Source organism: Pygocentrus nattereri, chromosome 8 (assembly GCF_015220715.1).
Source record: "Pygocentrus nattereri isolate fPygNat1 chromosome 8, fPygNat1.pri, whole genome shotgun sequence".
Classification (NCBI taxonomy): Eukaryota; Metazoa; Chordata; class Actinopteri; order Characiformes; family Serrasalmidae; genus Pygocentrus; species Pygocentrus nattereri.
This window is the reverse complement of record NC_051218.1, coordinates 45,265-114,957: the sequence shown is the minus strand read 5'-3', so window position 1 is coordinate 114,957 and position 69,693 is coordinate 45,265. Positions and strand designations below refer to the sequence as shown.

General features: G+C 42.9%; 4 protein-coding genes across 7 annotated transcripts in view; 3 read left to right on the top strand and 1 right to left on the bottom strand.

The window, feature by feature from the left end:
• kdm7ab (lysine (K)-specific demethylase 7Ab) overlaps nt 1-9,148 on the top strand; it is a 49,934-nt gene extending 40,786 nt beyond the window's left edge. For both annotated transcript variants that reach the window (XM_037540716.1, XM_017722920.2), the window contains 8 exons: nt 85-203; nt 1,696-1,850; nt 2,017-2,105; nt 2,494-2,672; nt 3,044-3,192; nt 3,336-3,403; nt 4,357-4,585; nt 5,919-9,148. In XM_037540716.1, the coding sequence (XP_037396613.1) occupies nt 85-203; nt 1,696-1,850; nt 2,017-2,105; nt 2,494-2,672; nt 3,044-3,192; nt 3,336-3,403; nt 4,357-4,585; nt 5,919-6,007 (1,077 nt within the window). In that variant the 3' untranslated portion in view covers nt 6,008-9,148. The remainder of the gene's footprint in view (nt 1-84; nt 204-1,695; nt 1,851-2,016; nt 2,106-2,493; nt 2,673-3,043; nt 3,193-3,335; nt 3,404-4,356; nt 4,586-5,918) is intronic.
• Nucleotides 9,149-11,232: 2,084 nt separating this feature from the next.
• Nucleotides 11,233-34,388, top strand: cnot1 (CCR4-NOT transcription complex, subunit 1). Of its 2 annotated transcripts, none has more exons than XM_017722922.2 (49): nt 11,233-11,361; nt 13,859-14,155; nt 15,314-15,421; nt 15,874-15,972; nt 16,127-16,195; nt 16,312-16,366; nt 16,959-17,162; nt 17,382-17,550; nt 17,955-18,081; nt 18,189-18,299; nt 18,460-18,630; nt 18,981-19,108; nt 19,349-19,589; nt 19,731-19,850; nt 19,952-20,074; nt 20,156-20,307; nt 20,594-20,738; nt 20,865-21,066; nt 21,266-21,391; nt 21,849-21,973; nt 22,124-22,410; nt 22,578-22,656; nt 22,785-23,015; nt 23,284-23,424; nt 23,543-23,722; nt 23,857-23,973; nt 24,206-24,316; nt 24,578-24,655; nt 24,756-24,933; nt 25,745-25,875; nt 26,055-26,351; nt 26,587-26,727; nt 26,857-26,961; nt 27,088-27,207; nt 27,334-27,528; nt 27,655-27,797; nt 27,902-28,010; nt 28,167-28,336; nt 29,172-29,403; nt 29,738-29,986; nt 30,111-30,274; nt 30,597-30,714; nt 30,852-30,953; nt 31,087-31,260; nt 31,358-31,507; nt 31,601-31,781; nt 32,766-32,898; nt 33,089-33,223; nt 33,381-34,388. In XM_017722922.2, exons 2-49 carry the CDS (start codon nt 14,054-14,056, stop codon nt 33,457-33,459), a joined length of 7,107 nt encoding a protein of 2,368 aa, XP_017578411.1. In that variant the 5' UTR covers nt 11,233-11,361; nt 13,859-14,053; the 3' UTR covers nt 33,460-34,388. The 2 variants fall into 2 exon arrangements, with proteins under 2 accessions (XP_017578411.1, XP_017578410.1); XM_017722921.2 differs by having other exon boundaries at nt 25,724-25,875.
• Nucleotides 34,389-35,457: 1,069 nt separating this feature from the next.
• On the bottom strand, nt 35,458-41,241 carry setd6 (SET domain containing 6, protein lysine methyltransferase). Its single transcript, XM_017722905.1, has 9 exons — nt 41,079-41,241; nt 40,696-40,788; nt 39,879-40,023; nt 39,661-39,802; nt 38,207-38,401; nt 37,704-37,836; nt 37,400-37,580; nt 37,085-37,227; nt 35,458-36,049 (listed from the first exon to the last, which is right to left on the bottom strand). The coding sequence occupies exons 1-9, from the start codon at nt 41,103-41,105 to the stop codon at nt 35,714-35,716; spliced, it is 1,395 nt and encodes a 464-aa protein (XP_017578394.1). The 5' UTR covers nt 41,106-41,241; the 3' UTR covers nt 35,458-35,713.
• Nucleotides 41,242-51,593: 10,352 nt separating this feature from the next.
• LOC108442727 (cytochrome P450 2J6-like) lies at nt 51,594-59,801 on the top strand. 2 transcript variants are annotated; one of them, XM_017722907.1, is made up of 9 exons: nt 51,594-51,755; nt 51,866-52,028; nt 52,216-52,368; nt 57,793-57,953; nt 58,148-58,321; nt 58,666-58,801; nt 58,911-59,098; nt 59,186-59,327; nt 59,605-59,801. In XM_017722907.1, the coding sequence occupies exons 1-9, from the start codon at nt 51,594-51,596 to the stop codon at nt 59,799-59,801; spliced, it is 1,476 nt and encodes a 491-aa protein (XP_017578396.1). The 2 variants fall into 2 exon arrangements, with proteins under 2 accessions (XP_017578396.1, XP_017578395.1); XM_017722906.1 differs by having other exon boundaries at nt 58,148-58,324.
• Nucleotides 59,802-69,693: the final 9,892 nt, after the last annotated feature.

Sequence of the window (69,693 nt, the reverse complement as noted above, 5' to 3'; positions counted from 1 at the left end):
TGTCACGGAAAGGTAGTAATCTGCGGTGAGGTTCTGCTTGTGTTCAGCAAACTAAATATGTGCTGTCATGTCTTTTCTGTTCAGGACTCATCCTTCAGCCCGAAGGTGAACTTCAACAAACTGTCCACGGCCTCAGCTGCTGCAGCTGAGAGAAGCCTAGACAACCATTTGCATCTGGTGCTGTGCAATGGCCGCATTGTCAAGTAAGAGAGAGTTCACAACCTGCCTTATGCATGTTACTCAGTAGGCCTACAATGATGGTGTGAAATCAGAATGCACTCTGAGCTATGAGGTATTTCGGTGTTGAGGAGGATCCCTGCATGTTTTTCTTGATGATCGGTGGGGTGATTGGAGGGGGAGGTGGAACAGGATGTTGTTGGTTAATATTATTTTCCCCCTTCTGGTGTATGATTAAAGATCAGAAGATGTTTTAGGGGTAGATTATGGGGAAAAACAAGATTTTTTTTCCCCCTGATGTAAGCGTGGGCAAAAGTTTAGAAGCGTAATATTGCAGTACTTGAAAACATTTTTATGATCCAGAGGTACACAAAGTGTCTGTGTTTCATTTTATAAGGTTTCATGGGCCTTAAATAGACCAAAGGAGTTAATGGTGCATTGAAAATGCTATTAGAAAACAATACAATGTATTTTTAGGGCCTGTATGCTAATATATAGTATATGTATATCATTTTAAATGTATTTTTACCCAAGGTTCTCTATTGTCATTAAGTCTTTTAATCAAATCACTCCTTATAACTTCAGTGTGAATGGGCAGAGCTAAACTGCTGTAGGCTGACAAGTCAGATATTAAAGGTACTGGTTTTCATGACATTAAAAAAACTCATTGAAAACAGGCTGTTACTGCGTAGTTTCCTGCATAAACTGGGCAGTAAATGGTACGTTTTAAAACTTACAATGTTTATATACTACATCAAAATGATAGGGGCCCTTAATATATATGATAGGGGCAGCCGTGGGCTGGAGGTTAGGGATTTGGCCCTGTGACCGGAAGGTTGCCGTTTCGATCCCCAGAGCCGACAGCACATGACTGAGGTGTCCTTGAGCAAGATACCTAACCCCCAACTGCTCCCTGGGCGCCGTGGAAGTGTGCTCACTGCCCCCTAGTGTGTGTGTGTTCACTAGTGTGTATGTGGTGTTTCACTTCACGGACGGGTTAAATGCGGTGGTGGAATTTCCCCGTTTGTGGGATTAAAAAAGTATCATTTAACTTAACTTTAGCACTTCACATACTGCCCTAGAATAATTCCAATTCAACAGGACTGAATATGCCATTTGTAATGGAGCTTTCAGCTGCTCAGTGTTGCCATGGTATGCCCAGAAAAACATACTGTGATGTAATTTATCATGATAAAGATAAAATACGGTCATCTTGAACACCCCTAATATGATGAATTGTGCTTAATATTATCCGAATGCTCAGGTCAATTTTCGTTTCAGGCTAATTTAAACATTAAAGAAAACGTTGGGCGAAGTTCAGCATGTTATTGTAGGAAAGACTTGATGCCCATTTAGAGAGGACATTGCTGCTTCGATGTTTTTTGCTGTCTTCTATGTAATGACTGTCAAAATGATCAAGTGCTCTGCCAGTGAATGAACAGCATTCTAGGTTTATACCAATCATGTAGTGCTTGTTGTTCCTTGTTTGTCCTTCATAACTTTACATTGTCCATGCAGAGATGAGAGGTGGCAGGTTCAGGACAAGAACCCACCAGAGAAAGGTGCAGGTGAGCAGAAGAGGTATGCCTTGAAGGTGAAAATGGAGGGGACGGATGAGGAGCAGGAGAAAGAAAGACATACAGCAGAACAGGAGAAGAAATCTTCCTTTAGAGGTGAGTTGCTGCTGAAATAATTGTTGATTTATGTGTTTTTATTTGGACCCCTTTCACCTCAGCCACAACTTCTTAGTCTCATATAATAAAAATGAGAATAGAAAATAAGCTGATCTGTGATAGCATTCAGTGTGGAGCTAATGTTTTTTTCCCCTATGGTTTTCAGACGTGTTTAAGCGGGAGAGCTTGGATCTTAGGAACAACGAATTGGATGCTTCATCCGACTCTGAATCCGAGGGCCATTGTATTAAGCAGGTAAGCTATGCTGGGCTGTCACCTTTGTTGTCCTGGAATGACAACCTCATATCGTCTATAAATTTCTAGGAGAAAGAACGTAAATACATATTGGATCCTTTTATTGTTCAATTCTTCAAGAAATGCTCACACAATACAAAAGACTGCTGGTGTTTTAAAATAGTGTGGTTAAAATAAATTAAAAAAAAAAAAACGGAAAAACTCAAAAAAATTGAGCTGCAAGACTGACAGTAGCGATTCACACCTGAAAGAATTCAAAGCCATTCTTTGACTTTCTTTATCGCAGTTCAGGTCAGACTGTTGAACAAGCTTTGATGCTGCTGAGGCCATCAGTCTTCCTCTGCTAGCATTAGGCCAACTTGCATGTTTCTCTGTTTGTGCTCTAAAGAAAAAGCATCTGTCATCTGAAGAAGACTCAGAGAGCTCATCAAGGGAGGAAGAGGAGGAGGAGGAAGTGGTGAGAAAGGAGAATGCCCTGTCCAAAAATATGACCAGGCATAACTCTAGCAGCATGACAAATTCCAACTACATCAGCCCACAACTCGAACACCACGAACCTCTGAAAAGGTCAGAAGAGATTCCATGTTTTGTTTATTCACACATAATGTGCTTTCCCATGAATTCCTGAATTCAGATGGTGATGAGAACTTTTATAAGCTGACATCTTATATCTGGATCAGTCATGGGCTAGAGGTTAGGGAGCCAGCCCTGTGACGGGAAGGTCACCAGTTCAGTCCCCAGTGTGACTGAGGTGTCCTTGAGTAAGACAGCTAATCCCAAACTGCTCCACTAGTGTGTATGTGGTGATTCACTGCACGGATGGGTTAAATGCGGAGGTGAAATTTCCCCGTTGTGGGACTAACAAGGCTCACTTAACCTTAAAACTTCATCAGAACTATTTCACTGTATTAAGATGTGTTGTGGATCTGTGTATGCAGAGACCCATCTACCTCACCAAGTACAGAAGAGGATGCTATTCAGGGCATGCTGTCTATGGCAGGTCTGCTGTTCCCTCACTCATCAGAGGAGGGTGCCAACTCCCAGGAGTCCTGGTGGTCCTGCACCACTCATCCTTCCCCTGACTACAGTAAGAGTTTGATAGAAAAGTCAGAGTGCTTACGTTTGTATTGTGCTCTCCTAGTTGGCCAATACAATCTCCAGCATCTCTATTTCCTGAAATCCACATGTGCTGTACAAACTGTTCTTCTGGCTTTCCTTTTGTGATTTTAGGTGGGAAGGAGCCGATATCAGGAGAGGAGAACCTTGATTCAGACAGCAACTCCACAGTCAGCAGCCAGGTAAATTCAGGACTGTACATATGCATGTGTTATGTATGCTAGATCTAGAGCTTTAAGGTGTTTTGCTTTGGGGGTTTATAATACTTTTTACATTAAACGGACATTCAGGCCTAAAGCCAGCATTTAATAGGTTACTGGTCTTATGTGATGTTGTGTAGCTCAGCATTGCATCCTTCAGCCTCATCAGCTTGACAGAATTCACAATTTTGCATCCTTTTAGTATTTTTATCCAATATTCTCTTGCTGCAATACCCAGCATGCATTTTACAATTACAACATACAAACATAGGGAATCCCCACAGCACATAAAAATCATGACTGCTAGCATAGCTAGCTGTTCCAAACAGCCCATCCTTAAGTATCATTGTAGTTTTTTAAGCTTCTCTCACCCTCAAGATAGCCGGCACCATCATCATCATCAGAACGGTATTTTTCTAGTCCTTAAACATGTAAAATTCACTCTAGATATGGTTATTACACCACAGAAGGCAAGTAGATGTATTTATAATGGATAAAATGATGGTTACATTTACTTTGGTTTAAAAAGTATCTGAATAGACAAGGAGTCGATTAGTATTACGGATTTTTATTGACTTAGTATGCCAGTCATTAAAAAGACTGCTGTGCAGTATCTGAGTGATTTTACACTATAACAGAATGAACTATTAAACTGACATGTTGGTTAGAAAAACTAAAACATGTCAAATGCATCTAAACTTCACCACTGGAATAAGGATAGCACAGCATAACCCAGAAATCATATAGGAAAGAAGCAGTTGCGGCAGGCATGTAGGTCTATAATGCTCAAGATACGTTCTTTTAAAGTTCATTTATCTTATTTATTGTTTTTTAGCCACTGCAGTATAAAAAATAAAGTATTTGACACATGTTAGAATAATTCTGCTGCTCTGATGGATCGTACTCACTGCTGTTTGTCTGTATTTGTGGAGCAGGAGGAGCGGCGGGTGCTGAAGCCGCAGCGCAGGGAGGGCCAGAGCCTGCTGGACAGTCAGGGCAGCTGCAGCAGCAGTGAAGCTTGGGGTAGCCATACTCACTCTCCAGGGCGTGAGGACAGCCCCCCATCAGGCTACCAGTACTGCGAGACCTCACTCTCCCCACCCCTGCACCCTTCTAAGCGGCTTGCCCCCAACCCCCCACCAATCAGCAACCAGGCCACCAAAGGTGCTAAACTGATGTTTTTTTTCTTCAACTCATCCCTGAAGTACCTGTTAAAATGTTTACTTCAAACAAGAAAAAAAACTTTCATAACATAAAAGTTTCTCTCGGTCCATAGATACATACATAAAGGCCCAGTCCCATTTCTTCTTTTTACCCCTACCCCTTGTTTTCGAGTGTCACCCTCACCCCTTGGAAATTAGTTACAACGGGTAGTGGTTAAAATCTTGCCTACGAAATGGGACAAACCATCATCCGCCTTCAAAGAAGAAGATATAAGACAATTATTTATTATCACCCCCCTAATTCTTCAGAGAATTAAGCTGAAGTCAGAGATTCTCCAGATTCTTGAGAATTTTCCCGTTCTACCTTAAATGGAGCAGCAGTTACATTCTGGCGTGATACTGCCGGACTAACGTAATTTAAGGTGGAACGGGAGAGTTAGCTGGCTAGCTACCGAGACATTAGCATGCTATCAGCGTTTTTATGCGCTTGTTGTGAAGAGAACGACCATAAAACCCTGAAACGACATTAAAGTTAGATAAATACAGCGGTAAACGGAGAAAATCCTCACAGTTGTGGGTTTCTTTGGTCGCTCTCCCAGCTATCTTACCGGCTTTTCTGTCTTCCTCATAACACTCCGTTCGGAGGCCCTGCAGCCCGGACGCTTCGCCCTTCCCCTCTACCTCAACAACCATCGGGACACCCAACCCGAGACCTGAACGCCCAAAACGGAGGGCTACGGGCTCAGTGGTAGGGGCGAGGGGTGAAATGGGATTGGGCCAGAGTGTTCCTTATGATAGTTGCCAAACTTCCATCCAACTGTTGAATTAAATGCAAGCAAATAACTGAAATATTGAAATATTGAAACTGAAATAAATAAATAAAGCTGCAATTTTAGCATTTAGCAACTTCCTATGTCAGGTTTGTATAAACACTGAGAAATATGGGCCAAGTTTATAGAAAAATCTGTGATGTTGAGTAGCTTATTTTTGGCTTATTTTACATCATTAGAGCTCGGAGATAACAGGATAGCAGCTCAAGAAATGGACACATGACTGACTGATTTATTCAGCAGATGGGTTGTGATCACATTTTACCACACTTCTTTTTTTTCCATCTGTGAAAAATGTGTCCACCTCATTCACACATTCACAATTTCATCCATTTTCTTTATGTTTTTCCGTATTTGCCATTCCCATCAAGTCTTTTTGATTCATTATGCTATAATGTGCTTTAAACTACATGGGTAGAAACCTAGCTAGTGAGGCTTGGGTAAAAAAGTGTGTTCAGTGTTTTCATTGTGTCTGTCATTTATTCACTCTCTCTTCTTTCACAGGTAAGCGCCCGAAGAAAGGCATGGCTACGGCGAAGCAAAGACTGGGGAAGATCCTCAAGCTCAACAGACGTAAACCCTTCTTTGTGTAGTACTGAAGGTGGCAGCGTCCTCAGACGGACGTTTTCCCTGCGTTAGGTGACGGTATTTAAAGAGCACAGTTCTACACACTGAATCCATCCACAGCACAGCATTGGCTGCCATCAGTCTTCAGCTGGTAGCGGAGAATATTAAGAGCTTGTGGATGTCACCTAAGAAGAAGAAATCTTCGCTAACTTGGAATCTAGCATTTCTCACTGAATGTGTTCTGAAGACAGGAAAACTGAAGAGGAGATGGATCCTGGATTTAATTTGACCATAGGGTTCTAGATTTAAAGTTTCTTGCCATCTTTCCCACCGGAGGCAGTGCCATGAAGAAGGTTCATCTGTATCCATCACGCCACATTCCAGCGTCATGCGTTCAATGACGTCTTGTGTGAAAACTGTGCCACTAATGGCGCACGAGCGATGAGTGGATTGGCTAAATGGTGCTAGAGGTGTATGTGCACTTGCTGTGTACAAGGCCAATCTCAGTGCGGAGAAAGGAAAGTAGCCCTCATCTTCCTCATTTCTCTTTCAACATTATTCATTTCTTCAAATGAACTCCTTCACCCTCGTCTCCTTCAGGATTGAAGCCTCCAGGAGAACTTTTTTTTTTTTTTTTCCTATTTTCAAGCTACCTGGACCTCCATCCTCAGATCAGGGACAGGGATGGATCTTGTTCTCACGTTTTAGACGAATTTAAAGTATTTTTGTTAGCATTTTTTACACCCATGGATCCCCTTTTTTTGCGTTTCAGTGAACGGTCAGGAGGCGCCCCCTGGTGGTTAAAAAGCATATCATGGGGATAAACGTGTCATGTACTGTTGAATTGTCACGTGGAGCTGAATAATGAGACATTTTTATCTTAATTTATTCCTTTTTTTTTTTACATTTTTGGTGCTTTTCATTTTTTTCTATTCATAATGCTTGTTAAATTGTATATTTATTACTGTTGAGTGAACACATTTTATTTTAATATGATTTTTTATGGTGCTCTTGTTTAATGGGTTTGCTTGTTTCACAGTGCAAACACACTGTTGAGAAAGAGGAGCATTGTTTGACATAATCTCATAAACCTAATGAGTTCATCCACTTCTTACAGTATGTTAGTATTACAGTCTTAGAAGATGGATTGCGGAGTAAATTTAAATAATGGGTGCCCATGTGGTTCCATTACAGTGGCATTTAGCTTCATGTAAGCCCACCTTATCACAGAATCGAAAACAATGCTGATGTCCTTTTAAGGAATGTTAACATTGCTGCTAAATTGACCGTGTCAACTGTCTATACGTGCTCTCGTGATCATTTTGAGGAATTAAGTATTCACCACAAATGCCATATAAGATTTGCTGCCTCAACAAGATAGAAAGAATTGAAACACTGTTTGAATTGGTGCTGAATATTGTAAAATAATAATAACAATAATGACCTTTTTTCTTTTAAGAATTGGTATAGTAATGATGGGGGGAGGTTGACTTGTGTTGTATTGTATTTGGCTATTTCCTCATGTTTTTACAAAGAATTGAAAGAGTATTTATTTTTCTAAGACACATCTTAATCTGTGTAGAGAGAGGTTTTGCAACTGTACCAACAGTGTGTACAACAGTGTGTACAACAGTGTGTACAATGTGTATGGGTTTTGTTTGAATTGTAGCCATGGCTTCACATATTGTGACACAGTAGGCCCGGTGTGAGTGCATGTGTTTTGACAGAATTTGCTCTGGTTCTGTTTAGTCTGAACAAGCTCAGGTAATTTTCAGGCTAGAGCTCAAGGATTTGGTCCCTTTTGATTGCCAAATAACATTATGACTTTCATCTTAAAGTTCAAGTCTATTCTTTTAGATTGTGGTGTCCCTCAGGGATCCACCTTCAGCCCTGTAAATGTCAACAGCACCAGCAGCAAAATGAGCCAATGTTGTTATAATTTTTTTTTCTTTTTCTTTTCAGGTGTTCAGGTTAATTTAAGATACAGGATACAGTCTTCCCACTCTCACAATTTCAGTCTTGATATTACTCACTGTTTTCTAAGGGTAGTTCAGGTTAGTATTTTGTCAGGAAACTCAAAAACAGTATCTTCTTCAGGTAATAAAACACTTTCCCCAGGCTTCCAGATGCTTTTCCTGTCAAAGTGAACTTACTTCACAGCTTAATGAGGTACGATGATAAACGCTCAGGGCTCATGTGACTGTTTTAACGGACAACTTTTGATATTTACTGTTTCTAAGGACTTTTGGGGGGGGGGGGGGGGGGCTTTTGGTCAAATCTGGAAGGGCAAGTTTTGATGTTCTGACTTTGTTTTTATCATGTTTGATTGGAGGTCCTTTTTCCTAAATGTCAGCTTGCTTGCACTAACAAAAAAGGTTGTACAAAGAAAGGGTTTCCCAAAGGGTTTTGCACACAGTTGAGACACATCTATCATTTATAAACATGCCTTCCTCTAATCCTCCTGAAGAACCTGAGTAGCTGGATCAGGTCTGTTTAGTTCTGGAACTACACTGCATCTCCAGGAGCAGCAGATTGGAAACCTCCATCACAAGGAGATGGAAATAAGCTGTAGGACTATCCAGAACTATTTACAGCAAATTTGACTGGGGCTTTAACTTTGTCTGAATTATATGTCCTTATTAACATATCCTCATTTATTATGGTGCTATTTTGTGTAACAAGTACTCAGTATGGCCAAAGCGCATATTATTATACTGTTGGGATGATGTTGGTGAAAAACATTTAATTGCATTTTGTTTGATGGTCAGATGGAACGTACCATTTTCTTCTGCACTAACCAAGCCCTGCACGGCTGTGTTCCAAACACTACTCTGTTCCACGTTCATAACCCTCCCTGCAAACGTCAGTGTCTCAGTAACGTTACTGGCCTGCAGGCGGGGTTTGTATCATGCAGTACTTGTACAGTATTTATTTGGCATTCTCAGTTTTATTTCTCCTTTCTTCTGCTCAGTTTTACGCAGGACGGAAGTGTCGTTGGTCATAGTGTGTGCTTTTCTAGTTTGGATGCTCTGAATTTTGACTTTTTGGTTTATCTAATTTTGTGTCGGCTATTTCTTGTCACACTGTAATAAATTGCAATGGGTCTTTGAATAGGAAACTTCAGTTGTACAATGTGGCCTGTACATATTAAAAGATTTATGAGTAAATACATTGCATGCCATTTTTATTATTTCATCTTTGTTTTTCCACTGTGCTTTGCATCTATAATATCCAAATAAGCTTGTTAGAATGGTCATTTCAGTTGCTTGGAAAGTTTTCAGTACTAACCTGTTGCCTAATATGTGGAATGTAACAGAACTGATACCATAAACGAGAGTTTTGTTCATGTGAGTTGAAGCAATAATACATTGGTTTTCTGAACTGGCCAAAACACAACAGGTGTAAAACAAATTATGCTGAAAACGGACATTCTTCACAGCTCAGATTGCCAAAATCCACTTTTTTTTTAATTATTTTTTTAGGTAATATCACATTTACAGTTCAGTTTTTAAAATGTTATTTATACAGTCAAATACAAAGCTTGAACACTCCTGGTCAAATTCCACGTTGATTTATTTATTTTCGCTTAGGAAATCAACAAAACGTGGAATTTGACCAGGAGTGTTCAAACTTCTGCATATGACTGTAGGAAAAAGACGGTTTAGAGACCTTTAGGACAGTGAAATGAAGTATATTAATGCGAATAAATATAAGTGATCAAACTGAGCTATAAAGACGTAAAATCAACTGTTATATTTAAGCTGTAAGTTTGTTTGTGCCAGTAGGCCTCTGTCTGAATTCCATTTATTTATTCATTTATTTACACATATCTATTGGCTGGTTGAGGCCTGTGGGTATTTATTATAATATTAATACCAATAATAATTCTATCACATTAAGACAGCATTAAAATAAAGGAATTAAGAAATATTAGGAATGTGCTGACTGTCTTGCTGGCTGTAGATATTTAAAGGAGCTTCAAATGACGTTTAAGCGGATTCTGCGCGGATTACAGTGATTACAGTTCACAGCGTCTGTTTTAATATCGCGCTGGAAATTATGAAAATGTTTTTCTCCCGTTTGCGCGTCTTTGATAGGCTGTCGTGTCGCGCGCGTCGGCCACGAGCATGAGAACGAGTGACGTTTCTGTTTGATTCAGTTTACCAAACTTGATTCTTTCGAACTGCCTGATTCAGTGAATCGTAGAATCACAAATCAAGAAATCAAGACCGCTTGATTTTCACCTCCTCCGGATCCAGAGACGCCGTCCGCGGTAACGGTCCAGTAAACCGTCCGCGGCAACGGTCCAGTAAACCGTCCGCGGTAACGGTCCAGTAATCCGTTCGCGGTAACGGTCCAGTAAACCGTCCGCGGCAACGGTCCAGTAAACCGTCCGCGATAACGGTCAAGTAAACCGTCCGCGGTAACGGTCCAGTAAACCGTCCGCGGTAACGGTCCAGTAATCCGTCCGCGGTAACGGTCCAGTAAACCGTCCGCGGTAACGGTCCAGTAAACTCGAGTCTCGTGTCCTCAAACCCGCTCGATTCAGCCAAAGAGACGTTACTTCAACTCACTAAAGGAATCGGACTCGAAAGACTTGAAGCAGGACGCAGAAAGAGGCCTGGAATCTAAAATCTGAAATCAGAACGCAGGAATGACCAGAAATGACCATAGAACAACTTACAAAACACAAAATGATCATTTGTAAATTGTATTTTATGGTTTTAGAAAAGACATATATGCAGTCTGTGTCATTTGTGTGGAAATTAATTCTGTATTTTTATCTTTTCAAAACACCAAAAGGCCTGTGTACACAACGCGCTGCATTTTACATTACAATGTTTATACACATTGTTCTTGTCACATACATTAATAAATAGTCTCATCACAGATTAATCAATGCAAATGATTTCAGAGCAGCTGTCAGTGCCGCCAGCCCACCCGCACCCTCAGTTTACTGCACTGCTGCGGTTATTCGGCAGAGTGGAAGCACGACTGGCACTTTCCTGTGCTCTAGAGAAACTTTCTGGTTTTTAAAATTAATTGTAGGTAGCAGTATTCTTAGTGTGCTTTAGATGTGGAGGGTTTTATATACCAAAACACAAAACTCTGATCATGCGCAGATGCTACACAACAAACAAACAAACAAACAAACAAACCCATTTCGATTCAGTTGGGACTTATGAATCGGTTCTAGCTGTTCCATTGAAAAGAACCTGTTCACGCGTACCGATTCTTTCACGGCTCCGGACGTCGCTAATAAGAAGAGCAGCGCCGCTGGGTGCGCGCGAGCCATGATCGTCGCCATTTTATTTTCTGAACCCCGAGCGGGACCGGAGCGGCGAAGCGACGTTTCCGCGGGAGCATCGGGCCGAGAAACGTGAGACACGGAGCATCAAACACGCTCACCAGCGCGTAGGTCGTGCGAGCGGGGTAACGTAGGCGGTTCTGCTGCGTCCCGGGCGTTGGTTGCCGCTGTGTTGTCGGGCGGCGCGGGTCGGTTAGCTGTGCGCTAATCGGCCGCTAGCGCGTAGCCGGAGCCCGGTTAGCCAGCTGTGCTAGCGCCGCGGAACAGGCCGCAGCGAGCGGGCCCGCGCTCCCCAGACTCCCCGGGGCTACGAGCGCTGCCGCAGCAGCACATTGACTCCGTTGTCCGTATCAGGTCTTCCACTTAAACGCCGCGGCTTCGGGTTTAGACCCGTCGGTACCGCCGTGGCGCTCAGGGCGCGCGCGCTCCGCCTCAGCGCGGAAGCCAGAGTTTCATTTTCCGTGTTCGGGTTAGCCTAGCCTAGCCTAGCCTAGCCGATGTAAGGTTCGCGGGAGCTCGGCTTGGCTGGCGGGTTAGCTACGAGCTTCTTGCTCGGATCTTCCCGTTCCACCTTAAGTGGCGCAGCCGTTACACTATGGCGTCAGAATGTAGTTAGCTGCTGCACCACTTAAGGTGGAACGGGAAGATTCGAATAGGAAGCCAGTTCCAGCCTCGCTGTTGAGGTTGGCTGGCTGAGGACGGGTCCGGGGCGCCAGGCTGCGGTGCAGATGGTCGTTTGTTTTGAGCCTAGTTTGAGACCCGGGCGGTCCCGCACTGCTGGCGCTGTGAGCCGAGTAGCCGCTCTGGACGTGCGGCATGTTCGGAGACCTGCTAATGTTTTAGCTTCAGCTGCCGTGACGCTGCTGGAGGCCGCCGCTGACCTGCAGTGCAGTGTGTTCGCTTCTCCAGCGCACACGACCGAGTTATTAAACCGTTCCCGAGCCGAGTTAGCTGCGTAGCAGCGGGGAGGACGTGAATCTGTGCGGTCTGTAGTAAATGGGGCCTCTATTAGCTCCGGTAGCTGCAGCTCCCAGTCACTCGGCGCCAGCCAGCTGGAAGTGAGCAGGCAGGCTAACGCGGCTGGTTAGCTAGCCTAGCTCGGTCGGGAAACAATGGGTTTGTCGGAGTTTGTGGGTCTGCTAGCTAATGGGTTTTAGCCAGGTCGAACGGTCAGCTAGCCAGCCAGACATCAGTCGTCTGAGCCAGCTTAGGTTAGCCTAAGTGCGGTGAATAGTTGTCGGGTGACTCGGTCAGTTTCTCGGCCCTAGGCCTGGTCCGGACCTGGCTTTGCGCATATCGGTGCTTTCCTTTTGTGGCACAGCGAGCGCAGCGGCTCAGACCGCTACCGAGCCTTTCGCGAGGCCGAAATCGGTGTGTTCGCTAGTGCAGTGCGGCAGAAATCCAGGAGCCGTGCTGGGAAACCGCTGGACTCGGTTCGTTTATATTCCGTCGTAGACGAGTCGGTCATGTTTTATTTTTGCGATGATCCAGCTGTTGGTTACGGTAGCGCGTTCGCCGCTGTCGACTCCTTATCCTATAGATGTGCTCGGCACCGCGTTTACTGTCTTGTATTGCCGTGTTTAATGTATGTAGTGCTGACTAAACGTATTTAGTAGTGCCTTGTTTACTAACTCCTCAAATATTGGTCAGACAAATCTGACTAGTCGTTAACTAGCTTCTGTCAAGCTGGTCAGGGAATTGATCGGCTGAAGCAGTGGAGTGGACATGGGTCAGGTTAGGTAGCTAACTAGGTTACCTGGCTTGCTTCGGTTGTCTTCTGGCTCTTAAATTTGCAGAAACGTTAAGTAGCGTTATGTCGGCAGTCCGTTAATCGCCTAATTTCCCCGTTTCGTATCAAAATCGATGTTGAGGTGCTAACGTCAGTGTTGGCCTGCTAGTGCCGTGCCCGAGCAAGCTTGTTAACTTGGCCAGTGTGGGTTGGTAAGCTGACTCGAGCTGACACACAAGCTGGATGTAAAACTGTTAACCTGCACCTTCTGGAGATGCGAGCCTGCCTGGTACAGTGGGCTGATGCTTGTTTAGGTAAAGGCTTCCAGCTTGGCACGTGTTCGTGCTGGAGGCTACACGGCCGAGCGAGGTTTCGGATTCCCCGCTGGCCACCGACATATCGGGCTTCGATTGTTTTGATTTGTATTGGAAGGAAACGGTCGTTAGAGTCGGGTCTGTAAACGTTGTGGTGGGTAGGGCGGTCTGGGAGTCGCTGTAGGACCGCTGTAAAGTTAATATCGACGTTCAAAGGCCAGAAGTGAAACGCTGTCGGTTACATTGCACTAATATTACATACATTATTGTTTTCTGCGCTGAAGACGCGGCATAGCTGGGGGTGAATATGGCTTCCGGATGTGCAGCTGCGGGCCGTTAGTGCCGGGCTGGGCGGGTTAGTTAGGAGCCAAAGCGCGAAGCTCTAGTAGTTCTCGTTTCTGTCTGAAGGAAGTGGGCCTGAAGACTTTCGCCTTATAACTGCCATCAAATGATCGTTTTATTCATATTCCTGTATCGCATGCTTGTATTAATGTCTGTCTTCTTCCTTTCCCTCAAATTTGCTTAGATGTCAATCTTGAAGTTGCACTGAAGGACCGTACATTGAGTCAGGACCCACAGACAGAAGCCGCTTGTTGGACGCACGGACATTTTCACACCTGGGGAGGGGGGGGAGCAGAAGTGACCTATCACTGAAGTGACTAAAGGGGAATAATGGTGATTTTGCGCCGGGCTCGGCCGCCTGCTTCCGCCCCAACCAGCAATGAATCTTGACTCGCTCTCGCTGGCTTTGTCTCAAATCAGCTACCTGGTGGACAATTTAACTAAGAAAAACTACAGAGCCAGCCAGCAAGAAATACAGCATGTGAGTTCATCCTTTTTATCAAATTTTAATACACATGTTGCCTAATTGGGAGTTCATGCTTGCTTTTTTTTTTTCTCTCCCTCAAAATAATTTGAAAATGTAAGTGATCAACATTTTGGTCGGAATCTAGAGCGAATTGTAACGTTCCATAGAGCAGACCCGTCCTTGCGGCATGCGGCAGGTTTTTAGGGCTTTAAAGGATGTTTTGAAGCCATGTAGTATTACTTGGTATGTAACATTATCGGCGTAGGACAGAACTTCAGCTTTCTCTGACTTATTTTAAACTGATATTTGACTTGCTGTGCTTTATTTTACTGTGTACCCCTGTAGAAATGTTGCATTTCTTTGTAATGCTAGTTCAGCTAAAGATAGCTGGTCTTATATAGTTCTTGTATTTTGAAAGGGAATTAACACTTTTTCACAATTTTTGTATTCAAGATTGTCATTTAGACAATTTAGGCCAGAACTTCCTCAAACCTGATGTAAATCAATGGGCCTCATTCTCCAGTATCTATTTTTTCTAATTGTTGTCTTTGAGAAAGGTACCAAGAAAGTCTGCATCACATTCATGACATGTTCTTAAAGTGCAGATTTGGTTGCATCTTTTTGCTCTTGAGTGTAGATTCTGTTCTTACCCAAGAACAAAACCCAATTAGGAAATGATTAGTGTCGGAGTCTTCGTGAGAAATCCAAGTGGGTTTTGAGTTCTTAAGAGCATTTGGTGAACGAGGTCCATTGTCTCAGGCATCAGGCAGCATATTCATATCTATTTCATAGACTACTGTTCTATGATGGCACCTTTAGGCACAGACTCTTGAGACATCTGGTTCCTGTCTCCATCACTGCCAACTATTCTGATTTGGTAGAGTAGTGTTTTATGTCAGATTATTCGGAATGACTTGGTTTATACCTTGGTTATTTTAATTATGCAGAAAATGGAAAAACGGAGCGAAGTTCCTTTTTAAATGTTTATTATTGCCGTTATATGTGCATGGAGAAAATCTGCTATCGGAGTTGCCCCACAGTTCACTTCTCTGTACAGATCAGCCTCATTTATGGATAAATTCGTTGCCGGCGTAGCAGTATTTCATTCACAGATGCAATAACTGTTGAAAACTGTGAGGGCCACTTGCTTGATTGGCACTCTCTCTTTCTCAGATTGTGAATCGTCACGGCCCTGAAGCAGACAGGCATCTATTACGCTGTCTCTTTTCCCATGTGGATTTCAGTGGCGATGGTAAAAGCAGTGGCAAAGATTTCCACCAGGTATTTTATTTTTGTTCAGTTGGTTGATTTTATTTTTCCCTGTTCCCATGTCTCTTGTTAATGGCTGAATTTAAGAGATGGATAAGGAAAATGGTTAGCTATCTTTTACTGGTGCATGAAGTGGCATCACCATAAATTTGAATTTCCCAAGACAAGGTGCAAGTCAGTCACAGCGCTGAGTGCTTAATTTGCCAGACAGACTAATAATACAGCACTCCTGGACTGTAGATCCACAAAAATCTTGTTTTGAGCATTGTTGTGTGTATTGGACTGTTTCATTATGAGATGGGTACCATAATGTCCCGATCCTGTTATTGACATTTTGTTGCAACTTAAATCATATGCGTTGTTAATTAAAGCATCATTAGTGGTTTCATTATGTAATTGTCTTTTGTTTTTATGTCGTGTTTAATGCGAGTTCTATTGTGTTGTCTTGTTTACCTTTGCCAAAGACACAGTTTCTGATCCAGGAGTGTGTGTCTCTTATTACAAAGCCAAACTTTATTTCAACTCTCTGCTACGCCATTGACAATCCTCTGCACTATCAGAAGGTATGTATTCTAACTGCACCGTTTGCCTTTGAGAGTTCTGGTGTTGATATTAATTTGGTCATCACAGCAAAGATGATCACCAACCGTCTTTGTGTTCTTATTATTTTTCTGTCTTTCAACCTTTTTTTTTTTTTCTCTCTCCCTCATTTCTAAGAGTTTGAAGCCATCACCGCACTTGTTTCCTCAACTGAGTAAAGTTCTCAAGCTAAGCAAGGTCCAGGAGGTGAGTAAAATGACTACCTTATCAGCAAGAATACTTAAGCACTGTAATATGTAACTCCTTTTATAATTCAGCTCTGACTTTGAGCTTGTCAGATAACCCACTCTCTCTTGGACTAGGTTATATTTGGCCTTGCTCTTCTGAACTCCAGTAACTCAGATCTGCGGGGGTTTGGTAAGTGTTCGTTGCAGTTCTACCTATAGAATTTTCAGTATTGCACTGTTATAGCAGTATGTTTGAGTTTTTCACGTTGTTTATAATTATTGTTATTCCTGTTGTTGTTGTTACTGTTATGTAGCTGTCATAAATATAGGTGTTCGGTGGCAATGTTCTAATTTTAGTCAAATAAGTGACTTGGGTGCAAGTGCTTGGGCAGTAATTTTAAAAAATAAATCTTCTGTTTTTAAACAATCCCAAACCCTCTGAGGCTGATGCAAAATGCTGGATATTGCTACCATTATGGTCTGAATACTGTTCATCTGATATGACTGTACGCATCATAAGCCTCCTTCGTTTTTCATGTAGTGATGGGAAGCACAGTAGCACCCAAAAAGCTACACAATAAAATTGATAATTATCCCGCTCACAGCCAGGACATGTGGTTTAATTCACAGCAGATGTGAAGTGTCTTTTTGACTCACTCCTTTGAGCTCATCTTAATTAAATCAGAAGTTATAACTTGTGTTCTTGCAAGCTTGTAAGCTCCCAGTAGTTGGGAAGAAAATAACTGAAGCAACGTTTTAATCTCTCCTCTGTTCTCTGTCAGCGGCCCAGTTTGTGAAGCAGAAGCTTCCAGACCTCCTTCGCTCATACGTGGACGCGGACCTTGGAGGCAGCCAGGAAGGTGGCTTCCAGGACATTGCCATAGAGGCTCTGCACCTACTGCTCTCACACCTCCTGTTTGGGCAGAAGGGCTCCAGCGGAGTCGGGCAAGAGCAGATAGACGCTTTCCTCAAAACACTGTGCAGAGGTACACAACAGTGAGAAGAGCAGAGTCCTCAAAAGTTTTCTGACTAAGAACATGGAGGCACTGAAGATTTTCTGCTTACGTATTTAAGTTCAGTTAATCATTGGTTTGAATGGTAGCTAGGGTGATGGCATTGCCATACTTTTGGGACATTAGTCTTTAATAAGCAGGCTGTGCCGCAGGTGACGGTGAAGTAAAGTTATTTGTGCCTGTCCTGTGCAGATTTCCCGCAGGAGCGCTGTCCTGTGGTGCTCGCACCACTGCTGTACCCTGAGAAACGGGACATTCTCATGGACAGGATCCTTCCAGACTCTGGAGAGTTAGCAAAGACCATGATGGAGAGTTCTCTTGCAGAGTTTATGCAAGAAGTTGGCTATGGCTTTTGTGCAAGGTATTTTTATATCTATAACCTTCAATTTGGGGCCATCACCATTAGTAATTGATACATGGGCTGAGTCATGTAATCAGTGGTTGGGGTGGGGGGGTGGCTCATAATGTACATGGCTGAACAGTAAATTGTGCATAGCTTTTGAAAGATTTCAGAATGGATAAATTTGGAAGTTTTATTATAAAAAAAAATCCAAACATGGATGTGTAACCAAAATTAATCTGGTTCTTACTCGTTGGAAGAAAGATCTGTAGGAGTTGGAAATACTCTTAAGCAAATAATCTGAGAACTGCCTATTCATTGAGTCATTTTAGTTTTATTAAGGAATTGATGGTCCTGCTTCAGGTGTATGTTTTTAATTCTGTGCAGTGTCACTGACGTTATGGTTATTGCTTCTGTTTGTTCAGTGTTGATGAATGTAGGAACATAATCCTGCAGTATGGAGTGCGTGAGGTGACTGCAAGCCAAGTGGCCAGAGTGCTGGGCATGATGGCTCGCACTCACTCTGGTCTTTCAGATGGAATCCCTCTACAGGTACTACAAAAACCTCACCATGAGCTGTTTTTACCTTTACCCACTCTGTGGGTTTGAATCACCTGTGTTGAATATGGTTATTAAGTGGATTGCTTGGTTTTGTGTAGTCCATCTCTGCTCCAGGAAGTGGCATCTGGAGTGATGGGAAGGACAAAAGTGATGGCTCTCAGCCCCACACCTGGAACGTAGAAGTTCTGATTGATGTTGTAAAGGAACTCGTAAGTCCTTTTCTCCGCTACTTGATGCATAATGACTTTAAAACTATTAAGGATTAGTTGAATCATGTGCTTTGTTCATTTCTTAGTCTTTAGTCTTCTGCCATGTTAACCATTCGAACATTCCAATCTGTTTTTGATTGGTGAACTTGTTCCCTGTCAGAACCCCAATTTGAATTTCAAAGAGGTGACCTACGAGCTAGACCACCCAGGCTTCATTATCCGGGACAGTAAGGGCCTGCAGATGGTTGTATATGGAATTCAGAGGGGACTGGGTATGGAGGTCTTCCCTGTGGATCTCATCTATAGGCCTTGGAAGCATGCTGAGGGCCAGGTAGAAAAGTGCCACATCACTTGTTCCCAATTTGTTTAGTTGATGTAGCAGCTTTTATGTACTACTTTGTCATTGAGCATTTTGATGTGATTATCTAATCATTTTCTTTGAGGTAGCTTTTAGAGAGATTAAATGCTTCTGATGTCTAGTTCTGATCAGTGTTGTGAACAATTCTAATGCTAAATCATGCATTTCTTCACCAGACTTGTCTGACTTTGTTCACATCTTAATTTTGCCGAATGTTAAATCTATGGATTTTCACCTTTCAGTTGTACTTGTTGTCTTATTCATTAAGTTGATCACAACGTTTAAGGTAATCCTTTTTTTTCCCCCTTTTCTGTTGCCTTCAGCTCTCTTTCATCCAGCAGTCCTTATTGAGCCCAGAGGTGTTCTGCTTTGCCGATTACCCCTGTCACACAGTGGCCATTGACATCCTCAAAGCTCCGCCTGAGGATGACAACAGGGAGATAGCTACATGGTCTGTGTCAGCATTTCATACTATTGTACCTCTAAATAAATGGCAATTACAGGCCTGAGAAATGTCACACAGTAATTTAGTGTATCTTGTAATTCTTCTATTTCTGTGTGAAGAGTTGAGAGAAACAGACTTTTAGCCTTTTCTCACCTTTTGAAGATTACTAGTAAAGTCAGTGTTGCTCCTGTAAATACTCAGTATGTCTATGGATTTGTGGTAATCTGCGCTGCTGCATTTTTGCAGGAAGAGCCTGGACCTGGTGGAGAGTCTCCTGCGGCTGTCTGAGGTGGGCCAGTACGAGCAGGTCAAGCAGCTCTTCAGCTTCCCCATAAAGCACTGCCCGGACATGCTTGTGTTGGCGCTGCTGCAGATCAGTACATCCTGGCACACGCTGCGCCATGAGCTCATCTCTACCCTTATGCCCATCTTCCTGGGCAACCACCCCAACTCTGCCATCATCTTGCATTATGCCTGGCATGGGCAGGTATGAGCACTTTTGAGACATTTTTCTGTTTTTGTTTTGTCCCTATATTGTTTGAAGGGGAAACAAGATTGGTAATGCAAAGGATTTGTATAATTCACGAAGACTAAAAAGCCATCTTTTGATGCAACTGCTCTGTTTTAGGGCCAGTCACCCTCTATTCGCCAGCTCATCATGCACTCAATGGCAGAGTGGTACATGAGGGGGGAGCAATATGACCAGGCCAAGCTCTCACGCATCCTGGACGTGGCTCAGGACTTGAAGGTGCAGCCACGCACACTTCTTTGCCCTTCAGTGGGTTCTCAAACAAACCTGAATATCTATAGTGGCTTGTGTACTCACTTTTTTTAAAATTTATTTTTCAGTCTTTATCGATGCTGCTAAACGGTACTCCATTTGCCTTTGTAATTGACCTTGCTGCACTTGCCTCTCGCCGCGAATACCTCAAACTAGACAAATGGCTGACAGATAAAATCAGAGAACATGGGGTAAATGTTTGTGCATGTGTTTCTCATAAGAATATTTGGTGTTCAGTCAGTGTGAGCCTAAAAGTTCCTTCTTCGTGTTAGGAGCCATTCATCCAGGCATGTGTGACTTTCTTGAAGAGGCGCTGTCCCACCATCATGGGAGGGCTGGCCCCAGAGAAAGACCAGCCTAAAAGTGCACAACTGCCACCTGAAACACTGGCCACGATGCTAGCCTGTCTGCAGTCTTGTGCAGGGTAAGAATTATGGGATATTGTTTAATGCCCTGTACAGAATTGCCAGTCAGAACCTGCATTCTTTTCAATTGTTACCAAATATTTTGTAATTGGTTGTATTTAAGGATCTATAGAAATGTCATGAATGAATTTAAATTCATGGAGTTTAAGTACTGTTTTTTTTTTTTTTTCCCCCACAGTAAAGGTGATCATGTGTGTAAAATATATATATTTGTGTGTAATTACACACACGTGTGTGTGTGTGTGTGTATGTGCTGTGGGTAATGACCGGTCTTTATTCAAACAGGAGTGTGTCTCAAGAGCTTTCTGAGACGATCTTGACCATGGTGGCCAACTGTAGCAATGTGATGAACAAGGCCCGACAGCCTCCACCAGGGGTCATGCCAAAGGGTCGAGCTCCTAGCACCAGCAGCCTGGATGCCATTTCTCCGGTAGGACTGGGCAATAGTGAAGTTCCAGCATGACTGTACAATATCTCCATACAGCAGTGTGGGGTTTTTTTAATAAAGGGCTTTAATGATCGACTGAACGTCTGCTCTTCCTCTTGTGTGGTTCAGGTTGACCCACTCACTGCGATGGGTTCACTGAATCTGGGAAGCTCAGCCACCTCCCACACACAGAACATGCAAGGTTTCCCCACACCGCTGGGTTCAGCCTTCAGCAATCCCCAGTCTCCGGCCAAGGCCTTCCCACCTCTTACCAACCCCAACCCTAGCACAGCCTTTGGGGGGATTAGCGGCCTCTCCTCTCAGCTCCCAGGTGACGGTTAATCTAAATCTCATTGTTTGAACAGACCTTATGCTTTGCCATGTAACTAAGGCCACCTGGAAAAACCTCTTTGCTCTTAACTCTTACATTTATTTTTGACACTTTTAGGTACTCTTTTCTGAAATGCGGGTTAGTTTTGTTTTAGAAGGCGTTGGTTAACTTGCTTTCTGACTGTAATCTATCCTGACAGGCCCATTGGGTTCAGGCAGCTTGAGTGGGATTGGTTCAGGTCTGGGCATGCCAGCAGTGAACAACGACCCGTTTGGCCCGAGGAAGATGAGCACGCCAGGGCTGAACCCACCCACCTTCCAGCACTGTAGGTTGATGACCGGTGTGTGGTGGTGGGACTGAGAGCCTGGAACCTCAGCTGTATTTCCTCTAAATTTGAACTGCCACCAAAATCGGGCCACTGCAGAATGTGTGCATCTTACTAAGCTTCCACGTATACATTTGTTAGGTTATAGTTCTGTTTGCAATATTTTATAAAAATGATTATCTAAAATCTGCACATGAAGCTTCCTTTCTGCTACATTTCAAATGGCTTTAAAGAGGAAATACAGATCAGTCTACATTACTGCAGATTTTAAATTAGTTCACTTCTAATATATTTAACTTGATGTCTGAAATGTTAAAACTGAGAACTGAAAAATGAAAATTGCCAATAATCAGGTACTTATCTACATGCATCTGTCAAACCTTGCATGTTATGAGCATCATATCATCTTGACTTGTATCAGTGAAGTACATTCTTCTACCCCCAATGTTTTTGTTAGCTGACCTCTCTCATGTGTGGCCTGAGGCAAACCAGCACTTTAGTAAGGAGATTGACGATGAGGCCAACAGTTATTTCCAGCGCATTTATAACCATCCCCCTCACCCTACCATGTCCGTGGATGAGGTGAGTAAGCACACGGTTACCCCTGTGCAGTGGGTCAGGGCTGGATTTGTCCGAACTCTGTGAAAGTGCAAAGGATGGCATATGACAATTTCCAGATTCAGTTAAAAGGCACTTGCAGAAGTGACAGGTGGCTGTATCTTTCTCGCTCAGGTGCTGGAGATGCTGCAGAGGTTTAAGGACTCTAACATCAAGCGGGAGCGGGAGGTGTTTAACTGCATGCTGCGCAACTTGTTTGAAGAATACCGGTTCTTTCCCCAGTACCCAGACAAAGAGCTCCACATTACTGCCTGCTTGTTTGGGGGCATCATAGAGAAGGGCCTGGTCACCTACATGGCCCTTGGCCTTGCTTTGCGATATGTCCTGGAGGCATTGCGCAAACCCTATGGCTCCAAAATGTATTACTTTGGGATCGCTGCACTGGATCGGTTTAAGAATAGGTAAGTACATTTTGTGTATGTTATATTTTGTTTATTCAGACCAGGCTATTTACAAATAAACAGTCTTGCATTTATTGAAGGTGCTCCTGAATGTTCTAAAATTTAAATGATCTAAAATGAAATCAGGTTAGTCTTCCTTTTAAGGCTCACTTTATTCTCTTTTGCAGATTGAAGGATTATCCACAGTATTGCCAGCACTTGGCATCCATAGCCCATTTTTTGCAGTTCCCCCATCATTTGCAAGAGGTGGTGTTTTTTGTATTTGACAGTAACCCTTGTTTCTGTTTCCATGTAACTCAAACTGAAGTTGTCTTTAAAACATGCTGTAAAAAAAGTCTCCTGGTTAAATAAGTCTTGTATTTGTGTGCGTGCAGTATATCGAGTATGGCCAGCAGTCACGTGACCCCCCGGTGAAGATGCAGGGCTCAATCACGACGCCAGGCAGCCTTGCTCTGGCCCAGGCCCAAGCTCAGTCTCAGCCACCCAAAGCCCCTCAGCCTGGCCAGGCCAGCACCCTGGTGACCACCACAACCACAACCACCACGGTTGCCAAAACCTCCACCATCTCCAGGCCCACTGCAGTAGGTTTTAAGAAGGATGTGCCAGTGAGTAGACTATCAGAACGTGTGCATGCTAGAATAAATGCATGAGTCAGGCTCTTAGTGCAGGTCTTGGTGTGTGTGTGTGTGTGGGGGGGGGGGGGTCCCTCGAGGGTCCCTCGCCCCCCCGTGGGTTTATAATTGGCAGAAGAACAGTCAATGGCACTGGTGACTTTGAGGTGTCCTGGATCCCATGTCAGACGTATGGTGATGGGAGATACACTGCTTTCATAAGAATTTTGTATAGCATTTTGTTTTTACTTGTGATTTGCAGCCCTCGATCAACACCACGAACATAGACACTCTGTTGGTGGCGACAGACCAAACTGAAAGGATTGTGGAGCCTCCGGAGAATGTGCAAGAGAAGATAGCTTTTATTTTCAACAACCTGTCCCAATCTAACATGTCCCAAAAGGTATAAATAACCAGCATGAAATGCAGTGCTCTTCAGCGTTTTATCTCCTACTCTAAATTGCTGAAAAGGGATTTTGGCTCCTCAGTGTAACATTTGTGTGTCTGTGTGCGTATGTAAGGTTGAAGAGCTGAAGGAGACGGTGAAGGAGGAATTTATGCCCTGGGTGTCTCAGTACCTGGTGATGAAACGTGTCAGCATCGAGCCAAACTTTCACAGCCTCTACTCAAACTTCCTTGACACACTCAAAAATCCAGAGTTTGTGAAAATGGTTCTAAATGAGACATACCGGAACATTAAGGTAAGTTAGACTATAGTAATTTAGAGTCGTTGTGTAGTAGTGGAGCGATCGTGGTTGGTTTTTTTTTTTTTTTTTTTTTGGATTGAGTTAAAGAATAATAATTTTAATCCGTTCCCCCCACCCTGTTTTTTTAGGTTCTCCTGACCTCTGACAAGGCAGCTGCTAATTTTTCTGATCGATCCCTGCTGAAGAACTTGGGCCACTGGCTTGGCATGATCACTCTGGCTAAAAACAAACCCATCCTTTATACTGTAAGTGACTTTTTTCAAATTCTGTAAATTTTAGTCCTAGTAATGTATAGAACAGAAAAATCTACACCAGGATTGAGTTGACCTGCAGCCACACAGGCCCTTTGTGTGTTTCTTTGCAACATGGCAGGAGCACACATGAACCAGATGTTTGGAGACTGGCTTTACACCACTGATGTAAAAACGTGGTGCACATAGTTGAATCTTGATCTTGACTTGTGTTAATGTTGTGCAGGATTTGGAGCTGAAGTCTCTCTTACTGGAAGCTTATGTGAAAGGCCAACAAGAGCTGCTATATGTGGTCCCCTTTGTGGCCAAAGTCCTGGAGTCCAGTCTGCGTAGTGTGGTAATAATCAGATTCTTCTAATGTATTATTTTCTTCTTAAAAGGGCAATAGATGTCTTTACAATACATTTTGACGAGGAATTGTTTCTGTAGGACTTCTTGTGGTATGGCAAAGGCTGTGCATTTTTACTGTTTGAAATGTCGGTCAATTTTTGACATGGTGCTAAATGTTTGGGTGCCAGTCCACAAATCCTTTGTGAAATGTTGGTTTCTTTGTGGTTTTTTTTTTTAGTCACGGTTGCATTTTTATGGTATTGTGCAGGTCTTCAGGCCGCAGAATCCCTGGACCATGGCCATTATGAATGTACTGGCTGAGCTTCACCAGGAGCATGATCTAAAGGTTGGCCTATCTTCATTTTTCCTTTTTTTTTTGGTGTACTGAATCTCTTCTTTCAACCCCGAGTTAAAAGCAAACTTTCCTGCTCCCTTTGGATCTACAGCTAAATCTAAAGTTTGAGATTGAGGTGCTGTGTAAGAACCTGTCTCTGGACATTAATGACCTGAAGCCAGGCAACCTGCTGAAGGACAAAGAGAAACTGAAGAATCTAGATGAGCAACTGTCTGCACCAAAGAAGGAGACTAAGCCTCCAGAAGAGATGCTGCCAATAGTCACTACAGGTATGCTGTGCAAGCTTATCAAGGTTTCTTACTGTGAAAGGCTTGTTGTTTTGTCTGCGTTGGATAATGTGTTTTGTAGAGCTGGCCTAAATAGCTATATATATACACAATGGATGGTCCAAAGATGCAGACAGATGTGCTATAATTTTCTGTCGGAGTATGAGGCAGAAGGGTCTTGACAGTTTGTGTGTGTGTGTGTATATATATATAAATAAAATTATAACATTTTAATATTTTTCATACCTAGATTACAGCAATGATGCAAAATTAAGTTAAAGATGTATTTTTTTTTTTTTTGTTTTTGGTGGTATATTTTCATTGACAGTTTAGTGGTTTTTACAGAATGGCTGGACACATTTTGTATTCTACTTCTAACTCAGTTTAGGTGCTGAATGAGGTGAAACCCTCACTTTTCCAAAATGGAAAGTAGCATACTCCATGTCGGTGTTTACTCATTTTGTGGTGTCTTTCACCTGAAGACGTTTTGTTGCGACATGAACATGTTAAGTGTTGTATTGAGTTTGTATGGTTTGATGTAAAATGTCCAAATACTTTGCGTTTCAGAAGTATCTGGAAAATTGAAGAGGACTTGAATAAAAATACCAACATGACTCAAAAGATGTATTAGTTATTCAGGCCAGCCCTACCGTTTGACGGGTGTTTTTATATTTTATGGAACAAAACATAGTCTATTGTCACCAGCAGTTAGCTTGTGAATTTATTTTACTCCAATCTTGTATACTTGATTTTGCCTTTCTCAGGTTTTAATCCTAATAGTTTAAACCCACAGGTGTATGTCTTCCATTTGCAGCTGCACCTTCTGCTCCTGCTGCCACAGCAACCACCGCAACCACAGGGCCACCCACACCACAGTTCAGCTACCACGATATCAACGTCTATGCCCTGGCAGGTCTTGCCCCACATATCAACATCAATGCCAATGTAAGCAATTTTTCACCTTATTGCTTATTGGCAGGTTTTTTTTTTTACTACTTTCATCTTATGTTGAAGTTTCAGTATGTTTAGGAAGCATCAGTAGTTTAAAAAAAGTAGTTCCTTAAAATGTTACTCATGTATTAATTATTCATTCATCCATTCATTCATTTTCTTCTCCCAAACAGATTCCCCTGCTGCAGGCACATCCCCAGCTGAAACAGTGTGTAAGGCAGGCAATTGAGCGTGCTGTCCAAGAGCTTGTGCACCCAGTGGTGGACCGATCCATCAAGATTGCTATGACCACGTGTGAGCAGATTGTTAGAAAAGACTTTGCTCTGGACTCGGAGGAGTCACACATGCGTGTTGCCGCTCACCATATGATGCGCAACTTGACTGCTGGCATGGCCATGATCACCTGCAGAGAGCCACTACTGATGAGTATCGCCACCAATCTGAAGAACAGCTTCGCTGCTGCCCTCAGGGTACGTTCAGACAAGCAAACGGACTGCTTTTCACTTTCTCATCAGAATTAGAGTATTACGGTCACAAGACAACTTTGGCAGTACAACTGGGTAAGGTAATGACTTGCATCCTCCCTTGTTGGGGCATAGTTATTAAGCATCTCAGTGCTTGAACTAACATGCTTTTCATCATCGAAATATTAAAGAACTGATCTAGTGTCTGTGCTCATGAAGTTTTGCGTTCTCTGTTCCACAGGCTCCCACAGCCCAACAGAGGGAGATGATGGAGGAGGCAGCTGCCCGCATTGCTCAGGACAACTGTGAACTAGCCTGTTGCTTCATCCAAAAGACAGCTGTTGAGAAAGCTGGGCCTGAAATGGACAAGAGACTTGCTACTGTAAGTACCGCCTGCTGCTGTGACCAGTTCTGCTGAATGTTACCATTAATGTAGAGGGCGGCCTTTACCATGAGTGTAAAATGTGCAATGTTGAGTGAAGTCACTTGGGGCCCTGTGTATTTGCTGTAGGAGTTTGAGCTGAGGAAGCATGCTCGTCAGGAGGGCCGGCGCTATTGTGACCCCATGGTGCTTACCTATCAAGCAGAACGCATGCCGGAGCAGATCCGCCTTAAGGTGTGTTCCCTATACAGTGGAGCCTGGCATTGTACTTCATTGGGAGAGAGGGTACCTTTGTTTCCTACTGGGAAAGTGACTGTGTGAAGATGTATGAATGGTCTAAACTTGTTCATTCTCTTGCAGGTGGGTGGTGTGGACCCTAAACAGCTGGCTGTTTATGAGGAGTTTGCCCGTAATGTTCCAGGATTCCTGCCCAGCAATGACCTGTCTCAGCCCACTGGGTTCCTTGCCCAGCCTATGAAGGTATGCGCCATATAAGCAGTCGGGTTACTTCATGATGCTTTGTTTGCAAATGGTCAGACCCTTTAAAATGATATTGGAAAATATTTTTACATGTTAATTCATACTTCTCTTTTTGTGCATCTACAGCAGCAGGCATGGCCCACAGATGACATGGCTCACATCTATGACAAGTGCATCTCTGATCTTGAGCAGCATTTGCATGCCATCCCACCAGCCCTGGCCATGAACCCACAAGCACAGGCCCTGCGCAGCCTGCTGGAGGCTGTAGTAATGGCTCGCAATTCCCGTGATGGAATTACCGCTTTGGGTTTGCTGCAGAAGGTGAGGAACCCTTGAGCCCTGTTTTGACTTTTTCTTGTAATGCTTTTTTTAAATAAAAACACTTGCAAGCATTCTGCGTTTGCAATACTTGAGATTATTCCATTTTGTATTTAACCCTTTCTCCAGGCTGTTGAGGGCCTGCTAGATGCTACCAGTGGTGCAGATGCTGACTTGCTGCTGAGCTATAGAGAGTGCCACTTATTGGTGCTGAAAGCACTGCAGGACAGCCGTGCCTATGGGCCACAGTGGTGCAACAAACAGATCACCAGGTCCGTGCCAGCTGCACATTCTGTACTTAAAAAAAAAAAAAAAAAAGTAGCAAAATAATCTTTTATACCACCTCATTTGCAATTTGCTGCTGAAAATGTTCCAGGTGCCTGATGGAGTGTCGTGATGAGTATAAGTACAATGTGGAGGCAGTGGAGCTTTTGATTAGAAACCACCTGGTTAACATGCAGCAGTATGACCTGCACCTCGCCCAGGTAAGGAAATGTGTACATATTTTTGGCCTTTTTACCTGTGGCTATGTTCCATAGTGGCCAGTACAACCTCTCTGCTTTGTCCAAAACTTAAAACACATTTTCTAAATTATCAAGTAATACAGCAAAGAATGACTAATGTTCCGTTTACTGCCCCAGTCAATGGAGAACGGGCTACACTACATGGCAGTGGCGTTTGCTATGCAGCTGGTGAAGTTGCTGTTGGTGGATGAGCGCAGCGTGAGCCACATCACTGAAGCTGACTTGTTTCACACTATCGAGACCCTCATGAGGACCTGTGCACACTCCAGAGCCAACGCACCTGAAGGGTTAGTATGCTTACACACTTTAGCAGAGTCATTCTAGGGCAGGGGTGCCTGTGCTTTTTGTCTTTGGGGGGTGAGTAAAGTGTAATGCTTGTTGTAGGGCCTGAAGGACAAAATGTTGATTTGGTAGGTTGCTTTTGAACTTGCATATTTATACAATACAATTATTTTTTTTTTTTTTTTTGGGGGGGGGGGGGGCGGCATGGTGGCGTGGTGGGTAGCGCTGTCGCCTCACAGCAAGGAGGGCCTGGGTTCGATTCCCCGGCCGGGTGACCAGGGTCCTCTCTTTGTGGAGTTTGCATGTTCTCCCAGTGTCTGTGTGGGTTTCCTCCGGGTTCTCCGGTTTCCTCCCACAGTCCAAAGACATGCAGTCAGGCCAATTGGACATGCTAAACTGCCCCTAGGTGTGTTGACTGTCTGTGTGTCTGCCCTGCGATGGACTGGCGACCTGTCCAGGGTGTATCCTGCTTTCCGCCCGAAGACTGCTGGGATAGGCTCCAGCACCCCCCCCGCGACCCTGACGGAGAAGCAGCTTAGAAAATGGATGGATGGATGTATGGATTTTTTTTTTTATATGTATGAATTAAACATTCACATGGGCCAGCTTTGGCCTGCAGGCACCAGTTTGGACAGACCTTATTTAGGGTGTTTTTAGCAAGGCTGAGAAACTTTCTCAACCATCTCATGCTTGTATTGCACATAACTTCTGTTAGTACTCTTGGTATACTCTTGGTATATACTCTTGGGTTGGGGACAGATCCGCAAGTACCTTCTCTCATCGACTTGGTTCGGAGTTTTTTTTTTTTTGTTGTTGACTTGAAATGTACGTTATTTCCAGTCTGCCCCAGCTGATGGATGTGGTCCGCTCCAACTACGAGGCCATGATTGACAGGCACCATGGTGGACCCAACTTTATGATGCACTCTGGGATCTCGCAGGCATCGGAGTACGATGATCCACCAGGCCTACGTGAGAAAGCGGAGTATCTGCTAAGAGAGTGGGTCAACCTGTACCACTCTGCTGCCGCAGGCAGGGACAGCACTAAGGCCTTCTCTGCTTTTGTGGGCCAGGTTAGAGCAACTTAAGAATACAGCTCATGCATATTACTAAAGTAAATACAAATATTTCACTTGGACAACTGTTTGACTTGTCAGTACTGACCTTGCAGCTTAGGATGCCCCTTATTCAAGCAATAAATGACAAGATTGCTCGTTTTGGTCTACAGTATTATTAATAGTTTGCTTTATGGATTAGTTTTGGGTGGCAACATGTTTTGACAAATGTACAAATTCACGTTGGTGTCCTTCACCCATCTGTCTACTTTTACTATGCTGGTGTGCTGTACAACGATCTTTTCCATGCACTGGTTCATGCCTTTGTTCTTATGCTTGGCCTTATCTGCAGATGCATCAGCAGGGCATTCTCAAGACTGACGACCTAATCACCCGTTTCTTCCGGTTGTGTACGGAGATGTGTGTGGAGATCAGCTACCGCGCACAGGCTGAGCAGCAGCACAACCCAGCGGCCAGCTCTGCCATCATCCGTGCCAAATGCTACCACAACCTGGATGCTTTCGTTCGCCTCATCGCCCTGCTTGTCAAACACTCCGGAGAGGCCACCAACACTGTCACCAAGATCAACCTTCTCAATAAGGCAAGAAACACATACTTTGTATTAATTTGCATTTGAGTCACTGTCTCTATAAAATGATTTCAAAGGGCAAAACCTGTAGTGTGGTGTCATGACTGCACCTGAATAACTTTTTGAAATTTTGTAGGTATTGGGCATTGTGGTAGGTGTGCTGATCCAGGACCATGACGTGCGGCAGACAGAGTTCCAGCAGTTGCCATACCATCGCATCTTCATTATGCTGCTGCTAGAGCTCAATGCTCCTGAACATGTGCTGGAAACCATCAACTTCCAGACCCTCACTGCCTTCTGGTAAGGCACACCTCTATCTGGTGTTGCAATGTATTTTAATCATACGTTGATGTTAACTACAGCTAAAGGTTTTCATGCTGCTTTCCCATGACACTCTCCTACAAGGCAGTACTTTTTGGTTTTACTTGCATAAAGGGTTAGTGTGGGTTTTTCCCACTAAAATAAGGCTCTGCATTTGTTACTACATGACTAGAAGCGATCCCATCCCAGGGGTAACTCTACCTACCTTTTTAGAAAACTGTCAGAACTAAATTTATATCTGCAAAATAGTGTGAAATCCTACAAAGGCAGTTCTGTTAATGTCTCACATTTGTTGTTCAAGCAACACCTTCCACATCCTGAGGCCTACTAAAGCACCTGGCTTTGTCTATGCCTGGCTGGAGCTGATCTCCCATCGAATCTTTATTGCCAGGATGCTGGCACACACACCACAGCAGAAGGTAGGTGATGAGGATGCAGAGTTCCTTTTTTTTTTTTTTGGGCATCCTGTGTGTGTGTGTGTGTGTGTGTGTGTGTGTGTGTGTGTGTGAGAGATATATAGATGGATATAAATAATTTTTTTTTTTGCACACTTAAGGGTTGGCCCATGTATGCCCAGCTGCTGATTGATCTGTTCAAGTATCTGGCACCTTTCCTGAGGAATGTTGAGCTTAACAAACCTATGCAAATCCTCTATAAGGTATCTGCTCATTTGCTTCTAGTCCATTCTATGAAGTATTAAGAAACTTGAGACCTTGACATATTTCTGTCTGGTAGCTGCAAAACTCCTCCACTTTTTTAAAAGAACCAAAAAAACAATCTGCTGATTTTAGGGCACCCTGCGAGTTCTTCTGGTACTGCTCCATGACTTCCCAGAGTTCCTGTGTGACTATCACTATGGCTTTTGTGATGTAATACCACCAAACTGCATCCAGCTGAGGAACCTGATCCTGAGTGCCTTTCCCCGCAACATGAGGCTTCCAGACCCCTTCACTCCCAACCTCAAGGTACTGTAACTTCTCAGCACTATGGTGAAATAAGGTTTGTTCTGCAGTATTCCAGCTGACCATCTTAAATGTTCTGATGGATCTCCCACTTTCCCAGGTGGACATGCTGAGTGAAATTAACATCGCCCCACGCATCCTTACAAACTTCACTGGCGTGATGCCCTCCCAGTTCAAGAAGGATCTGGACTCATACCTGAAGACCCGGTCTCCTGTTACTTTTCTCTCTGAGCTGCGCAGCAACCTGCAGGTATGTGATCTCAAAGTACTGGCATAATTTCACAGCTGAAGTGGACTGTTTCTGGACACTTGTTTGACTTTTGTTCATTGTTTGTTACATCAGGTGTCCAATGAGCCGGGTAATCGCTACAACATCCAGCTGATTAATGCCCTGGTGCTGTATGTGGGCACACAGGCCATCGCTCATATCCACAATAAGGGTAGCACACCCTCCATGAGCACCATCACACATTCGGCACACATGGACATCTTCCAGAACCTTGCTGTGGACCTGGATACTGAGGGTGAGAACAAAGATTCACACAATTCATAAATGGCAGTCCCTGCCCAGAACACAGAACCAGGTTGTGAAGGGTGTATAGCATTTTAGATGCATGCTGTAATAGAAAAGTTCATAATTCCAATTTTTTGGCTCTGATCTTAACTTATGAACAAACCTGCACTTCCACACAAATTTAGTAATGCGAGTAAACCACTTCAATTACAAGCTTGCAGAAAAAGAACCGTTTGCTCGAAACAGTTCTGACTTGGGCAAATGCAGATCAAATGCATTGCTTTTGCCCATGTTTACTGACCCTCACCGTGTTGGGAACTTCTTGGTGTTCCTATTTGATCATCACTAAGGTCACGTGGCCATGAATCCAATGTGTCCCATCTAGAACCACATGAAGATTGCTTGGGTATGATTTTAAAAGATCAGACCTGCGTCCCTGCTTGGCTCTGAAACATCAGGCTTCTCACATTAAGGCAAAAAAATTGAATTTGTGCCACTGAGCCTGGTTCCTGTAGCCTGTGAACGCGCAGATGAAAGTAGAACTGATTTAGAAATTTTTAGAGAATGAGGGCAGCACGGTGGCGTGGTGGGTAGCGCAGTCGGCTCACAGCGAGGAGGGCCTGGGTTCGATTCCCCGGCCAGGTGACCGGGGTCCTCTCTGTGTGGAGTTTGCATGTTCTCCCCGTGTCTGCGTGGGTTTCCTCCAGGTTCTCCGGTTTCCTCCCACAGTGGTAAATTGCCCCTGGGTGTGAGTGACTGTCTGTGTCTGTCTGTCTGCCCTGTGATGGACTGGCGACCTGTCCAGAGTGTATCCTGCACCCCCCCGCGACCCTGATGGAGAGGCGGCTTGGAGGATGGATGGATGTTTAGAGAATAGACCACAACTGGGGAGTGTGTGTGTGTGTGTGTGTGTGTGTGTGTGTGTGTGTGTGTGTTCTGTGGCTTTTTCCCAGTTGTTTCTTGTAATCTGTCAATCATGTGCTTTTACTTTCAGGGCGTTATCTGTTTCTGAATGCGATAGCCAATCAGTTGCGTTATCCAAACAGCCACACGCACTACTTCAGCTGCACCATGCTCTATCTATTTGCTGAAGCCAATGCAGAGGCCATTCAGGAGCAGATCACCAGGTACTTTTTACCCATCTCTAGCTCTGTCCAGACACAATGCATTTTTATTCATAAACTCATGAATGCTTTTTTGTCTAGAATAATGACTGTAGCTCTGTCAGTTTACAGCTACGAGAAACGCAACACAACCTTTTGGAAGCCCGATTTCATTGTTTTTGTGTGGGTCTTATTTGCATGTTGTCTGGTACAGGGTCTTGCTGGAGAGGCTAATTGTAAACAGGCCACATCCCTGGGGGCTCCTCATCACTTTCATTGAGCTGATCAAGAACCCAGCCTTTAAGTTCTGGAGCCATGACTTTGTGCACTGTGCCCCAGAGATTGAGAAGTGAGTTTTTAGTTTAGTTTTTTTTTTTTTTTTTTTTTTTTCCCCTCAGTTTTGCCAGTGGCAAAATGAAGTACTTTACATTATGAATAATAAAGCCTGAGCTTTGCTACACTTCTTAAAACTAACATGGCTCTCATTCTCTCGCTGTTTGATCCAGGCTGTTCCAGTCAGTGGCTCAGTGCTGCATGGGGCAGAAGCAGGCCCAGCAGGTGATGGAAGGCACGGGTGCCAGTTAGGCTGCGGGAATCATCCCTCCTGAGCCCAGAGAGAACGCCTCCCGTCTCCCCTGTAGGCCTCCACTGACGCCCTGCTCCCATCGGATCATCTCATCTCAGCCAGCACTGGACTACCTTATACCGGGACTGCCTCTCACCCAGACTAAAGAGTTTAGGGATGTTGTTATTTTGCGAGGGGAAGGCATGCTGTTAAACAGTCTAAAAACAAAGCTTATGTGTAAATATTAAAAGGGACATTTTAAGAGCAGTTTTTGCATAACCTTTCCCCTTCCCCTTGCTATCCAAAGCTCTAATCTGACACACAAGCATGAACACATGCTTTAAACACCTTCATGGTATCCATATGTGCACCAGATAAGTATACACTCATCTGCCTGTTTGGCTCCCCCTCTTCACCACCATGAATTTAGGTTTTTAAAAAAAAATTTTTTTTCCCTTGCCTTTAAGTTGTTTTTTTTTTTTTTGTTTTTTTTTTGTTTTTTGTTTTTTGGAAAGCTTAATGGCTAGCGGCTTAAAGGAAGCTCTTATTTTTGGGTTTTTTTTTTTTCCAGATTTTGTTTTAAGGGGAGAGCTGTTGGTGTGGAGAGGGGATGGGCACGGACAGATTTTTGTCCTGAGTGCTGTGGTGCTTTTGGCGTTGCTGGTTTGCACCGTTTGACAGTGGGTAGGAGGTTCTCCCTGGCACTTGTAAAATTGTGGAAATATTCAGAATTTGATGGTAATTTGAATCTTAACGTTTGTACAAAGATCCAAATTGCGGAACAAAAAGGAGGACCAATACAGCCCATTTTGTAAGGATTTTGAATGTTTTGTAAATGTATTGGTCCGCGTGTTGTATTTTGTAGTACTTTCTAGTTGCCTTTAGTTCTTGCTACTTATTTCCTGTATGTATGCATTCTGTAGTTACTGCATTAAACACTTGAACTGCAGAGTTGGGTATGGAGTGTTATTTTGGTCTGTTCTGTGATGTCATAACCACCAGCATGATGTTATCTGAAGCCTGAGACTGTAGAAAACTTGAACACTAATAGATGGGGTCACATTGTGCTGCACAAAGATTTTTATTTTTATTTATTTTTGTTCTTGTGTGGCTCTGTTTATAAATTGATCTTATACAGGTAGGTTTCACTGGGTTAAGGACCTGCAAGTGTAGTTCAGACCAATACTGTCTAGTTGAGAAGCTGCAAAACAATTCTGACTTGTGATGGAATTCCATTAGACAGTTCAGTTACTTGGATCATGTCTGGCAGTGATAGGAGACCAAGTACTACTGTGAACTTTTTAAATGTGAAATCCAAAAAATTAACACTCATGGCACATGTGCTGACAGTCCCCATTGAATGTAGTACATGACTTGAGCCTAGATCTCATCAGAGGACTCTTACGAATGTAGTTGAGCTACCCTTTCCTAACCAACTAGGCTTATGTAGGAGTGACCTGATGGTGTGCACAGCAGCTCAAAGACGAACAGGGACCTGTGACCTGAAATAAGTTGGTATGTTTGAGTATTTTTGTGTCGCAGTATTGTACCATGCATGCATCTCGTGTGCTTTTCATGTCATTCGTACCGAGGTTATTACGATGTCCTTCAGAGGGGAAGTCTAATGATTGATAGACATCTGAACATCAAACATCTCTGCATTAGTCAAAGTGTGAAATCCACTTACTGAGAATTGTTCACTGTGGTAGTGATGGGAACTAGACTGCCATAATACATAATGTGGAAAAGCAGTTATGAAGCAACATTTTCATTTTTCTTGCGGTTTTAGAACAAACAAAAATAAAGAATACAATTTAGGCTTATGGTCAAGAGCTACACATTTTATATATATATATATATATATATATATATATATATATATATATATATATATATATATATATATATATATATATATATATATAAAAAAAATATATATTTAAAAAAATCCCCCCCCCCCCCCCCCCCCCCAATTTCCATTGATTTATTAACACTAGGAAAAAACATGAAAGAGACGGTTTCAAAAAGTAAATAAAATGGTTATATTTGCATTAAAGACATTGCAACTCCTGGTTCCTGTCAGCACCACTATAGAGGAACTGGAGTTTGGAAGTTTCTCTACAGTGCACCACTTCCTCTCTGAAAGACTCGAGTTTCGAGACCTCGAGGAATTTGAGGGGAGGACTTTCCTGTTATAGCGATTCAGTTCACATTCGTTTCTGACAGTGTGTCCGAGTCTTGGGTTGGGTTCTAGAAACTTCTGGGAGAGGTATGCTAAGCTGTACCGTGCTGGGTGAGCTGCTGCAGGTGGTGGAGGATGCTCTTCTGGCCGAGGCGTACGTTCAGAGCGTTTCTCTCTCTGGGGCTGAGTTTGGCCAGAGCTCCTGGTTCCTCCAGCAGCCTGCAGTCTGAGTCCATGTCCTCCAAGTACTGGTCCATCGTGAGGTTTGCAGCCACATGTAACAGTCGTTTCCACTCTGGAGCCAGAGCTGGCAGCCCCTCAAGGCTTAGTGCCTGAGCCATTTTAGAATCTTCATCATCGCCGTCATCCTCTTGCCATCCTTCATTTGCCTGAAGTTCTTTAAACTCCTCTTTGCTCATGCATAGGACCTAAAAACACACCACAATACAATTATACCAATTAGAATAAATTAGCGCTGGATCTGCATGACACATTAAAACAAGCTAGTTCATGAAGTCCTCCAACACAGTTTTCACTCGGCATTAACAAAAACGTTGCATAGACAGGACGGAAGAGCTCCAAGTTACGGAACGAATTAAAGGGCAATTCCACCATTTTTTTTTTAAATGTCTGCACAGTTAATTTAAGGTATCAGCAACTGGTTTGATATGAAATGCTCCATTAAAGAGAAACTTGATAGATCAGAATTGTTCACAGTGGTGGTGATAGGAACCAGATGTCTGAGGAGTTTAATGCCTCTAAAAGCTATATCACAAAGTTATTACATGAAGTGGTTACAAATACGCTGCCTGATATCTGAAACGTTTTAGGATGGTTTTACTCGTGGAGAGACACATCAACGTTGCATGCTGTGAGGCTGAATAGTCTGCCAGACGTTTTTAATTTACCAGTATTTTACCATTGGCAACATTAAAAGGAAAATTCAAAGGACGCACAAGATTAATGGTCATTTTACATAGTAGATAAAATGGCTATATTTGTGTTGACGTGACGTCTGGTTCCCGTCACCACCACTGTAAAGAATTCCATGTCTGTAACAATCGACTCCACAATCAGTCTCTTCAATCAACCATGTCACATCAGACCATTATCTGTGATTCTGTTTACATCTCAACTCAATTCAATTATACAGCAATTTTGAAAAATCTGTGGAATTTCCCTTTAAGAACTTGTTAGAATCATGATCTTCATACACAACTCAGACATGTTAGGCAAGGGTGCACAAGTTGGGTCCTGGAGGGTCGGCATCCAGCTCAAATTGGTGATTTACCTGCTCAAACACACCTGATTAGACTCATCTGTTCATTGCCAGGTTTAGATGACGTGCTTGAGTAGAGAAACTACCAAACTGTGCTGCACACCAGCCATCCAGGACCGGAGCTTTGCACCCCTGCACCTGGATTTCTTTGACTGTGTTTGGACAATTATGTTCAATCTGGTACCTTCAGGGTTGTGTACAGTTCTGTGTCGGTGAGGGAACCATTCTTGCCGAAAACAAACACTCCTTTCTCCCCAACCATCTCCATTTCACACAGCATTTTCCATTTCTCCACCAGGTGGTGCTGTTCTGCTTCACTCTGGGTTTCTACAGGAGGCAGCAAAAACTGGGATCATCAGTAGAAACACCAAGTTCTTAACAGATGTTCATATTTAGCTATATACTTGTTTTAAATAGCTGCCAAAAAGTTGAGCAGCATGTCAAATCAGACCAGTTTACTCTCTTTAAAATTCTAAAATAACTCATGTTAATGTGGCACCTTGTACAGCTGCTGTGTACACAGTGGATGTCTTTATGTCTGCCGTGTCGTTGCTGTTGGTGGGAAAGGGTTCCGTGAAGCCGTACATGTGCAGAAGCTGCCAGTTGGCCATCTGACCGTAGGTGTTAAAGATCTCCTCACCCTTCCTGATTGGCCGAACCGCTACCATCTTCAGACAGTCCTTAAAGTGGAGAAAAGGTACTAATAATAATAATAATAATAATAATAATAATAATAACAGCTCAAACTAACATTATTTTGCTTGAATCATTACAAGGAGTATGCTTGTGTGAATAAGCCTTACAGGTGTGTACTCTAGATTGGCATTGTGGTTGCACACATGGTTGAGCATGTCAGCCATTGGCACCATCATAGGAGGGTTGGGCACTTCATTCTCATCATCATTATCATCCTCATCCTCAACAGGCTCCTGAAAACTGAAGGGGAAGAAAGGGATTAGAAAAATATGCATATATATCTATATTCATGTAGATTCATGTAAAATGTCTCAGGATAGGAATTCAGGTCCAGGATCAGATCCATCCAATGTTTACAGCGATACTGATATGAAACTGGTACTGACAAATCAAATGGTGAGTGACGAAGCTAATGAGCAAATAATAAGTAGCTTGTCCTCCAACAGTGATTGAATGCCAATGACCTACATAACAGAAGAACTGTTCTCTTTCTGTTCTAATATAAAACATTTGTTTTCTGATCCAGCCATTAAACCCTGTACAATAAGACTCACTGAAGTATGTTCTAATGTGTCCTATGTGGCCATTCATCCGTGCAGAGCTTGCTCACCTGTAGGCCATGACGAAAGCTACCAGACTCTGATACAGCTCCAGAGAGTGACGCTCGGGGTCCCACAGCTCTGGATGTGAGCGCATGAAGGGTAGAACTGTATCATTATACTCCTTCTGGATGTTGGTTAGGTCGGTGTCCACTGCCTCAGGGATACCTGTCCCCTTCAAAAGCCTTTCTCTTTCCTCCTTGGACCTACATGACATTCCATAAACAGATATGTTTCAGCTGTGGCAATACACTAGTACTGGAATCTCTGGTAGTTACATTACTCACTTATTTTATACAGTAATAACTCATTCATTTTCAGGACTTCATCGTCATCCTCACTCTGATATCTGATGACTGTAAGCGTATTCAAAACAGCACAGACAGCATATTTTAGTTTTTTTTCTCCTGATTCCGTTATGATACATTTAAAAAAAAAAGTTTTTATTGTAACCAAAAAACGTTTGTACTGCAGCTTTGCCAGCCAAACTAAGTGTAGGATCAACATCACAATGGCATACATGTTAAAGCAGACCTTATTAACACATTATACAACAGAATAAAAAAAGGGATGCACAATAAAACTGGAATCACATGAGTACTGACAGAGTTTTGCTTAGAAAAGCGCCAGCATTGGATACTTTTAAATCTGACCAATATTTCAAACCGATATATGCTGATGTATTTATTGTACAATGGAAGAGCAGAATGTTTAGGTGACACTGGGTTACTGTAGTAAAATATATGCATTTTATTAATTTTACTGCATTTGTATACTTAGTACACTTAGTAGGTCTGTTAAATATGTAGGTAACCTAACTATGCACATCTTGTGTGTTCAGTTAAGGACAATACGTGTTTGGTTCCTTTAAACACAAAATGTGTTAAATCAAGTAATACAGGTAGACATGTTGCAATTTTACCACCACTTTTTAGACTGTAACCTTTTAGTAATAAATATTCCTCAATAATGCTAAAACAGACTGATAAAGTCTCAATTTCTACATTTTATTAATGTTTATATATTAGCATCAACACATACGCACATGAAAGATAAATTAAGAAGATTAAGATTGTGACCCTTATTAGTCCCACAAAAGGGAAATTTTAATCCATTCGTGCAGTGAAATACCACATACCCACACTAGTGAATGCACACACACACACTAGGGGGCAGTGAGCACACTTGCACGGAGCGGTGAGCAGCCCTATCCACAGCGCCCGGGGAGCAGATGGGGGTTAGGTGTCTTGCTCAAGGGCACTTCAGTAACGTACAGTTTAGTCAGGGGGTCGAACTGTCACAGGGTTGGGTCCCTAACCTCCAGCCCATGACTGTCCCCATATCAGCCACAATTCCTTTATTGGGTGCATCCCTACTTTTACTGTCCCCCTGTTTTTAATTTAAAAAAGGCTGCTTTGCTGCAAAGTTTAGGTATAACGCCTAAAGACAAATTAAAGCTCTTTACCAAAACATGGGGTGGTCCAGCTTCCTGAAGTCAGGCCAGAGGGACAGGTAAGGCTTCCAATATGACTCTGCACAGGTGTACTCATACATCAGCGCCAGCAGCAGCGGAACCCAGCCTGAGGAGCTCTCCAAACAACCCTTTTCTGAAAAACAGATTCAGAACTCAGGAAACCCATCTCAGTCAACCATAATTCAGCTAGAGTTAATCTGCTTATTGACCTTCTTCAAGGACCTTCTTGGTTGTGGAAGTGCCTTGATGCAGGAGGGCATTTCTGGGGATGGAGAAGAGGACGTGGCCCTGCTCTATGTCTTCTTTAGCCAGCATGCCATACTCTGCTACTGTCCGTTCTTTACTTAAGTAGACCTGGAGAAGCAGATGACGGTAAAAAATTCTCAAGTAACACTTCCAAAACTTTGCACTGTGCGTATATTAATATATGTAGTACTCACTACACAAGCGCTTAAACCCCCAGTGCCAAAACCTTCGCATACAACTGTATCTAGCCATGTCTGTTCATGTTGCGTATCTAACATCCCATGTCCTTCAGCTACTGTTGCCCCAAAATTTTCCTTTGATGATCAATAAAGTACATTAGTACTCAAAAATCTGGAACCACTGATTTTAAATATATGAAACCGCTTTCGTTCAAGGTACATGTATGAAACGATTCCCGTATGATGCTAACACCCTACAGGTTTCTAATAGTTTGTAGGAAGCTGTAAAAAACACGGTTTTTGATGATGACATGAGCTGTAGATGTTTGCACAAACACCGAAGCATCATATAGCATTAACAACTTATTATAGTCTATACTCATATTCGAAAAGCAGTGACCAAATCTGACTGATCAAAAATCGCTGCTGTCAGGAAAAAAACTCATATCTCCATTTTTGTCATTTGCCATATTTTGACCCGTTTTGAAATGACCAGTTGCCCTTTCCGTTGTGTCAAAATGTTATGATGACTGGACGAATAAAAACGGTCCAAAATTACTTGGAAAAATTTCTTATGTATGTTCCTCAATTCCAAACTTGCCTTGTCGCTCAGCTTCAGGCGGACTTCACCACACCAGCGCAGGAAGGTCTGCAGCGGCTCGTCCGCCGCGCCAGGCGCGCCGTCACCCTCCCTCTGAAACACATCGGAGAGCAGCGAGTTTAGTCGAAGCCCGTCCTGCGCTCGGACGCACGGAGCGCCGCTTCCCTGCGCGTTTCTAGCCGCGCCGACTCTTTAAGCCACATGGCAGCAGGTAGCGCCTCTCAGCTGAAGGGGGCGCTAAGCGACTGGAGCTCGTTAACACAGCCTGTTATTAAACAAAGCACCCGCGCTGGATGAGTCGGCAATTAAATGAAAGTCTTTACTCTGGGATCTTTACTCTGGGATCTTTACTCTGGGATCTGCTTTAATTCCCACAAACTGACCTTCGGTCTCTTCGCGTCCGCGGCCATTCCTTCAGCTCGCTGTGCTGCGCGGGCCGTCGCTCCTGTTTACTGCTTACCTGTTTACTGTTTACCTGTTTACTGTTTACCTGTTTACTGCGCTTGAGCTTCTGCACAGCCCTGGCGCTCCATGTGAGCTTTCCAAGGCGCGTGTTTCTGACGTCTCTGCGCACCACACGTCAAAATAAAAGACCCCAAGTTAGACCAAAAAAAGTACAGAACTCTTAAAAGGTCGTGGTTAAAAAAATACATTGCGTTCCCTCGCATTAATTCTGCTTTCCTCTTTGCTGAAAAAAACATGTAAACTATGACGTGTTTCTGTTAGTTCCTAATGGTTTTGTAATGTGTTTTGGATTTTTTTAACGGGTTGATATAGGAGTCTAATGGTTTAACAGGTGACCAATGGCTGATTCTCAATGTATTTGATGATGATTCCTAAGAGGATCTAAAGGTATTATACAGGAATCTAGTGGTCTCTCTAACCCATTAGAAAGCAAAACCATTAGATTTTAATCCCACTGCTTTCTAATAGTGCTTTTTCAGCAGGGTTTACAAATGCTTTGTGTTCCCTCACAATACTTTAGCATTTACTGGCCAATATTACAGTACTGAGCCCCTAAAGTGCCATTGTGAAAATAATATCTGCAATGAGAAACGTTCCAATGAATTATTTTTGTATTTCTTCCCAAAATCCATCATACGGAGCCCTGTTGGTGACATCCTGTATACATAAAAATGATGCGTGGCCATGACTTTGTGTAAGGCGTGGTAACAAGGTAATTAAGTCGTGGTCATGACTTAGTAAGGCATGAGAACAAGATCCTAGTGCGTCACCACTACTTAGTAAGGTGTGAGAACAAGACAAGTCATGGCCGCAACTTAGTAAGGTGTGAGATGGGATTAATTAATTAAGTCTTGACCACAGCTTAATAAGGCAATCTTGTTTCCACACCTTACTAAGTCAGGGCCACGACTTAATTATCTCACGCTCACTCCTTACTAAGTTGTGGCCATGCATTCAGATATCGTTCCCACACCTTATTATGTCATGATCTTGCATTTTTATTTATACAGGATGTCTCCAGCAGGGTTCCATACTTTTCCGTCCATGTGTTTATGTGTTTATGCCTTAGAATCAAAGCTGTTTTTATTTCACAACTTGGCCTTTGCCACAGGACCAAACTGGCAGCCCCGTATTGTGTCTAATAAAAGAGCAGTTCAAGCTGAAACACTCCTTACAATGTCAGTATAAATGGGCGGGGCTAAACTGAGATAGGCTGAGTAGGCGGGTGTATGTAAATGAGGTGGTCGCAATAGCATATCATTTAAAAACTGTTTTTGCAGTTTAGTTTCCGTATTTGGGCTGTATGGCCTGAAGGATGTACGATGCAATTTGAAGTTTTAACAATGTCTACATGTTTCATCAAACTTTTTCAAAATGAGGAAAGTCCAGTTTTCCATGATACGAGTCCTTTAAACTTTAAAAAGCTTCTTCCTGTCCAGACGTTACGTTCACAAAACGTGTAGTTGTCATTCACTGGGAGGTTCTTTAGTGAATGAAAAGCTGTTTCTATGGCTTTGCTGCGAAGAAGCCTTTTGGACACCTTTTTAAAAGTGCAGTAAATTTGGTTGTGAAGACTGAAACTAGACTCTCAGAACCTGCACTGATGAGTAAATACTGATAAAAAAATCACGGTTAAAGATTACCTGCTGTCTCAGACCTCATCATTGCCCTTCACCTGTATCTAAAGGTGAATAACCATGATGTTCCACACAGAGGTCATGGGAGGGGTGTGCAGGACTTTCTTTCATAATCCCAGCGTCTGGCTTGGGCTGTTGAAATGCAGACAGTTCAATGTAAGTCAGGCCTTTAATGAATATTTATGAATGCATTTATATAATGCAGGCATTATATCACATTCTAACAACCTACAGCACAAACAGTGGAGCAGAGTTTCCAACACGGGTAAATGTTAAAGGGCACTATCATGGAAAACTGCCTTCTGGTTGCTTTTTTAAATGAACGAGTTTGATGTAGTAAAGTCCACAGCTGAAAACTGAGCTACAAATTTTTGATGTCATTCTAAAACGAAATGAATAACCCAGAATGATTAATTAAAGACTTTATGCAGATGAAATTGAAACTGCCAACTGAAACTGAAAAACATCTCCTTCCACTGTGTAAACTGACTCGATCCAGCAACCAACATATACGAAATGCCCCGGAATGCGTTTGATCCCCCCTTTTCCCCTCTTTCTCCTCACGCTAACCTAAGCCTACAGCCCATTTAAACCCCTAAATCGAAGGGTTCGAAGGGTTCGTTCGACCCCCCCCGCCAAACCCCCAATTTTTGTTCAATAAAAGGCCCAAAATCGGTAAGCTGCTGCTGCTGAGTGCAGGGCTTCTATTTCTTTACAACTCCCCTGCGTTAACAGTGCCGGGCTCGGCTTAGCCCAATAGTATATTGTACATGTAACACCGGATTATTAGTGTTATTATTCAGATAACTCCAAAGTCTGGATTTTAGTTGATTTTTAAGAAATGTAGGTTAAGTGACAATAACATTCAGTCACTCACTTTGCAATGCTGATGATCAAGCTAGGGTGTATTTTACTCTCAACTTGCCTGTTGCTCCTAAGGCCATAGTAAATAAAATACAGTATAGAGGTGTAAAAAAGGGGTTAAATATGGAAATGTTTTTAAATTTATTATTTTGCTGTATTTATTCAGTGGGTCAGCATTTGGAGGGTGAGCTATCAACAGCTAGTAGCAGTGAAACTCAACAGTTAGCCGAGTATAAATTATGAGATATTAAAATACTAAAATCTGAATATAAAAAAAAAAGTATTTTAAAATGGTCAGTATCTTTTCCACACATAGCCTGCAATGTCATGAACAACCTCTGAAATATTAGTGCCAGATTCATGCAAATGCAGTTTTGGAGTTCTACCTTGCCACTAAAAAGGGCCTAACTGTTGAGTTCAATGTTGTTTGTGTACTCTGTAGAGCCAGAAAAGAGCTTTCAAACAGCATCAAAACCATCGGTTTGTAATTTAAATGGACATAATCAAGGTTGAATGTGTAGTGCCCTACCCTCTTACTTAAAACATTCTTAGTCCATTTCTCCCTTTATATTAGTGGCAGATTCATGCAAATGCAGTTCTGGGGTTCTACATTGCCACTAAAAAGGCACACAAAGATTGATTAAAATCTGTATCGGTTGAGTTCCAAAGTGTCCGATTTCCCGTAAAATGACCCTAAAGGAGAGGAAAAACAGACAGACAGTGAAGGCAAGACCCAATTAAAAAATAAAGAAGGTGAGATACAAAAGATGGAGAGGAAAAATAGGCAGACAATGAAGAAAAGCAACAGAGACAGACAGCAACAGAGATACAGAGGAGGGAGAGCAACAACAGACCTAGGTGAGCAAAAGAGAGAGACAATGAAGTCCCAGCACAGTTGTAGGAAGATTTGAATAAGAGGGAACACTTCAATTTATATCATTATTAATTCATTTAAGTTTTAATGACCATACCGATAGTGTACCTCATGAAGTAATTCTTATCTATTTATGTCAACAGTAGAGAGACAGGCAATAAAGTACAGCGACATCAGAGACAGACAATGGAGGGCAGCAACAGAGACAATGGAACATAGCAACAGACAACTGAGGTGAGCAACAGAGACAGACAATAAAGACACATCACAGATGTAGGAAGTTTGAGTAACACTTACATTTATATCAGATTTATGTTAACAGTGGGGAGCAACAGATGAACACATAAGGACAGCAACAACAGACTCACAACAAACTTATAATGAATAAAATATGTCTAAATTAAAAGGATTGAAGTGTGCTCGTGTATTTAGAGGGCATTGGAGTAGAGAGCCAAATGAAGTCCACTTTTGGGGGAAAAAGACCCCCCCCCCCATCACAATGCTGGCTACAGGCCTGATTAGTTATTAGAAAAATTAATGAAGAATTGATATGATGAAGTGAGTCTAAACTCTAAATAGAAGCATACAGTAATCAGTGTTAGACATCTATCAAAGTTTATCTGAAAAACAATGAGAATTAAATCTGGGCCATCTGAGCAGATTTTCTCATTGGGTATTTGTTTCCTAGTGCTATTTTAAGACAAAAGTTAAATGTAGTTATGTTATAACTGAAGTTTGGAGGGAGGGACATGCCTGAAACCTCTCCTTCTTCCACATGAATGCCCTGTAAATTCATATCCTCGCCTTCTTGTTCCCATGACCTACTACAGCAATGAGGGGGGTCTGGACTTCTAGCCACATGCAAAAGCTGCTCAGAACTCCAGCCCAAGTACTCAGAGTTCCCCCTGCTCCCACAATCAGTCTTCCCTCATACTACTACTACCATATTATAAGCATGGTCTGATTAATGTCTGTGTGTTGAGTTATTCTCAGAGAACAGTAAATCTGCACTGCTATACAAGCTGCACACTGACTACTTTAAGGTATAGCCAAGTTTAATTTGTATAGTGTTGTCTCATGAATATTTTCAGAAATGTGATGTGCTTATATTTGTGAGATACTGTATATATAAATTGATATTGATCTATTGATATAAAGAAAGGAGAATGGTAAATAATTAAGTGCATTGAACTTGTGGCAGGTATTGTATTTCTTGATATATGTCATATATATGTCATGTATGGTCCTGTATGGAAGGAGCATTGCCACTTTGCCCTTATGACCCTGAGGAACTTTGGCATGGGGAAGCAATCCATGGAGGACAGGATCCTAGGAGAGATTACACATCTTGTTGCACATTTAGACAAACGTTCTGGTATTACTGTCATTATACTTCAATAATTGTATTGTCTGACTTATGAACTAAATTTAAAGGTGTTACATAATTTGATCTGCCAGTTTTCTGAAAGCATCAGAAAGAAGAAAAATAATTCCTGATATAGTTTAATTAATATAACAGACCAGTATCTACCAACCTAAAGACAAACATTTCTACAGCAGTGGCACATTACCAGTTAATAGGTATTATCTCTGTGTAGGTGGTCCCACGGATCCTCAGAGCTTATTTCATGATGCTGCATCAAATATTATATACCTAGTTTTATTTGGCATGCGTTATGACTACGGGGATGAGAGACTCAAGCAGTTCATTCCTCTATTTACAGAGAGTGCAAAGATCGTCAATGGACCCTGGGGAATGGTTGGACATCACTTTAAATATTTGCCTCATAGACACAGTGCTGTGGAAAAGTCAGAGACCATCATTTACCTTCATTAGTTTGTTCCACTGCACCAGCAGAGATACTGAACTGATGGGCTACAGCATCCCAAAGGTTCCACTTATGCTATGCTTAGATTGTTCCAGATTCATTTCCTGCTTTCTTTCTTTATTCTTTTCTGTTCATTCTGCTTTTTGATCAAGGGAGCTCTCATCATCCGGAACCTCTCCTCAGTGCTGAGTGAGGAAGGCCAGTGGAAATTTCCTCATGAGTTCAATCCAGCTAACTTCCTGAATGAGCAGGGACAGTTTGAGAAGCCCAAGACCTTCATACCCTTTTCTGCTGGAGAGAGTCTGGGAGCGTGTCCAAGAACACCACAAAATAATCCACATATGTTTTCATGACACTGATTATTGAAGTACTTCACTGAAACTAAAGTACTTCTTAATTATTTAAAAACTATAAGAGATCTGTCTATATTGTGTAAGTTTTGCCTAGTGGTCCCTATAAGCTTTCATTTATGCTAACATTTTGAATTGAGGGAAATCTTTTATGCTTTGTCTTGAGCTTAACTGTGTTAGTATAGATTAAACTGTAAGCTTTTCTTAGTATTCAGAAGCTTTGGAAACCATGTCTGGAACCAGATTTCACTCCTGTATATGGAAACACACTCGCACCCAAACCGTACAGGATGGGGGTCAGACTGAGACAGACAGCCTGAGTAAAATACAGTAGTTTCACTGAGTCATAATTGGTATCATTTTGGACCAGATTACACAAATCATTTTAAAGTATTTCCAGTGGCCTTGTTTTACACATAACTATGTTCTGCACAGCAACAGAGCTGCAGCAAATAAAATGAACACATTGTAATTAAAGCAAGATTTATTGCCTTCTTCTTTTGTGCCTAGTATGACCAAGCTAGGCTTCTGCTGGTTGACCCGCTTGGTCAAGTTGGTCATGCTGGCAGACCAGCCAAAACATGAAACTCCAGCTAAGCTAAGCTGGTCTACCAGTTTAACCAGCTTACGCAGCTTGAGATGATCCAGCCATCTTTTTCAGCAGGGTTCAGACTCAAGAAAAAATAAGAGGATAAATTGTTATTCTTCAAAAATAACATTTTCTCTCAGGAACAATTCTCAAAAAAGGTGTTCTTAAATGTTAATCTTAACTCATACTTGACAAGCTAAGACATACTTGACAAGCTAAGCCTCGAAAGAGGTACCTTTCAGTGGTCAGTGAGTGATGTATAATTGGATGTATAAAAGTAGCTAAAGCACGTAGGCTAGCTAACAAAGTAATGTTCTCTGACTAGATGTTATTTACTTTAATGTTGACTCTGCCATAATTTCAGTTCCAGACTCCCATGAATGAAAAGGTCAATTAACTGACCTGTGCTTATATAGTCATTGTGTGCTTAGATAGAGAACACTTACCAGCTTAAATACAAATACAAAGTGGCACAACTGTCTACTAATTATCAGGAGACAAAAGATCATGAGTTCAAATCCTGGCAATGATCCAGCGCTCTGTGGTTGGGTTGTCTAATGGTATCTTTCACTGGGCAGTACAGAGCAGCATGGTATGATGGTGACCAATCAGTGGTTTGCACCATCATTAGATTCACCCAAACATTCCAGCACAGAATGGTACGCTTGGTACCTCAGCGAGAAGGGTAATCAAACTGAACTCGGGTACGGGTACAGTGCAGCTCACTTGGTAATGATAAAATGTGTGATCACAGAATGGTAACTGTACTGTACTCTTCCTGGCTTGGGGGCACTGGGGAGGGGATGGGGAGGCGGCATACGGATGGGAATTGACAGTGATTAATTGGTAAATAGGTGCAACAAAAAACAACAAAAGCCCATTTTAGCTGACAAGAAGGCAACTACAGTCTTTAGAAATGTGAGTTAGGAGAACTTTTGATTAAACTAAGTTGAGATAACTCAAAAAGCCTGTGCCAAGAATTGATCTAAAATTTCTAAATGATCTGATGTTTTTTTTCTCTTTACATTGGACAACATGCAGATAAGGTTAACTTGTAGAGAGTAGACTTGCTCCATGCAAAGTAATGGATTACTTTTTTGAATAACTATCCCAACACTAAAGCTATCTGTACTAACACTAATGCTAGCATTATGTATAAACTGCTGAGCCTTTGCAGCTCTCTGTTCTGACTGAATAAACAAAGTTCGCTTTGAGAACGTATTGCTTTTAAGGTTTCTTCCCTTTTTTTATTTTACTGCTGCACTTGGATCACTTTAGTTGACTTTCCCCTCTCAACACCCAGAAAATCACAGACAGTATACCTCTTCCATAATGTAGATGATCTCTTTTACCTTGTTCACATTAGAACACCATTAGAGATTTTGGTGGAGCCTGTCTTATTTAAACCCCAGACACTTTGTTTGGTTTGCTTTTGATTGTTGAAGTGAGTTGTATCGCCATGGAGAGATCCAAAGATCACCCCCCCAGCGACCCTGTGGGAGAATCGGCTTAGAAAATGTATGTGTGTGTATCTGTGTGTGTGTGTGTTTTTCATAGGAGCTGTGCAAGGAGGAAACCCTGGCTATTGAAAAAATATCAGGGCAAGACTGAAGTTTGCCAGAAAACAGCTTAACAAAGACCAGGACTTCTGGAACAAGTCCATATCCAAAGTTGAATTATTTTGGCACAGTAACAGAAGACATGTTTGGTGCAACACAAACACAGCATTTGAGCAAGAAAACCCCATGCCAACTGTTAAGCTTGGAGGTGTAAATGTCAAGTCCAGTCAAGAGGCTTTTATTGTCATTCCATCTATGTACTCGCACACAGTGGAGTGAAATTACATTCCTCCAGGAACAACACGGAGCAACATGGAACAAAACATACAAATTGCGAACGTGCAGACATCGTGTGCAAACAAAAAACTAGAAACAATAAATGCAATAAATATACAGACATTAGACACAGTAAACAGACAGGACAGTGCAGCACCGACACAGCACTCATTCTGGATGTGTGGTCATGGAATAAGGTGCAGAGATATTAACCTGCTGTGATCTGAGAGTCACGCAGTCAGATGACAAACAGAAACACAGCAGTTACTGAAGTAGAAAAACCAGAATAAACAGTGAAAACACAGTGTAGCAGCAATGATTCCAATTAGACAATCACTGCAATGCCACTTCATGTCCACTTATTTATTGCTGCTTTACTGAATCAGTGCCTCCACTATATCACCCCTCCACTATATCACCCCTCCACTATATCATCCACACATGTCACTTTATACATTACCAGTATTTAGATGTACACCTCCTACCTCGTACTCATACTGCTGCAGTCCATGCTGCTGTTATTTGTCCACCCCTTTATTTGCACCTTCTATTTATTATTTGTTACTTGGGAGTTGACTGGACCATGAGTACAATGTGTCGTTCCATCTCATGTACCACATGTGATGTGAATGACAATAAAGCCTTATCTTATCTTATGATCCAGAAGGTGCGAATAGAGCAGCAAAAGAGGTGTGTGTGTTGTAGCTCAGCCCTTGAGAGTTTAAGAACTTTATTGCTTGAGGAATAAAGATGTTGCAGAGTCTGGCAGTGGTGGCACGGATGCTCCGGTACCTTCTGCTATATGGCAGCAGTGAATAAAGTCCGTGTGAGGGATGGATGGGATCGTCCACAATGCTGGCGGCTTTCCAGATACAACGTGTGGTGTAGATGTTCATGATGGAGGGGAGAGAGACCCCGATGATCTTTTCAGCTGTCCTCACTATACACTGTAGTGTCTTGCAGTCTGAGGCAAAGCAATTCCCAAAGCAAGCGATGATGCAGCTGCTCGGATGCTCTCCACAGTCCCCCTGTAGAACATGGTGAGGATGGAAGGGGGGAGATGAGCCTTCTTCAGTCTCCGCAAGAAGTAGAGGTGCTGCTGGGCTGTCTTGGCTATGGAGTTGGTGTTGAGGGACTAGGTGAGGTTATCCGTCATGTGAACACTGTCATGCCGTTCTGTGCCTCAAACCGAGCATAGAAGTTATTAAGGGCGTCTGGAAGGGAGGTATCACTGTCACAGGTAGGTGGAGGTGACTTGTAGTTGGTGATGGCCTGGATGCCCTGCCACATGCACCGTGTGTCAGCAGTGTTCTGAAAATTACCATAGATTTTCTTTGAGTAGGCATGCTTAGCCACTTTGATGGCCCAGGAGAGCTTGGCTCTTGCCACCCTGAGGCTTGCTTTGCCCCTTGACTTGAAAGCCTTGTCGCAGGTTCTCACCTCTACAGTCATCCATGGTTTCTGGTTGGGGTGAGTTGTGACGGGTTTGGAGACAGTAACATCATCAATGCATTTGCTGAGGTAGCCATAGTGTCATGTCATGGTATGTCAAGGTCTGGGTCCTGGCCAGCTCTCCATCATAGAATCCACTATGAATTCTTTATTATATCAGAGAGTGCTTGTGGAAATCTGAGACTATCCAAAAACATAAGCTGAAGCAGAGGTGGACCATGCAACATGACAATGACCCAAAACATTTTAGTAAATCCATGAAGGAATGGCTCAAAGTAAAGAAATGGTGAGTCCTGGACTGGCCAAGTCAAAGCCTGGATCTTAATCCTACTGAGATACTGTGGAGTGATTTAAAACAGGCTGCACATGCAAGAAACCACTTAAACATCACACAGCTGAAAGAATTCTGCAAGGAGGAGTGGGAAAAACTTTGTCCGAGTCAATGTCAGAGACTGATAGATGGTTATAGCAAAGTAATTCATGTTATAGCAGCCAAAGATGGAAGCATGAGCTATTAGGGCTTAGGATGTCCCAACTTTTTCCTCAGTAGGAATTTGCATCTTTTTGTTAAATAAATGATAAAGTAAATTAAAAAAAAAAGTTCTTACATCACCTTTATCTATAGATATTGTTGGAAAGAATAACAAATATTAATATGTAAATTTCTTGATAAAGAACTTTAGTATGTTCAGTGATACACTGTACATGCTGATGTGAGATGATCTATTCTAATTTGTATTTTAGCCATTGCCCTAAGTGAATGCCTAATTTTTCCAAGTGCAGCGGTCACCCCTGGATAGTGGTAACCCTAACCCTAACCCTAACCCTAACCCTAACACTCAATCTGTTCATGTTACATGCATTAGTGTTTGGTAACTTTATGCTGGCAGGCTGCCAACAGGACTAAGACACGTCACTGAGTGGGAGGCCTCTTGGCAGCAAACATGATAAAAATGAAAATTTCCACATGTACAGAACAGAGTGACGCAGAACAGCAGTCAACATGTTAGGCTTCTTGGTCCTGACTTGGATTTTCATTTACCTCTTCATCCTCTTCATCCGGATCCAGAGGCCCAAGAACTTCCCTCCTGGCCCCTGGCCTGTGCCCATTTTTGGGAACCTGTTTCAGCTGAACATCACCAACCCTCTGAAAGACTTTGAGAGGGTAGAGTACCATGTTTTTAACACTGATTTGAAAACAAAAATAATCAGTTTGTTTTTTGGTCTTTTTTGGTAACTGGCAACTTTTCTGCTTGATGTGTTTTATGTCTTTAGTTAGCTGAGCGCTATGGAAACATTTACAGTCTCTATATTGGAGGAACACCTGCCGTTGTCCTTACTGGTTTTAAGGCTATAAAGGAAGCTTTAGTGACCAAGGCTGCAGACTTTTCAGGACGTCCACAAAACCTTATGGCCAGCCATGTAACAGAAGGAAAAGGTGAAGTCTACTTTTAACAGTCAATAGACTGAGATAAACTTCTTTTCTCCTGTACCTTTTAAACTGCAGTTATGTAATGGCTATTGATTTTCTAATGTAATCAGTTCCAAACATTGCTTAGCTATACATTAGCTGAAGGTTAGAGTCCATTCAACTCTAATCTTAAAACTGTATGTAAATACCACAGGAGTTATCATGGCTGATTATGGTCCTGGTTGGAAGGAGCATCGACGCTTTGCCCTCATAACTCTGAAGAACTTTGGCATGGGGAAGCAGTCTATGGAGGACAGGATTCTGGGAGAGACCAAGCACATTGTTTCACACCTAGAAAAAAGTGCTGGTAATGTTGTCATGTTACTTGCAGTATTTTTGCAATTAATGATACCTAAACAATTAAAATTAGCCAGGGGTCATAACTTCCCTGGACTACACCTGTACAAGAATTATGGTCTCTAATGCCCCTTTCAGACATGCAGTGTGACCCAGAACTTCTCCAGACATTACCCGGAGGAGCTGTATGTGTGAACACAAATGTCTGAATCAGTTATACTGGACATTACCCACCCTTTATGCTGACAGCCCTCTTGTATAAAGTCTGGGTAATGTCTAAGTGAACCCATGAGTGAACAAAGCAGGTAAGCTTCCAGATAATTCACAGAGGGCATGTGGGATATTTGTGCACAGAGTGTAGATGTTGCATAATCTTTTCTGCTTGTTTTTATATTCCTCTCCACACACACTCACACTTTCATTGATATTGCAGTGAAATACATGTAGTGTTAACAGTGATGCAAAAATCATCATGGCTGAATCAGTAGTCGTGTCATGCCATGGCCCCTACACATGATACACAGGTGCTGCTCTTTGCCTAAACCACCTAGAACATGTCTGACACTGAAAATCTCTGGCTCTACCCTCCATGTGCAAAAGGGCAATAACGGATAATATCCAGACATGATTTTCCAGACATTCTCTGGAGTTCATATGGCAAAATTGCTTTAGATGTCCAGGTGGAAAAATCATGCATGGACACATACACTATATTGCCAAAAGTATTCACTCATCCATCCAAATTGTTAAAGTCAGGTGTTCCAATCACTTCCATGGCCACAGGTGTATAAAGCCGAGTCCCTAGGCCTGCAGACTGCTTCTACAGACATTAGTGAAAGAATGGGTCACTCTCAGGAGCTCAGTGAATTCCAGCGTGGTACCGTGATCAGACGCCACCTGTGCAGCAAGTCCAGTCGTGAAATTTCCTCACTACTAAATGTTCCACAGCCAACTGTCAGTGGGATTATAACAAAGTGGAAGCGATTGGGAATGACAGCAACTCAGCCACGAAGTGGTTGGCCATGTAAAATGACAGAGCGGGGTCAGCGGATGCTGAGGGGCATAGTGCACAGAGGTCACCGACTTTCTGCAGAGTCAATCACTACAGACCTCCAAACCTCATGTGGCCTTTAGATCAGCTCAAGAACAGTGTAGAGAACTTCATGGAATGGGTTTCCATGACCGAGCAGCTGCATCCAAGCCTGGAATGCAGTGATGTAAAGCGCTGCCACTGGACTCTAGAGCAGTGGAGACGTGTTCTCTGGAGTGACCAATCACATTTCTCCATCTGGAAATCCGATGGACGAGTCTGGGTTTGGCGGGAGATGGTACTTGTCTGACTGCATTGTGCCGAGTGTAAAGTTTGGTGGAGGGGGGTGTGGGGTGTTTTTCAGGAGTTGGGTTTGGCCCCTTAGTTCCAGTGAAAGGAACTCTTAAAGCTTCAGCACCAAGAGATTTTGGACAATTTCATGCTACCAACTTTGTGGGAACAGTTTGGGGACAGCCCCTTCCTGTTCCAACATGACTGCACACCAGTGAACAAAGCAGGTCCATAAAGACACGGATGAGCCAGTTTGGTGTGGAAGAACTTGACTGGCCTGCACAGAGTCCTGACCTCAACCCCATAGAACACCTTTGGGATGAATTAGAGCTGAGACTGTAAGCCAGGCCTTCTCATCCAACATCAATGTCTGACCTCACAAATGCACTTCTGTAAGAACGGTCAAAAATTCCCATAAACACTCCTAACCTTGTGGAAAGCTTTCACAGAAGAGTTGAAGCTGTTATAGCTGCAAAGGGTGGCTGACATCATATTAGACCCTATGGATTAAGAATGGAATGTCATTCAAGTTCATATGCGTGTGACGCCAGACGAGCAAATACTTGTGGAAATAGTGTACAATTTCTGACAGAATACATAATTCATAAGTGCATAAGTGATCATTGTCCCATCAGATGTATTAGAAACAGTTGCACAAACAAAACAGGCTCTCGGTTGGTGGTTAGAAGAAATTTTTATAATTTTAATGAGCAAGCTTTCCTTTCTGACTTAGCAATGAGTGAAATCCACCTTACACTAGAAATCTCCGATGTTGATGGGGCACTAAACCACTTCAGTAAAACTTTCCTAACAGTGGTAAACAAACATGCCCCATTCAAAAAGTCAAGAGTCAGAGACAGATCAAGTCCCTGGTTTACGGGTGAGGTTTCCTCATTGTTTAAGGCCAGAAATAAAGCTTGGTCAAATGGTAGACGCTCAGGGGAGAGAGACCACTGGCTCACCTTTAGACAGCTGAGAAATAAATGTACTTCTGCTGTCAGAAAAGCTAAATCAGAATATTACCTCAGCTTAATCACCAGCACTAGAAACCCTCAAAACTTCTGGAAAATAGTAAATTCTCTAAAAAACAATTCCCCCCTTTTTCCAACAAGCGTTTTAGTTGACGATCAGCTGATTTCTGCCCAGAAGGAAATATGTCAAGCCTTTAACTCACACTTTGCTGCAGGCAGCCACATCTTTCATAAGAATAGCACAAACCCATTGAATAAAACTGATCTCAGCTCTACTGTTTCTAAAACGCATGGTCTTTACTCACTCCAGCCATTTTCTCCATATTTAACTGCTAATGTCCTGGATAAAATTAATCCACGAAAAGCCACTGGAGAAGATGGGCTGGACCCCTTTTTATTGCGTCTCGCAGCCCCGATTATTTTAGAATACATTTTATACATTTTTAATCTTTCAGTTTTATCTTGCAGAATTCCCAGGGTCTGGAAAACAGCTCATGCTAATTCCTCTGCATAAAGGTGGTGAGACAACAGATCTGAATAATTATAGGCCAATCTCAAAACTGTCGTGTTTAGCAAGCAAGCAAGCAACATTTATTTATATAGAGCTTTTTACAACAGGTGTTGTCACAAAGCAGCTTTACAAAATCAGTATTACAGAGAGAAGAGAAAAGAAAAGAAAAAATCTGGGTGCGAGCCCCCATGAGCAAGCCAGTGGCGACGGTGGCAAGGAAAAACTCCCTAAAAGAGGAAGAAACCTTGAGAGGAACCATGACTCAGAAGGGGAACCCATCCTCCTAAGGTCGACACCAGATAGCAAACATTATTAGTATGAAGTATTATAGTAAAGTGGGAAAAGAAAAGATCTGAGGGTGAGGACTGCACAGCGCTGTACAGCAAGAAGCTCAGTGGTGGTCAAACCGGTCCAGAAGGCTGGTAAGCAGTGGCACCAATCAAGGCAGAAGAGGCAACAGCATCAGATGCACAGGATGGGCAGCTGATCAGCTCGGCAGAGAAAGGAAAGAAAAACACAAGAGTCAGTTCTGTAAAGCTGACCACAGATTACAGTATAACAGAGCAGCAGAGACTCCAACAGGTCTAGATCTGACAGGGAGACTAATCACCAAAGGCTCCACTATACAAGTAAGTTTTTAGCCTAGACTTAAAGACTGAGGCTGTGTCTGATTTCCGAACATTAACAGGAAGATTATTCCAGAGCTGGGGGGCTTTGTATGAGAAGCTCTCCCCACTGGTGTAAATTTATTAATTCTAGGTACCAGTAGTAAGCCAGCACCTTGTGATCTAAGTAGGCGTGATGGTTCATAGTGGGAGAGAAGGTCACTCAGGTACTGAGGGGCGAGTCCGTTTAGAGCTTTATAGATCAGTAATAGGATTTTATAATCAATGTGAAATTTAACTGGTAACCAGTGCAGGGCTGATAAAACTGGACTAATATGGTCGAACTTTCTGGTTCTTCTGAGACTCTGGCTGCAGCGTTCTGGACCAGCTGAAGCTTGTTGAGGCTTTTGCTGGGACGTCCAGACAGCAGGACATTACAATAATCTAGCCTTGAAGTAATGAATGCATGAACTGGAGCAGGAAGGCTGTTCTAGTGATATTAGTTATATGTGTGTCGAAGGACAGATCAGCGTCCATCACGACACTGAGATTTTTAACAGATAAGCTTGATGCAACTGAGAGATTGTTAAGTGTTAAGTTAGACAGTTTGTTTCTAGCTAATTTTGAACCAAGAAGCAGGACCTCTGTTTTATCTGAGTTAAGTAGCAGAAAATTTCTTGACATCCAATCTTTTTTGTCTTTTACACAGTCCTCAATCTGGCCAAGTTTAATTTTATCATTGTGTTTAGCAAAAATGTTAGAATCTCTAGTGAACCAGCAATTGAAATCGTTTCTTCATGAAAATTCTGTTTTATCTAAATATCAGTCTGGTTTCAGAGAAGGTCACAGCACTATCTCTGCTACGACACTGGTTTTAAACGATCTTTATTCAGACATGGAGAAGAAGAAACATTGTGCAGCTGTTTTTATTGACTTAACAAAAGCATTCGACACAGTTGATCACACTCTTCTTTTACGGAACTTAGAAAAGATTGGCTTTGATGCAACTGCGCTGGACTGGACCCAAAACTACCTCACTGACAGAAATCAATGCATGACATTGAATAATTATAAATCAGAGTTGGTATCTGTATCTAAAGGTGTACCACAAGGTTAAATTTTGGGTCTTATTTAATATCTACATAAATGATATTGCTACCTCTGCTTCAACCTCAGTGTATCGCTCTGCACTGAGGTTCATCACTGGAGATCCGTACAGAACTCACCACTGTGAGCTGTATGCCAAAGTTGGGTGGCCCTCTTTAACGGGACGAAGGGAAACACACTGGTTGATTTTTATTTATAAGACACTCTCCGGTCATTTGCCAGAATACATCACTTCATTGATGAATACAAATAACAGTAATTATCAGACTCATTCTAGTAACTGGATCAGCTGCCAGGTACCAAGAGTTCTTACTGAACTGGGAAAATCTGCTTTTAGTCACAGCACCAGCTGGAATTCACTACAGGACACATTAAAACTCGGCTCACTGGTGTCACTCAGTCATTTTAAACTTTTAATATCAAACCACCTACAGACAGCCTGTACCTGTTTTACTTCATCTTATTTATTCGTAACTTTTATTTTTGTGTCAGGTCTCCTTAGTTCTTTATCTCTTTTTATTTATTTATTTATTTCCTCTCATTTTATTTTAAATAATTTTTTTAGCATTACTTTCTTAATTTGTGATATTGTATTATTATCTACTTTTGATCTTAATTTCTTATCATTACAATCTCAAGTTCTATTTTTATCTACTTTTATCTTTTATTCACTGTTATTTTAAATTTTCTTTTAATTTAAAATGATTAAATGTAGTTATTTTCTTTGTCATGTCAATCCCTGTTTTTGTAAATGCTCGGCTACATTGAAAATGAGGGTTGCCCTCAATGTAATTCTGAGTCAAAATAAAGGTTGATTGAATGATTGATAATGACACAATCTCTAAATAGTGTTTACAGATTAGTGTTACTTTATAATTTCTAATATAATAAAAAATGTTGTGCTTTGTCTATGTTGTAGGAAGCTCCATTAATCCTCAGACTTTGTTCCACAATGCTGCATCAAACATCATCTACCTGGTTTTATTTGGTATTCGCTTTGACTACGAAGATGACACCCTCAAGAAGTTTATTTATCTCTTCACTGAAAATGCCAAAATCCTCAATGGAACCTGGGGAATGGTTTGAAACTGTATTATCAACTCTGGCATGGATATTTACTTGTTACTGATGTTCAGGGCTTTTATATAAGAAAAGATTTTGATTCATAATCAAAATAATAATATATACACATATAATCTATATTATGTAGTCTATATAGTCTATGAGCTGTAAATCTCAGATATGACCAATCTGTTTTGGTCATATTTCTGTAGATATACGATACACTTCCTATGGTGAGAAACCTGCCCCTTCCCTTTAAGAAGGCTCTTGATAATGCTGAGAAACTGAAGAAAATGGCAGCAAAGATGATCAACAAGCACAAGACAACAAGAGTGCTAGGAGAGCCAAGAAACTTTGTTGACTGCTATCTGGATAAGCTTGATACGGTGGTATATACTATATGTACATTCTTAAAAATATGGTTCTTCAAGGGTTCTGTAGTAAATAAAATGGTTCCTTTTGCATAAATAAAGGGTTCTTTGCATTGTGAAAGGGTTCTTCAGATTTATGGGGAATGTGTTGTAGATAGTTCTATATAAAATCCTTTTTGCTAAGGGTTCTATTGAGTACCAAAAAGGGTTCCACTATTGTTACAAGCCAAAGGACCCTTTTCTGGTATTATATAAAACCCTTTTTGCTAAGAGTGTAGGATATAGTGACATAGTTAAAGTGAAATTTTTAGAGATGTACCAATTTTGCATGCAAATCTGTGATGCCTGGTTTTCTATAGATGGCTGATGGCTCTTCCTTTGCTGAGACTCAGCTTTTGATGTATATACTGGATCTGCACTTTGCTGGGACTGATACCACCTCCAACACTCTGCTCACAGCGTTCCTCTACCTCACAACACATCCAGACATTCAGGGTCTGAAAATACACATTGCAGTGTTTGGAGCTGTTTGCAATGGTTTTGTTGATAGATTTGATAAAAGAGCTAGTAATGATACCATATGCCTTCTGTCTCGTCTTTCTAGAGAGATGTCAGAAGGAGATTGATGAGGTTCTGGATGATAAAGCTCATGTGTCATTTGAGGACAGACACAACATGCCATTCACACAGGCTGTGATCCATGAGTGTCAGCGCATTGGCAATATTGTCCCTCTGAGTGTATTTCACTGCACCAGCAGAGATACTAAACTGATGGGCTACAGCATCCCAAAGGTGAAGATTCTGAAGATACTTTGTTTCCATGGAGTGTTAATAATTTCATTTGTTACTCATTTGTGTTTGTCTTTCTCTGTGGCGCAGGGAACTGTCATCATTCCAAACCTCTCTTCAGTGCTGAGTGAGGAAAGCCAGTGGAAGTTTCCACATGAGTTCAATCCAGCTAACTTCCTGAATAATGAGGGACAGTTTGAGAAGCCTGAGGCCTTCATGCCATTTTCTGCTGGTGAGAGTTTTGGACTATATAAAATCATTCACACCTCTTTTCTTGATAAAAATTGATAGGATACTTTGCCTACATGTTTTGGTTATTAGGGCCTATTAGTCATTCATTTCAGCATTTTTTGGTTGAGGAATTCCTTGAAGCTTTGCCTTGGGGTAAATGATGCTGATAATCGAAAAGCATGTAATAGCCTCAGATTAATCCAGAAACCATGCCCTAATGAATAGATGACACTAGTACCATCACAAAAGAGTTGCTGATATATTTTTCATGTCCGCAGGGCCTCGTATGTGTCTTGGTGAAGGTCTGGCTCGCATGGAGCTCTTCCTCATCTTGGTCTCTCTGCTGCGTCAGTTCCAGTTCTTCTGGCCAGAAGATGCAGGAGAACCAGACTATACTCCTGTATATGGAATCACACTCACACCCAAAGCATACAAGATGGTAGTCAGACTGAGACAGACAGCAAGAGAGATGTAGAGCCTGACTTTCGGTCTTGAATGGTTATGCTGGTGTGTAATTTACTGATAATGAACTCTGTATCATTAGTTCCCTTTGATTGACGATTGTTGTTTAATACTATACTACAGTCCAAGAGGTAACTTTCCATTCTTTTCATCCGTTTGACCTTTGTCACTCTGGCTGCATATGATCCAGGGAATGATATGCTACCTTTTGCAGAATAGTGTCTCAGGAGATGATCCTGAGCCTTAGCTTATTGTATCATTTTCATTATTGATGAAAGGGACATCAATGTAGCATTGAAAGTTATGGTATGGTATTGCATTTACTACAATTTTGTATTTAATACAATTTTGGTAGCAATATCAATAAAGGATTTGGTATAAAGATAAGCCATTTCTGAATCAGGAGGAACTTCAGAGGTCAGAGGAGAAGAATGGAGAAGACATCTCAATCCTAAAGAAGGCAGGTGGAACAAAGAGGTCATGCACAAACACTGAAAGCAAGGACAGAAGTCTAGATTGACTTAATTTTATATTTTTGTTATGTTCTTTTTAGTTAAATAAATTTTTTGTAATCATCATAAAATGGTTCTTGTTATTGTTCTGAATAAATCTGACAAGGGTGATTTGATAGCGTGAATTCTTTATTATTTTACTGTGCCTCATGTTTATAAAACAAACATGTTTGGGAGACATGGAGCCAAAGTGAAATCTGTCATTTTAGGTATTTTAAAAATCCAGGCTGGACACGATTTTCCCCAAAAGAACACATGTGGTCATCCATATAAACCTCTAGGGCCTTGGTCACCAACACTCTTCCTGGAGATATCAACCTTCTTTCACCTCCAGTCCAAATATAAGGCATCTGATGCAGCTAATCAAAGACTTCTGAAGATAATTATTAGATGTATCAGGTGTGGTGGACAATGGTTTTGTAGAAACTTTGCAGGAAATCTCCAGGAGCAGTGCTGGTCACTACTCTAGAGCAGGGGTTGCAAACTGGGTTCGTCTCAGGTCACAGCACTGCAAAGCTTAACATTTCCCCTCTTATAACACTTGGAATTCTACTAATGATGTCCTTGCTGCATAGCTGATGAGTTGAATGAGGCAAACACTAAAGTATGCATTGCTTTAGTCTGCCAGCACTGGAGTGTGACACGTGATCCTGAATGATGATGTCTTGAAAAGATGGTAACCAGAATGAAGGGGTCCAGTCAATTCTGGTGAGAGTTTAACCTGCCCTGCCATATAAAAGCTGCACAAGTTTGTTTATTTTCTCCTGGAAAAGAAATCTATTTAAGTGATACATGGCCTGATCAGCAGAGCTTTTAGAGAAAGTAAGAATAATTCCAAGCTTAAAAAAGTGAGAATGATTCCAAATTAAGAAAAATGGAAAGCTGGAAAAAACAAGAAGCTCAAAAAACGGTTACAAACAAACAAACAAACAAACAAACAAACAAACAATAATATATTTAATTTATAGAGCACCTTTCTCAAACCTATGCTTTACAGAAGTAAAACAACCTACAACACAGAAACACAGTTCCTCAGCTGGCTTTGGTAAAAACTCCCCATACCACAGCAGAGCCATTAAGCAGGCATGTAAAGTGCCCTTTTCAGCCTGGGTGGTCTCATGACTATAGTGTAGCCCCATGAAGCCTCATAGCCCTTCTGGGGCTTCCTTAGCTGGGTGATCCCCATACACTTGCATTGCATATTTTAACAGAATCATCTCTAAATAAAGTTGATGAGCCACACCATGAAGGTATGGGAAAGAGTTGTTGAAGCAAGGCTAAGGCGAGAGGTCCAGATCAGTGAGCAGCAGTTTGGTTTCATGCCCAGAAAGAGCACCACAGATGCAGTTTTTGTGTTGAGAGTGTTGGTAGAGAAGTACAGAGAAGGTCAGAAGGAGCTACATTGTGTCTTTGTGGATCTAGAGAAGGCATATGATAGGGTACCAAGACAGGAACTGTGGTACTGTATGAGGAAGTCAGGTGTAGCTGAAAAGTATGTTAGGGTGGTGCAGGACATGTATGAGTATAGTGAGACAGTGGTGAGGTGTGCAGTTGGAGTGACAAATGGTTTCAAGGTGAAGGTGGGGTTACATCAGGGATCAGCTTTGAGCCCCTTCTTGTTTGCAATGGTGATGGACAGGTTGACAGATGAGGTCAGACAGGAGGCTCCGTGGACCATGATGTTTGCAGATGACATTGTAATCTGTGGTGAGAGTAGAGAGCAGGTGGAAGAGAATCTGGAGAGGTGGAGGTTTGCACTAGAGAGGAGAGGAATGAAGGTCAGTAGAGACAAGACGGAATACATGTGTGTGAATGAGAGGGAGGCAGGTGGAAAGGTGAAGATGCAAGGAGTAGAGGTCGTAAACGTGGATGACTTCAAATATCTTGGGTCAACCACCCAGAGCAATGGACAGTGCAAAAAAGAGGTGAGGAAGAGGGTGCAGGCAGGATGGAGTGGGTGGAAATGGATGTCAGGGCTGATGTGTGACTGAAGGATAGCAGCAAGAGTGAAAGGGAAGGTTTACAAGACAGTAGTGCGTCCTGCTATGATGTTTGGTTTGGAGACTGTGGCTCTGTCTAAAAGACAGGAGGCTGAGCTGGAGGTGGTGGAGATGAAGATGCTGAGATTTTTGTAGGGAGTGACAAGGATGGACAAAATTAGAAATGAGCAGATCAGAGGGACAGTGAAGGTGGAGCAGTTTGGAGATAAAGGCAGAGAGGCCAGGTTGAGATGGTTTGGACATGTGTTGAGGAGGAATAGTGGATATATTGGGCAAAGAATGTTGGAGATAGAGCTGCCAGGTAGGAGGAGAAGAGGTAGACCTCAGAGAAGGTTTAAGGATGTACTGAAGGTGGACATGGAGATGGTTGGTGTGAAAGTAGAGGAGGCAATGAATAGGGCATGATGGAGGCAGATGATCCGCTGGGGCGACCCCTAAAGGGAGCAGCCGAAAAAAGAAGAAAAGGAAGAAGAAGAAGAAAGTTTAGGGTTTAGGGTTAGATTTCAAGGTTATCATTAGGTCTAAGATTAGGTTTTAGGGGCAAAGGTTATTGATCAGGGTTAAGCTTAGGTTTTAGGGTTGGATTAAAGTTAGGTTTAGGGGAAAGAAGGGAGGAAGCAATTAGCTTTGTAAATTCCGCGAAATACCAGGACCCCACCGAGTTTCGAACTCGGGTCGCTGAGCTGAGAGCCGAGAGCGCTGCCCCATTACGCTACAACAGGCTGGAAGTAACGGGGAAAGTTGTGGATGGTCGGAGCTTCGGAGCTCCGGAGCTCCATGGTAAATTCCAGCCAAAAATAAAACGCCCGCTGCCCCGGGTTCCGAACCCGGGTCGCTAGGTCCTTAGTCTGGAGCACTAACCGTTTCGCCACGGTGACTTCCATGTGCTGGATCTCCCCTGCAAAGCCACGGAGCCACGGAGCCGCGGAGCCGTGGAGCCCCGAAGCCGCTGGGTCTTTTGAATCTCCCTGGGCCTTTGGATGTTGTGACTTCCATAGCGATGGGTGTTTCGAAGTTCCCCGGGTCTTTGTTACTACTGGGTCTCCCAGTGGCCCACAGGGGTCTTTTGACTCGCAGAGAACGTTGGGAGACCATAAAAACTTAGTCAAAAAACCAGAATAAAGCCTCTGGACATAGAGAATTTTATGTGCTTGTGCCTCTGGGAGACCATAAAAACTTTAAATTTCTCCAAGTCCAAACCATTGTCAAAGTTTTTTAGGTCTACCAATGGCCTAGAGTCTGGGTGGCGCGGGCAGACTGGTTTAGTCCGAGGGGGAGTGCTTAAGTGTGGGCCAGATAGGTTCGTGAGGTGCGCTGGGTTGGTGTTGGGTCTTTTCCCCTGGTGTGTTCCCCGGATGTTTTGATTATTTTTGGCCGAGAAAGGCATGTGTTAATGGGGTAGCGTATTTTGGTGTAGCGGTCCCTGGGCATGGTGGATCTCGGGCCCGGAGTCTGAATGGGTCTTTGGAGCATGTAACGTGGGTCTGGGTCTTTTAAAGTTCCCTGGGTCTCTGGGAGTTCTGAGTGCCATAATCATGGGTCTTTTTAATTTCCATGGGTCTCTGGGAGTTCTGAGTCCCATAATCATGGGTCTTTTTAATTTCCATGGGTCTCTGGGAGTTCTGAGTCCCATAATCATGGGTCATTTTAATTTCCCTGGGCCTCTGGGAGTTCTGAGTCCCATAATCATGGGTCGTTTAAAGTTCTGAGTCCCATAATCATGGGTCTTTTGACTTTCTCTGGGCCTCGGGGAGTTCTGAGTCCCATAATCATGGGTCTTTTGAATTTCTCTGGGCCTCTGGGAGTTCTGAGTCCCATAATCATGGGTCTTTTGACTTTCTCAGGGCCTCTGGGAGTTCTGAGTCCCATAATCATGGGTCTTTTGACTTTCTCTGGGCCTCGGGGAGTTCTGAGTCCCATAATCATGGGTCTTTTGACTTTCTCTGGGCCTCTGGGAGTTCTAAGTCCCATAATCATGGGTCTTTTGACTTTCTCTGGGCCTCTGGGAGTTCTGAGTCCCATAATCATGGGTCTTTTAAAGTTCTGAGTCCCATAATCATGGGTCTTTTGACTTTCTCTGGGCCTCTGGGAGTTCTGAGTCCCATAATCATGGGTCTTTTGAATTTCTCTGGGCCTCTGGGAGTTCTGAGTCCCATAATCATGGGTCTTTTGAATTTCTCTGGGCCTCTGGGAGTTCTGAGTCCCATAATCATGGGTCTTTTGAATTTCTCTGGGCCTCTGGGAGTTCTGAGTCCCATAATCATGGGTTTTTTAAAGTTCTGAGTCCCATAATCATGGGTCTTTTGACTTTCTCTGGGCCTCGGGGAGTTCTGAGTCCCATAATCATGGGTCTTTTAAAGTTCTCTGGGCCTATGGGTGTTCTGACTCCCATAATCATGGGTCTTTTGAATTTCTCTGGGCCTCTGGGAGTTCTGGGTCCCATATTCATGGGTCTCTGGGTGTTCTTACTCCCATAACCCTAGGTCTTGGGTGTTCTGACTCCCATAACCCTGGGTCTTTCGAAGTTCCCTGGGTCTGTGGGTGTTCTGACTCCCATAGCCCTTGGTCTTTTGAAGTTCCCTGGGTCTGTGGGTGTTCTGACTCCCATAGCCCTGTGTCTTTTGGAGTTCTCTGGGTCTCTGGGAGTTCTGACTCCCATAAGCTTGGGTCTTTTGAAGTTCCCTGGCTCTGTGGGTGTTCTGACTCCCATAAGCCTGGGTCCTTTGGAGTTCCCTGGGTCTCTGGGAGTTCTGAGTCCCATAAGCATGGGTCTTTTGAAGTTCCCTGGGCCTCTGGGTGTTCTGACTCCGAAAAGCCTGGGTCTTTTGAAGTCCCCTGGTCTCTGGGTGTTCTGACTCCCATAAGCCTGGGTCTTTTGGAGTTCCCTGGGTCTCTGGGAGTTCTGACTCCCATAAGCATGGGTCTTTTGAAGTTCCCTGGGTCTGTGGGTGTTCTGACTCCCATAGCCCTGGGTCTTTTGGAGCTCCCTGGGTCTCTGGGTGTTCTCACTCCCATAAGCATGGGTCTCTGGGTGTTCCAACTCCCATAGCCCTGGGTCTTTCGAAGTTCCCTGGGTCTGTGGGTGTTCTGACTCCCATAAGCTTGGGTCTTTTGAATTTCCCGTGGTCTGTGGGTGTTCTGACTCCCATAGCCCTGTGTCCTTTGGAGTTCCCTGGGTCTCTGGGAGTTCTGACTCCCATAAGCTTGGGTCTTTTGAAGTTCCCTGGGTCTCTGGGTGTTCTGACTCCCATAAGCCGGGGTCTTTTGGAGTTCCCTGGGTCTCTGGGTGTTTTGAGTCCCATAAGCATGGGTCTTTTGAAGTTCCCTGGGCCTCTGGGGGTTCTGACTCCGATAAGCATGGGTCTTTTGGAGTTCCCTGGGTCTCTGGGTGTTCTCACTCCCATAAGCATGGGTCTCTGGGTGTTCCAACTCCCATAGCCCTGGGTCTTTTGGAGTTCCCTAGGTCTTCTGACTCCCATAGCCCTGGGTCTTTCGAAGTTCCCTGGGTCTCTGGGTGTTCTGACTCCCATAAGCATGGGTCTCTGGGTGTTCTGACTTTCATAAGCCTGGGTCTTTTGGAGCTCCCTGGGTCTCTGGGTGTTCTGACTCACATAAGCCTGGGTCTTTTGAAGTTCCCTTGGTCTCTGGGTGTTCTGACTCCCATAGCCCTGGGTCTTTTGGAGTTTCCTGGGTATCTCGGTGTTCTGACTCCCATAAGCCTGGGTCTTTTGAAATTCCCTGGGTCTGTGGATGTTCTGACTCCCATAGCCCTGTGTCTTTTGGAGTTCCCTGGGTCTCTGGGAGTTCTGACTCCCATAAGCTTGGGTCTTTTGAAGTTCCCTGGGTCGGTGGGTGTTCTGACTTCCATAAGCCTGGGTCTTTTGAAGTCACCAGGTCTCTGGGTGTTCTTACTCCCATAAGCATGGGTCTCTGGGTGTTCCAACTCCCATAGCCCTGGGTCTTTTGGAGTTCCCTGGGTCTTCTTACTCCCATAGCCCTGGGTCTTTTGGAGTTCCCTGGGTCTCTGGGAGTTCTGAGTCACATAAGCATGGGTCTCTGGGTGTTCTGACTCCCATAGCCCTGGGTCTTTTGGAGTTCCCTGGGTCTGTGGGTTTTCTGACTCCCATAAGCCTGGGTCTTTTGAAGTTCCCTGGGTCTCTGGGTGTTCTGACTCCCATAAGCTTGGCTCTTTTGAATTTCCCTGGGTTTGTGGATTTTCTGACTCCCATAGCCCTGTGTCTTTTGGAGTTCCCTGGGTCTCTGGGTGTTCTGACTCCCATAAGCCTGGGTTTTTTGGGAATCTACCCAGGGAGGTTAGAACAGAAGGGATGGTCTCATAGGTGAGATAAAATAGGAAGAGTTAGACTCGTAGATTAATTTACACTTTTATTTCTGGACTGTAAGAGAAAAAAACAGGAGGAGCATGACTCATTTGGAAAGAGAAAATCAATGCTCCTGTACCTGGAATCTCCAGCAGGAGCCGTTGTACTACAACTGTAGGTGAGAAAATAGAGTCATACAAAGACAGAACAAGCAGTTGGGTTATCCATGCCCCATCTGGAAAAACAGAATCAGTGGTCCTGTATCTGGAATCTCCAGCAGGAGGCGTTTCACTGCAACGGGAGGAGTATTAACCTTAACCACTCCTAGGCTTAACCTTAAGCTAACCCTAGGCTCTAAAACCTAGCCGTAACACCTAACCTTAACCTGACATTAACCTTCAACCAAAATCATTAACCCTAACCCTAACCTTCAACCCAAATCCTTAACCCTAACCCTAATCTTAACCTTAACCTAACCCTAATCTTAACCTTAACCTAACCCTAACCCTAACCCCAACGCTAATCTTAACCTTAACCTAACCCTAACCCCAACACTAATCTTAACCTTAACCTAACCCTAACCCTAACCCAACCCTAATCTTTACCTTAACCTAACCCTAACCCTAATCTTTACCTTAACCTAACCCTAATCGGTTAGGGTTAGGGTTTAGGGTTAGGTTTAGGGTTAGGTTTAAAGTTCAGGGTTATAAACCCTGAGTATCCGATGCCCTCGAAGAAAATCAAGGGTCATCGTTGTGCACGGGCCAACCTCTTACAAACCATCAGGCTCAGAAATCATCTCATCAGGTCTCATGTCCACAACGGTGCTAAATCTCTCAGTAATTGGGTTTTGGGGTGTAGTATAAATTAAATTAATTTTATTACCTAAGATATGTTATGATTAAAGGAGTAAATGAAGAAATTTTAGGACACATCATCAGTAGTGTACCTCAGAGTCATCAGGTGTTTCAGCCTTTAAACACTATACACCTTCATCCGAGGCGGCCAGCCATAGGGTGATCATGCCCAGACTTGTGTCCCATGTCTAATTAAATTATTTTATTTATTAATTATTAACCTCTAGGTTATGGTTAGGGTAATAAAAATTAGGGGTTATAGTTAGAGTAATAAAAATTAGGGTTAATTAGTTATGGTTAGGGTAATAAAAATTAGGGTTAATTGGTTATGGTTAGGGTAAGGTTAAGGTTAGGGTTAAGATTTAGGTTTACGGTTAGTCTAAGGTTAAAATTAGGGTTAAAAATTAGGTTTAAGGTAGTCTACGGTTAAGGTTAAGTGTTAGGGTTGGGTTTTAGAGTCTAGGGTTAGCTTAAGGCTAAGCCTAGGAGTTAAGTCTAGGTTTACACCCCTCCCGTTGCAGTGGAACGGCTCCTGCTGGAGATTCCAGATACAGGACCACTGATTCTATTTTTCCAGATGGGTCATGGATAACCCAACTGCCTGTTCTAGCTTTATATGGCTCTATTTTCTCACCTACAGTTGTAGTAGAACGGCTCCTGCTGGAGATTACAGTTGCAGGAGCCTTGATTTTCCCTTTCCAAATGAGTCACGCTCCTTCTGTTTTTCTGTCCTACAGTACAGAAATAAACGTATAAATTAATCTATCAGTCTAAATCTCCCTATTTAATCTCACCTACAGCTGTAATGAAACAACTACTGCTGGAGATTCCAGGTGCAGGAGCATTGCTTCCCATTTTCCATGTGGGTAGCGGCTAACCCAGCTAATTGCCACTTCTTCATGTGCTGTTTTCTCCACTGTAGTTGCTGTGGAGCGGCCCCTGCTGGACACTCCAGGTACAGGCCCATTCATTTAATTATGCTCCTTTCCTATTTTTTTCTCTCTCCACTACAGTTGCCGTGGAGATTGCTTTATATGATTTAATGATTTATTAAAAAAAAAAAAAATTCTCATTAAGATAATTGTATCTATATTTCTAAGTCTTTCTATTTTTTCTCTCTCCACTACAGTTGCCGTGGAGATTATTTTGTATAATTTAATGATTCCTATTTTTTCTCTCTCCACTACAGTTGCCGTGGAGATTATTTTATATAATTTAATGATTCCTATTTTTTCTCTCTCCACTACAGTTGCCATGGAGATTATTTTGTATAATTTAATGATTTATTTAAACATAATTATATTTATTTTTAATGTTTCTGACTGTTTTCACTAACAGTTACAGCGGGGCGGCTCCTGTTGGGCATTCGAAAAATGTTTACCACATAGAGCATAATTCTAATTATACCAGAGGGACAGAGACCAATAGCGAGAGTTAACTGCACCCAATGGATGACTACTAGTGGCACTGGCGAGTTGCACGGGCCTACCTCATACACGTCCCTGGTGGGTGAATTACGGGTGGCACTGGCGGGGTGCATCGGCCTACCTCGTGTACGTCCCTCGTGTGTGAACCACGGGTGGCACTTGCGGTGCATGGGTCTACCTCGTACATGTCCCTGGTGGGTGAATTACGGGTGGCACTGGCAGGGTGCATCGGCCTACCTCGTGTACGTCCCTCGTGTGTGAACCACGGGTGGCACTTGCGGTGCATGGGTCTACCTCGTACATGTCCCTGGTGGGTGAATTACGGGTGACACTAGCGGGGTGCCCGGGCCTACCTCGTACATGTCCCCGGTGGGTTTACGGGTGGCCCTGGCGGGGTGCACGGGCCTACCTCGTACATGTCCCTGGTGGGTGAATTACGGATGACACTAGCGGGGTGCCCGGGCCTACCTCGTACATGTCCCTGGTGGGTGAATTACGGGTGGCACTGGCAGGGTGCATCGGCCTACCTCGTGTACGTCCCTCGTGTGTGAACCACGGGTGGCACTTGCGGTGCATGGGTCTACCTCGTACATGTCCCTGGTGGGTGAATTACGGGTGACACTAGCGGGGTGCCCGGGCCTACCTCGTACATGTCCCCGGTGGGTTTACGGGTGGCCCTGGCGGGGTGCACGGGCCTACCTCGTACATGTCCCTGGTGGGTGAATTACGGATGACACTAGCGGGGTGCCCGGGCCTACCTCGTACATGTCCCTGGTGGGTGAATTAC

Coding starts and splice junctions, on each gene's coding strand:
- cnot1 (XM_017722921.2), top strand. CDS start 14,054: ATGAATCTTGACTCGCTCTCGCTGGCTTTGTCTCAAATCAGCTACCTG. Junction 19,109..19,348: donor AACAGGGAGATAGCTACATG/GTCTGTGTCAGC, acceptor GCATTTTTGCAG/GAAGAGCCTGGACCTGGTGG. Junction 25,876..26,054: donor ATATCAACATCAATGCCAAT/GTAAGCAATTTT, acceptor TCTCCCAAACAG/ATTCCCCTGCTGCAGGCACA.
- setd6 (XM_017722905.1), bottom strand. CDS start 41,105: ATGGCCGCGGACGCGAAGAGACCGAAG. Junction 40,789..41,078: donor CGGACGCGAAGAGACCGAAG/GTCAGTTTGTGG, acceptor GATGTGTTTCAG/AGGGAGGGTGACGGCGCGCC. Junction 38,402..39,660: donor CTGGACCACCCCATGTTTTG/GTAAAGAGCTTT, acceptor AATGTCATGTAG/GTCCAAGGAGGAAAGAGAAA.
- LOC108442727 (XM_017722906.1), top strand. CDS start 51,594: ATGTTAGGCTTCTTGGTCCTGACTTGGATTTTCATTTACCTCTTCATC. Junction 52,369..57,792: donor ACACCTAGAAAAAAGTGCTG/GTAATGTTGTCA, acceptor TCTATGTTGTAG/GAAGCTCCATTAATCCTCAG. Junction 59,328..59,604: donor CTTCATGCCATTTTCTGCTG/GTGAGAGTTTTG, acceptor TCATGTCCGCAG/GGCCTCGTATGTGTCTTGGT.